A 72,089-nucleotide genomic window follows, 5' to 3' on the forward strand; every position below is an offset into this window, starting at 1 on the left:
CTCGGCCCGGTTCAGCGAGTGCGCGTGTGAGCTTGAGCTTGAGTTCCCTGACGGCGGTAGTGGCCCAAGGCTACGCCGGCTCAGCTTGTGCTGCGTGGTGAGCAGCGGGCCAAGGTGGTGCTCCCAGGCGGCGGCCGTGTGTGCTAAGAGGGAAGGGAAGCTCAGCGATTCCTTGCTTCCACGGGCGAGCTCCACTATCGAAGATTTGCGTAGCAAGGAGAGAGGCGACGCTTTTTTGCGTTTCCTTTGGCCTGGTACCCAGAATGCATCTTGTGGTTGGGTCAGCTGTTGGAGCCGATATCTGATAGGCAAATCCATTGTGCGTGACTTATTTTTGGGTTTGGGTAGCCCTGTTGGAGTCAGTCTAAAGGACGCTACTATGAGTTACATGCCAGTTAAAGTGTTTTATCGTTTGATCAACTTTTTAGTAAATAGTATTCATATTTATAGCTCCAAATCAATTTATGATGAAAATATAATTTGTAATTAATGTAATGGTATTTATTTGATATTATAAGTATTTACACTTTTTTATCTATAATTGGTGAAACTTGATATACCAAAACATGACACTATCCTGGGAACGGATGGAGTATGATCTAGTTAGGACCAGTCTTAGTGGTGGGTTTTATGTCCTAGTTTTCGAGACTCAATGTGTTGGAAATAGTGTAGACGTGTTTAATCCCCATAAAATTCGTTTCATCTCATGAAACTTTTAGCATCTCTCTCTTCATTTATTTTATACCATGTTAGCATTATTTTATGCCATGAAACTCTCATAAAATTTACAATGAGACTAGGCCTTAGTGATGTCTAAAGAGCGATATTGTGGCAGAACCACCCAAGTTATATGGCCCATATATGCCTGTCATTGTCTTTCAGACTTCTGACAGCTGCACATGGGAGACAGACAACTTCGATAGTCTGTTGGGTGTCCTTGGGGAACCTCGAATCATCCACTTTAACTCTCTGATCAAATCTTTCATTATGTTATTACAAATTACAAATTGTAGCCAACTAGGTAGTAGGGTAGCATGAAGGTACCACTTTAACAACACACAAGAGAGATTCACCCTACCTGAGGGTGCACAACAAACTCTTTTACTACTGGATCTCCTCCTGCAATAAGGGTTTAACAAACCATGAGTACAAAGGTACTCAACAAGACTTAACCAACAAAAAGGAAAGACTCCAAGGATATGCAGGCTTACGGGGAATCAAGGTAAGTTTGAAGCAAGAATCAAAATTAACTTTTGCAGAAAAGCTTACTAATGATTGATCCTTATTTTCAATGTTTTAGCTCAAGTTAAGTCATTATTAGTCTCTAGTTTGCATCTAATCTAAAGCAACCACTTCTTTAATCATTACATCTCATGACATTAGTACCATTATTTAAGTGATTAACTATGATGAGTGGTCGGAGGATCAAGTCTCCTTCTCCGAGAAGCAACGACTGATTCGAATCGATTTGGCCCAGCTAGGGTTTCCTTATCACACGACATATGTAGGTCCCAGTCTCGGACTTACATATATCAACCCTCACAGGATGTGTACATGCTACTCTCACCATCTCCCACGCTCAGTGCGCAGTTGTCTTTTCACATAATGGAATAGTCGAGGTATTAGTCTTACTGGAGTATGTGGCCAGTACTATAAAAGTCTTGACCACAACAAGCCTACAACAAATGGTCCTTAATCGACACAGGCATGGCACTACGTCAAGACTCCATTCTTGATGCAAGCAAAGAGTCAGCCTAGTCTCAAATTAAATTCATGATCATCATTAAACCACAAGGCATTCCCTGGGTAAGAATATATGAACAAACCTTGTTGCTTACTCTTATCCACTAAGCATGACTAAGCATTTATTAATTACTACTACTTTCATGGTGACAAGGATAGGTATTTGAAATTCAAGGCAGGCATGTAGCAGTTGGTATTCACCCAATTCTTATTTACTTAATACAACAAACATGAGACTTAAGTGAATAACATTTGTAAAACACAAGGAAATGGATTTATGCTCTGGGGCTTGCCTTCAGTGTCGGGGTTGTTAGATACTTCAGAAAACCACCGAAAAGGAAATCAACTCTGACTGATTAGAATTCCACTACTGAGACTTGTTCAACAATGGAATTTCACTCTCGATCACTAAACTGGAGGTAAACATGCATGCTTTATAATGATGAGATGCTAAGCATGGATTAAGATGACTAAACAAAACTGATTAACTTGAATACAACTTTGCTTCGCGGTTAAGTTAGGTTATCTACTCACAAAGCAACATTTATTATTGCTATTAACAAGTCAAATATGAGCATAACATGAAAATGATTAAGTTGCCAAGGAACAACAAGGGATTAGTGTTCCAAGGTCCATAATCAAGCCCAAAATTACATCAAAGCCATTTAGGGATTTATAGAAACCATTTTGGCATTTTTATTAGTCTAGAAAAGGCATTTGAATTAAGTGGACAATTTATTTTTATCAAAATAGAGCCAAACTTATTGTGGGGCTAGATTATTGCACATAACATTTACACAAAAAGTTTCATGATTAAAGGATTAATATTTTAGCTTATAAAAATCATGGAAGGTACATTTATTAATTAAATGTGGTAATTTTTAATCATACCAGAATTACTAAAAATGTTCATTTCATATTTTTTCCTTGGTAGAACATACAAACATAAGCTTACACAAAAATTTTCATAATTTTATCCATCTTCTATATTTTTCTAAGAATTAAACAAGATCAACACAATTTAATCATTTCTAAAAAAGGAAAAAGATCAAAAGCCATTTTGAACCCACATGTAGTCAACCACAGAGGCTAACATGTGGGGCCCGGGTCCATGGAATAGTGTCCCTTGCCGTTGACTAGTGAAATCTCGTCGACGGCGAGATCTCTAGTGGCGGGACTTGCTCCAACATGACCTCCTTGACCTTGCGCACAACCTTTGGGTAACGAATGAACACCTAAAACTTCACAGCGAGCTCACCATCGATGATGGTGGACCGGCAATACTCCAGTGTGGCGGAGGTGGTTGCTGGAGCAGAAATCAATGATGGAAAGGTCACCAATGTAGTCCCCACACTCGCGCGAACTCGACGCAACAACTAAACGAACGAGCTAAGGTCAACAGCGCATTCTCCCGTAGCCATGGCAGGTTTGGCAGAGCAGAACACGACGGCGCTATGCGTTTTGGTGATGACAATGCGGTAGAGGTAGAAAGAAGGGCATAAATAACTTCAGGAGCTCACCGCGAGCGAGTTTGGCTTGAAGGTTGAAATGGAGACACGGCGGAAAGAGTTGGTCGACAATGATGGCACTGTGCGGTGGCACGAACCGGAGAAGACAACCATGTTTCGACATGTCCTGCATGGTAGAGGTAAAAGCAAGAAGCCGATGAGCATCATGTGGTCATGGTGAAGCTAAAACAAGGGTTGGGATGGCGAGAGAAGCTCTGGTGCATCCTAGCCACAGTGTGGGCTTCCACTGGCAGTGCTATGGACGGCCATGAGGAAGAAGACGGCATACGGCTAGCTCCAACGGGAAATGTCATGACCTAGTCCTAACACCCTTGTGAGCTTCAACATCATGAGCACCTTTGCATTTGAAATCAACTAGTTAGAAACTGAATGATGCATTAAACTACTCACTGTTGAATTGAAGGAGAATCCACCAACACCATCGGGTTATCCGCTAGTTCGCTAGCACGCTGTCAGTCAATAACCCAAGACCACCGGAGAGTCTAGCGTCATGACAGATTGTTCGATAGGATCATTCCATGCAGAAATGTGAGGTGTCACTTTGTGAATCTCTAGGTCCCACACTTTACCACAGCTGTCCATCTCGTGGACACACCAAGGCAGAGAGTCCACCAGCTCACTCACTCTTACACTCCCACACTCTCTAGTTCATCTCACTATGAGGTGTTCACTGTCAGTATCGATGGAGGGTCCAACATCACCGGTGGACTGTTCATCAGTACTGAATGTCTCACTGCTCACCTGCACAGAACACATCTATAACCCATCGGAGCATCCGTCACTACATCGGAGCATCTAATGAGTTATACACCCAAGACTAGAAGAGTGTCTAGAGAACCTAGATCATAGTTTTGGTACAACTAGAGTGCCCATCGATATTCTAGAGTATCCACTGAATTATAGACGAGAAACCCAAGAGTAGCCAGTTCCTATGGATGATTTGTCACTCGCACGGAGTGTCCAATGGAGCCTGAACCCTTAGTAGCCCATAGCACCCTATAGACCTAATCTGATGGATGGTTCACCATAGTTGATGGAACCTTCCGATAGGATCACCTTTTACACCGAGAGATTCCTAAGAGCACAGACTTCATACCAGAGGATCTGATCCTAGTTCGGAGAGTCTGATGGATACAGAGAACCAATATCCCACTAAGTCCTAGTAACCACTGGACCATTCGACATCCATGCCAGACTACCCTGATAGTGTTACCAGTCAACAGATCACTAGTGTCTGACTACACACTCACTCATGTGTCACTAAAGCATAATTAACTAAGAATCATTGCATAGCATGAGCATGCACTTTACACAGTTCACTCATCAAGCATTATGCATGTATAAGTGACCCCGATTCTTGAAGAACCTATTGAGGAGGAGCCTTAGGAGGAAGAAGCCATCGATCCTAGCAACGACGCTCAAGGCAGGCCCCTATGCATCTCTATGCTTTACAAATGCATAATGAACTATGTCTATCTACTACATTGCTATGTTACCATATGACTAGTGAACCGGTTAGGAAATTACCTATGACAAGCCTTATCCATATATTGCCACACCAATCAACCATACATGTCTTGTTTAACAAACCATGCTTAGTATGCTTAGATCTTAGAAGTCGAGCTAATGATGGGTTTCTCATTACTCGCGCGATGATAGGATGATAGTCCACTAAGCAACACCTTGGGAAAGGATCAACACTAGTTCCACTTGGGAATGGTATGAACATTGGTTGGCAGGGGGTATGGTCATGGCAAGATGGGGATTCTTGGATGACATAGCTTGCTTACCGGTTAAGGACCGTGTATCCATGGTAGTGAGTACGAACATAAAACTGTATAGACCACTTGTCGCCAATGGGGGTGACCAACCACATAACTGATTTTGACCATCTTATCTATGAAATTGGCAAGGGGGATGGTGTCGGTCGGGAATGTTCGAGGCATTGACTAGGCATCTAAGCCAAACCTTTCGTCAAACATTATGGCCAAGTTAGGGAAAGGTGAGGCATCGAGATATCCCTTCTGTACCAATAGGTCTTATGGGCGATATCCCTTGTTTCGAGTGGGGTTAACTTGTACCCCTCTATAGAGTATAAAACATTGAAGGCAATAAGTTCTACTTCTAGATATGGACTAGAGTTGGGTTTGAAGATCAGGACTCGTGGAAGATCGAGTTCCCGCTTGTTAATGCTTAACTTGATTACCTATGCTATGCTTAATAACTGCTACATCATAGATCACCTTTACTTTATAGTATAAATGCTTTTTTGCAAAGTTATGCATTCCTTGCTACTACACAAATGCATAATCCTTGTTTATTATATTGGGTAACTCCTACGGAGTACACTTCGAGTACTCACCCTAGTGTGATCTTAAGTTTTGTAGGTACCAGTAGTCCCTGTGCATGGATTCTTCTATGCTCCCGACCCCTCACCGGATCAGGAGTGGTGAAGTATCTTGTGTTCCATAGATACATGGCTTGTGGCACACCCATGTATCCGTTATCATGAACTATGTTATCTTGAAAGATTTCCACTAGACTTCGATGTAGATTGTAATGTGTGACCGTGTGATGAACTAAGTGAGTGAACCAAAGACTTGTAAACTTTAATGCTTTGAACTTGGAATGTGATCTATGCACTGTTGTGATGTATTCTCTCTCTCGAACTAATCTTGAAGAGGAGTTGCTATGTGCACTCCTGGGGACCTCGTTGTTGGTTTGCTTAAATTGAGGGGTGAAGTGGTCGACACTCGGTTTAGGTGGACTAACACAGGCGGTCACCCATAGGAAAGGTTGGCATGAGCAGGCCTAGGAGGTACGCAATGATGAGGCAGAGCTATGGCTTGATGAATTGGACTGGTGGCGCAATGACGGGGATGAATTACGTCGGTGAGAGAGAGCTCGAATGATGGTGACAGAGAGAGCGAAAGGAAGAAGACGATAGCTGGCTCAGGCTTATAACGGCGAGAGTGACGCCAAAGCATTTGCCAGCACTAGCTTAAGCTTGGAAATGCCAAGCTGCTGCGTGCTGATCACACGCGATGCTGGCACTAGGAGGACTGGTGGCTCGCTGGCAAGCAGCTGCATCACCTGCTTGCCGTGAAGACTATAGCAGTTTGAATCTTCTTCTTCCTATTTCATTCTCTCTGGAATCCATGTAGCAACTTGAAAAACTCCAAAACTAAAAGTTGTTCATCCTCATGAAGTCTTCAACTTTGCTTACATGCTTATCCCCTAATTCTACTTAGATAGATAGATATAATCTATAGAAGATAGGTAGGTTCAAACTTGCATAACTGAACTTTCACTTAGGGTTTTGAAATTCAATAATTTTAGCACTTTGGTGAATTAATTAGTGATTAATTATCTAGCAAACCTTTCAATCAATAGCACCATTGTGTAGTACAAACTTTGTGCTAACAAATGATACTAATGTTTGAATAATTTTATTTACGAAATTCATTTTAATAAATACTCCAAAATTGAATTCAACACTGAAATCACGGACTCGGGCAAATTTGTCTAAGTGATGAATTTCAATACTGAGTTCACTTTTGGGGTCCCAATTTTAATGATTTGAACTTGAAATCATACCCTACACTTGAACCTAGTGTAAAGTACACTCTTTGCACTACAAAGTTTATTAGGGCATAATTTTAGTTATTTTAGTGAAATTCGAAAATAATAGGTCACAAAGTACCTCAAAATGATTTTGGTTATTGCTCATTACACCACACCAATTCATTGCAAGGCTAACAAAATAACATTGTTTTTAGTGAATGCAATTCATGATTAGCTACAAAGGATGCTTTCTATGCATGATGATGACATGTCCAAGTTTTAGTGATGCTTAACACTAGGGGTGTTACAGTCCTTCCCCCCTTATAGAAATCTCATCCCGAGATTATGAAACACTTACAACCTAGGGTTAAGTAATGGAAAAGGAAATATGTCAAACACATATTACAAGTAAGGTTTCATAAAACAATAGGGGAGGTTACAAATTTACATTCTCTGACAAAAGAAAAGTTACAGCTATAGAGGAGTTTAGTAATTTAAGTAGAGGCAAGAAAATCCTGGATGATTCTCCCTTAGATAATCCTCTGATTCTTAAGTAGCTTCCTCCTCTGAATGCTTGTTCCACTGAACCTTATAAAACTTGATCAGTCCTTTTTCGAGTAATTCGATCTTTTTGATCTAGGATTCTGACCGGATATTCTACATAAGTCAAATCAGGTTCAAGTTCAACTCCTTCAATCTCAATGGCTAGCTTGGGTACTCATAAACACTTTTTCAACTGTGATATATGAAACACATCATGTACAACTGACAGTTGTACTAGCAACTTAAGATGATATGCTACGGGTCCACATTATTGCACAATGGCAAATGGACCAACGTAGCGAGGTGCTAATTTTCCTCTGACTCCAAAAGGGTTAACTCCCTTCATAGCTGATACTTTTAGATAGACATGATCTCCTACTTTGAACACTAGTGATCGACGTCTTCTGTTAGCATAACTCTTCTGACAAGACTATGCCGCTTTCATATTTGCCCTGATAATTTGGACCTTTTCTTCAGCTTCTTTAACCATATCTACTCCAAAGAGCCATCTTTCTCTAGGTTCTAACCAATTCGATGGGGTACTACGATGCTTCAAAAGGCACCATTTTGATACTTTCCTGATAACTATTGTTATAAGAGAATTCTACCAGTGGTACACATTCGTCCCACTTAGCTGAATAGGTGAGAACACATGATCTCAACATATCCTCAACAATCTGGTTGACCCTCTCAGTCTGACTTTCGGTCTGAGGGTGATAAGTGGAACCGTGGAGGAGTTTTGTATCGAGTGATTTGTGTAACTGTTCCCAGAAGTTGGAGACAAACTGCGTACCTCTATCGGAAATGATGGTCTTAGGTACTCCATGAAGACTCATGATACGATCAATATATAACTTAGCATATGTCGCTGCGAGATATAACACTTTGACTGGCAAGAAGTTTGCTATCTAGGTAAGGCAATCAACAATGGCCCAAATAGAATCAAAACCCTTTGCCGTATTAGGAAGACCAACAATAAAGTCCATACTGATGTCATCCCACTTCCAAGATGGAACTAGGTAAAGGATGCAATGGTCCAGCAGTTTTTAGATGGACAACCTTCACTCGCTGACAAGTATCACACTTGGCGACATACTAAGCACTCTATCTTCATTTTAGTCCACCAGAATCTCTGTTTCAAATCATGATACATCTTATTACTTCCTGGATGAATAAAGAATCTGGACAATGAGCTTCATCAAGGATCTATTGACATAACTCAAGAACTTTCGGCACTACAAGATGATTCTTGAACCAAAGAACACCTTCATCATCAATCCAAAAACACGAGGCCTCTTCGATCACAACTCTTTATCTGATGTGAGCTATCCCATTGTTTTCTTTTTGAGCTACAACAATTTGACTTTGAATAGTGGATTCAATAGTGATATTAACTAAGGTTCCTTGTGCAACAATTTCTAAATTCAACTTTTCCATCTCTTGATGTAAAGTATTATCCAGCGGTCTTGCTGCAAGACAATTGCAATGAGACTTTCGACTGAGTGCATCGGCAACCACATTAGCTTTGCCTGAATGATAATGTACTTCTGTCGACACAGAATTTTCGTCCCATGCCGAGGACACACGCAACAAGCCAGAAGGGTCCGCTCGATGGAGTAGATCCGCCTAGCTTTAGAGCAGGGGTGGTCGATCCTATATGATCCTCCCGAGACGTGCTAGTCAATTTGAACCTACAATTGACATGGAGAGAAAGTTCATTAGTAATTAAGGGTGGAACTTGCCGGTGTTGCCAGACAGTCCCTAATGTGCGGCTATGAGAGCCGATATGAAAGGAGATCGACTAAATATTCAATTCCAGTATATTCATGAGAATAAATCAATTAGAGCTCATGGGGTTGTGTAAGAAGAATCAGTTATCATTCAGGATAAATATCATTAATCGAACAGATATTAATCAATGTCAATAAGATGTCAATAATGATCGGTTTGTGCTGAGCCAATGATTATAATTAACCGAACCCCTTTTTATATAAAGAAACAATTCAGCACCATTTAACCATTTAATAAAGATAAATCTAATGAACATGTTAGATCTCATCTATCATCATGACCAGTGGGGCATGAGGCAGAATCATGCAGACCGTAGAAATAACAATAGACTCGACGACCCTAACTCATTACTAATATCAGTGGGACATGAGGCAAAATCATGTAGGCCGTAATACAATAATAGATCATAGGGCTAACATATCTTTCAACCTATCTTTACTTCAACGGTCTTGTGATGCGAACTATTCGTGAAAGCGCTCGATATCGGCTAAAATAGCCGATTTAGGCATAACGCACAGTTAAAGTCATGCCTTACCAAGAATAGATCTACTAAATATCGATCCCCACTACACGGTGCTAACAGTGGGGTGTGAGGCAGAATCACACAGGCTATGATAATGGGCCATGGAACGGCTCTCTCTAGCCAATAGATCTACTCAAGACGCAACATGCCTTAACCACACGTTATGCACAATCAAGATTGATGTAAAACAGCCAATAAGACATAACTCATCATTTAAGGTGTAGATTGGATCAGTTTTATGTTAGCAAACGATGGGTCAAATAAGGTATAAGGCCGATCTAAATCAATCTCAATCGAGCAGAGTGATATTGCTGTAATTAGATAAATAATGAAAGCAATAAGCAATATCGGTAACTTAATGAATCTACTAAAGTACTGTCATTCTAAGGTAGAGCCAATAACTTGACCTTGATCTAATTCAAGCAGTGGGGTGTGAGGCAGAATCACATAGGCCATACTTGAATTAAACAGGAATCAATAACTAGCTTATACCAGAGCCGAAGTGGGGGTCGACCGGATCGATGTAGCCATACGAACAGAGGTATAAACCATGACGGTACTTACAGACAAGCAGTGAAGGTCGACTGGATCGATGCAGCCGTACTCGTTGAAGAACTCATCGAGATCTACTCTACTCCTACTCCTAAGGGGTGGCCGGAGCCGAAAAAAGTAATTGACTTGTATTTGGATTGATTGATTCCTTTTACAATAGCCGGGGTTTGGTATTTATACCTAGGCCCTTTGCATGACTCCTGTCTAAGCATGACTTATTATAATTTTTAACCCTAGAGAAAACATTCCTAATTTAAGATAACTTGGACTCTAATCTTTCTCTTTTTGTAGAATCTGGCATGCTTCGTCCTAGCGCCGAACATAGCCTCTGTTGTTATCTACTGGCACTATCTATGGAAAGCTGATTCCATTTTCTACATCTGAATTAGCTGGTCCTGATATGCACGTAATTGATTCCTTGGTGACATAATCTTGGGAGCTTTCGGGTCCCTGTAACATCTTCCAAATTTTGGTGTAAACACATACCCCCCAATTTTGGGATAAAAGTAATTTTATTCCAAAATTATTGTATCTGTATTCCTGATTAGTCCACAGTCACGGGTAGAGAACCTTGATCTGGGGTCCGCTGTTTGTCATTTCCTACGTCCACCCATGAGCCTATGCCTCAAAACTTTTTACAAGAGCATCACTGTTTCATGGGCACTTGGATTCATCTTTCCAGGCCGGCTATAAATGCCTATCCGACCCTAGCGAGAGCAACTCAACAATTTAGCCATGCTTTTCTTCCATCTGCTCCCTCGAGTGCTCCTCAATTCCGCTAGACCCTCCATGGTCTATTTTTTGAAGATTTTAAGCGGCTAGAAGAATCCTTGTGCATAGGGCGATTGTATCGCTTATTCTAACGCCTCGTTGGGCAAGAAGACCTAGCCATTGTGGTTAGAAGAATTCTTGTGATATCACCTGAGTCTTCTCTCCATGCTCACAAGGCTATTCTAGTGTTTGCAAGAGCTAGAAGGTGTGATCATCTTCCCCTTGTTGCTCCTTCAAATGCCCATCGGGCCAGCCTTAGGCTTATTTCCCAAAGTTCCTCAATTTATCAAGAAATCTATTGAGCATATGTTAGGCGGGCGAACTTTCTTCTTTTCTAGTATGGGCTAATGCGACTTGGTTCACAATGAGTGTCGGCCTTGAGGAAATCTAGACTCCCTTTAATCCAAAAAAAGTTTTGGTGGGTTAATCTCTGGTCAATATATCCACCCCATGATATTTTTGTAATCTAGGGAAGTAATAAATTCGAGTCTGTTATCTCTTCATTATCTGTCCCCTAAATTTCTGGAGTGTTGATCCATTTCCATTTCTGATTTCAATTTCACACCTCCATCAAAACCTATGTTCTTGCTTTCCTGGGCTATATATACAGGGCTATGGCCGCAAATCAAAAAACAACCCTCTTCGTCTTTAGTACATCCTCTACCTTTCTGTAGGTTCGAGGTCATGGAGAACAAGAGGTTTGCTGAAGAAGCCCTCAATGGATCCACATCATCATGCCAACGCCCTCATCGTCAAGAGGATGCATCTTGGGGTGCTCCCATCGCCTCGCATCAAAGGGCCAATTCCGCCCAGCCCTTGGGGTCATCTTTGGCACCAATCTGCCACCAGCTTCCTCGTCACTCGAGGCAACAGATTAGTAATGACAATCTGCTGGCCTCCATCGATCGGATCGACCAGCATCTATCCAACTGCCTCTCCCTGGTGGAATCGGCTTTGGCCATGATTGAAGATCGATCTCCCCCCGAGGTTGGCCTAGTGAGGGAAAGGTTGGCCAGGGCTGAAGCTAGAATCATGGGTGAGATGTCTGCCATTATTTCTCTTGTTTCTTGATTTTACCCTCAAGATTTCTGATCACTCTTTCCTTAAATATTTTAGATCTAACTGACCAGTTGGAGAGTCTTCGATCAGCCGCGGATCATGCAGCAGGATTTGTTAATGCTAGGGGCGCCATTCCGGTGGTTCGCTTGCATGACATCCCGAATCGTGTTAGGGAGGTTGCCCTTGATGGCGTTTGTCATGGCGCCACCATGGCGTTGGCTGCTGCACAAGCCCGTTCAGGCCATAATCTCTGGCTTCTTCCTCATGGTTTTCTTAGACACAGTGCATCCTAGGGAACATGAGCGCTTGGTTGAAGATTTTATGAATGCCGCTGACTCTGTAGCTTTCAATACTCTGGCCGATGATATAGTAGGCAAAGTGTTTTCTGGCCCGTAGCTTGTAATAGGTGATGTTTAGCAAATAACTTCCTCGCCTTGAGTGGTTTCCCATTGTTTCATGCTTCATACCCATCATTTTGTTTGTGTTTGCTTTGCTTCTATAGGCGATACACATCGTATCGGCTTTTACTCCTTTGGGTTCATCTTTTGCACTAGAGGCGATATCTTTTCTATATCGGCTATTATAGCTATCGACCGAATAGATCTTTATCAAGTATTGATCCAAACGCTAGGATAATATTTCTTTAAATATTTCCTGTTGATTGCTCGGCCAAATTCTTCCTCTCCTTTTAATGTTTCTAAAATATAAGCATTACCTAGGCACACAACGTTTGATCTGATAGGGTCCTTCCCAGTTAGGTGACCATTTGCCGAATTTATTGTCCCTTGATCTGATCGGCAATTTCACTTTCCAGACTAAGTCTCCTTTGAAGAATTGCTTAATCTTGACCTTTTTATTATAATATTTCACAACCCTTAGTTTCATTGGCTTCGATATTCTCAAGAGCACGCAGTCGAAGGCAACTCAAGTCTTCCAAATTGTCTATCATAAGATTCTTGTAAACCTCAGCTGACAAATCATTCTGTAGTGTAACACGCCTCGATCCAGTCTGAACTTCCTAAGGAAGAACGACATTATGGCCATACACAAGTTCAGTAAGGTGACAGTTTTAATTGATCCATGGCAGGCCATCCTATATGCCCATAGTGCTTCATTTAGCGTCGAATGCCACTTCCTTGGCTATTCCTCGACCTTTTTCTTGATCAGCTTAATCATAATCTAGTTGGACACCTCTGCTTGACCATTAGCCTAGGCATAGTAAGGGGAGGAATTCAATAGCTTCATCCCCATACTGGCAGCAAAATCCCTAAACTCTTCTGATGTGAACATTGTCCCTTGATTGGTAGTTATAGTTTGAGGAATCCCAAAATGGTACACAATGTGTTCCTTGACAAAATCAATCATGTTCTTTGAGGTTACTATTTTCAAAGGAATTGCCTCAACCCATTTAGTGAAGTAGTCTGTTGCTGCCAATATAAACTTATGTCCTTTGCTTGAAGGCAGAAAAATCTATCCAATTAAATCAATTCCCCAACCCTGAAACAGCCATGGTTTGATTATTGGATTCATGGCCGATGCGGGCGATCTCTGAATATTACCAAAACATTGACTGTCTTGACACCCCTTGTAATATTCAAAGCAATCTTCCAGTATCGTTGGCCAGAAATATCTAGTTCTGCGAATAATCCATTTCATCTTATAAGCCAATTGATGAGCTCCACATATCCCTTCATGCACCTCACCCATCAACACCTTAGCTTCTTCTTGGTTCAAGCACTTGAGCAATACCCCATCGACCGTTTTATAATATAACTGATCATCTAGCAAAACATACTTAGCTAATTTATACCTTAGCTTCCTGGTAACTTTCTGAGACAGATCTCTAAGGTAATTGGCTATTTCAACTCTCCAGTCAGTCACTTGAGGTTTCACTACTCAAGACTTCTTGAAACACTCGATATCCTGATGCACTTTGAGCTAGACGGTTAGCTTCTTGGTTTTGTGCTCTCGAAATATGTTGGAAAGAGATATGAAGAAATCCCTTGAGTAACTTTTGGCACTCATCGTAGTATCCTTTCAAAGTTTCTTCTTTGCACTCTATAGGCCGATCAATTGATTAATAATTAACTATGAATCTCCAAATACTTCAATTGCTTCGACTTTTACTTCATGAAGAAGTTGTAGTCCCTTGAAAATAGCTTCGTATTCCACTTGATTGTTTGTAATCATTGGCTCAGTTGGAAGAGCGAAACTCAAAATTTGCCCCTCGAGGCGAAATAATAATAATACCAATGCCACCACCCTGCTTGCATGATGACCCATCAAATAACAGTGTCCACAACATCGGTTCTACATAACTAATGCTTGGCTTGTGATGTTGGGTGATAAAATTGGCTATTACTTGTCCTTTGATTGCTTTAGCCGATTCGTACTTCAAGTCGAATTCCGATAACGCAAGAATCCACTTTCCCACTCTTCCATTCAGTATTGGCATTGATAACATGTGCTTAACCACATCAGCCTTGGAAACAACTATACACTCGGCCGATAATAAGTAGTGTCGTAATTTAGTGCAAGAGAAATATAGACACAAGAATAATTTTTTAGTGGGAGAATATCTCGTTTCCGGATCCAATAGTCTTCTACTTAGATAGAAAATAACTCTCTCTTTTCCTTCAAATTCTTGCATCAGGGCCGATCTAATTATCTTGTCATTAGCCGATATGTACAACTTAAATGGCTTATCTTGCTTAGGAGGGACCAGCACAGGTGGATACTTTATATATTCTTTTATTTCTTCGAACGCTTTTTGTTGTATATCACCCCACTTGAATTCTTGATCATTCTTCAACTTCAACAAGGGAGAAAATGGCAGGATCTTCTTCGACAAATTCGAAATGAATCTTCTGATAAAATTAATCTTACCAAGTAGAGATTGCAACTCTATTTTGGTAGTCGGGGGAACTGCTTCATCAATGGCTTTTGTGCTTTTCTGACCAACTTCGATTCCCCTCTCGTGGACCATGAATCCTAAAAATCGTCCGGCTAATACTCCAAAAGCACACTTATTAGGATTCATCTCCAAACCATGCTTCCTCGTACATTCCAAAGTCTCACGCAAATTAGCCAGGTGTTCTTTGTATCCTTTGGATTTTATCATCACATCATCGATGTAGATTTCGACAATCCTACCGATCAACTTATGGAAAATGTAATTCATCGCCCTTTGATAAGTCGCACCAGCATTCTTTAGTCCAAAGGTCATTACAACCCACTTGAATAGACCGATTGCGCCGGGGCACCTAAAAGTGGTCTTTGCTATGTCTTCTTCAGCCATGAAAATTTGATTGTATCCTGCATTACCGTCCATGAAGCTAATAACCTTATGCCTGGTTGCTGCATCTACTAACATATTAGCTATCGGCATCGGATAACCATCCAAAGGTGTGGCTTTATTTAGATCCCTGAAATCAATGCAAACTCTCAATTTTCCATTCTTCTTGTATACAGGGACAACATTCGATATCCACTCTGAATATCGGCATGGTCGAATAAATTTTGCTTCTAGTAACCTTTTAGTCTCCTTTTTGATAGCATCAAGCACGTTCGGGTTGAATCTCCTCTGAGCTTGTTTAAACAGCCGATATCTAGGTTTGATTGGCAGACGATGTTCAACAATGGACCGATCTAAACCAAGCATCTCATAGTATTCCCAAGTAAAGCAATCTTTAAATTCCTTTAATAAGTCAATTAATCCCCGCTTATACTTTGGATCCAACTTAGCACTCACGTACGTCAGCCTAGGTCTATCTCCAGGACCAATATCTACTTCTTCTAATTCATCAGCCGACGTGAAGCCATGTCCTAGTTTCCCGTCTGTACCATCTATTGGATTATCCATTAATATAAATTTTCAAAGCCAACTTCTTAGATCGGCTGTTGGTTTTCACCATTGACTCTAAACTCTGATGGCAATAGAAAAACCATTTGGATATTAGCCGATGGTTGCTTTCTATCGGCTATTTGCTTGATACGCCACACTTGAGTTTTACCGGATGCCTGAGCCTGTTCCATCTCTTTATTCCTTAGGCGTTGCACCCTTCTCTTCTGGCTTCTTGTTAAACCTCCTAGGCACCACTGGCTTTCTTACCACACATATCTTCTTTCAATGCCTTCTTCTTCATGATCAGCCCAGTCTTGATCAATGACTCTTTTTCCAAGTCGATCATGAACACTTTTATTTTTTAAGCGCCGATCCATATTAATATGATGATATGCATCTTGAGCATGGATAGACCGGCGGTTGGTTTGAGACTGCCTATACTCCCGATATTGATTGCTACATTATGGACAGTCATGTCTGGTAGGCAATTTCAAACCTTCTTTCCAGCAATGTGTGAAGAAAGGACAATTTCAATGTAATTTGGCTTGTTCCCTTTCATACCTTTCTTGCTTCAATTGATGCTGGTACGCTTGATCTTTTAACCACCTCTGATAATCCTTTTCCTTCTACCACTGCCACTTATTCAACAGAATCTAAGATCTGACCTATGGCTTTGTTGTCTCTACTTTTGACGTCCTCCCCTACTCATATCGGCTCTTCTACTCGGCACGACGTCTCCTAATTTCTCTATACTCGTCAGTCGATATTTGCATCTTAGGATCGACTGTTCCAGCTTCTTTTGATTTGGTTGATGTTAGGACCTTAGTTTTTCCTTTGAATAGCCCAGCATCAACCATGTTTTGATATCCTGGAAAAGGATTATCATCAACTTTCATTTTCTGAGGCATATCAAATTTGAGCCGCTCCTACTGAATATTTCTTTGTATATGCTGCCTGAAGATTCTGCGTTTATTTGTGGAATGAGAAGTAGCATTATGAAACTTGTAGAACTTCTTATTCTTCAACTGATCAGGGGGCAACATGACATGACCATCGAGCAACTTGATCTGCCCTTTCTCCAGTAAGAAATTGAAGAGTTTATCTGATTTGGTGACATCAAAGTCATAGCTCTCCTCGACTCCTCTTCCCTAAGGATTTGGCGCCATCACTGTCTTCTTGCCCTAATTCCATTCAGCTGTAGCAACCTCTTCTTCTTCATCTTCATAGCTGTCATCGACTGAGTATGGATCATAAGCTTTGGCTACTAAGGTACTCTTTTGGAACCGGGTATCTCTACGCATACTCTGAAATTGGCTATTAAGTGCTGCTACTCATTGAGCCAATTGTCCCAAGTTGTCAAATTCTTGTCCCAACAACTTTTCTTTCCACATCGGCAACATTCATTGAATAGCCAAAGCAGCTAGTTGATCATCAGCCAAGTTTAAGGAGAAGCACAAGTTCTTGGTCTCTCGAAACCTCTGAAGAAATTCAGTGCCCGATTCATTAGTCTTCTGTCTTATGGTTGTCAGATCAGTAATCTTCTTTTCTTCTATCCCAATATAAAAATATGTATGAAACTTCTTCTCTAGGTCAGTCCAATTGATAATGGAATTGACTGGCAATGATGAAAACTAAGTGAAGGCTGGCCCTAATAAGAATAGAGAGAAGAAACGAACTCGATGGGCATCCTCAACTGACGCTTCACCCAATTGTGTAAGATACCAACTGACATATTCTATCATGCTTGTACTGTCTTGGCTAGTGAATTTAGCGAATTCTAGGAGCCTATAATTTATTGGAAGAGTGACCAAATCATACCATTCTGGATATGGGCGTTTGTACGAAAAGGTCAGCCCTTTTGGCTTCAGACTGAACTAATTCTTCATCATCTTAGTCACCCTCATCAATAACTCATTAGCTTGCGGATTTGGATTCCTCTGTACCTACTGACCCATCTGTGAATTGAAATCCCATGTGCCTTGATATCCTGGATTTGGCATCATGTGGAGGGTGTTATAATCTATGCCATAGTGATACCCTTGTGGAATCTTAATCTACTAAGTCCTTTGCTGGCTTGCTGCTTGGAGTCTCTGATTATAGATATAAGGATCTATATCTCTATGGATCCTTTGAACTGACGGTGCTATTTTTTGAGCCGATGACGATATGTGGCCTAATATGCCAAAATTGATCACCTAGTTATGACTTTGCCCCACCGGCTATTGCACACGCTGTATTGGTGGTCCAGGATGGTACTATGTTTGATTTGCAGTAGTTCCTTGAGTTTGTTCAGATAAACCCTGAACTATCTAGACATCACCACTACAAGCCGGTGCTGCTTCTTGATGGCTGGTACCAACTTAATTGGTCCCCTGGGTCAACGGATCTGGAATATTGTAATAAGCCGATCCGCCTTGACCAACTAGAAATCCATGAATCGCCTCTTTCAAGGCGTTATGGAATACATCCATGAAAGCTTCGTTATGGCTCGACATGGCATCACAAATAGATTTGTCCACAACCTCTTTAAAGAAATGCCTGTCTTCAGCTTTATTTGTGTCCGTCTGCCCATGTAATAGAACTCTTGGTAGTGGAAATTTCTAAACAATTATATTGTCACGTGTTTTGGTGTAGGACAACAAACATTTATTCTGAAACTCTTCTATAGCTTTGCTAATGATACCCTTATCCCCATTAGGTAGATCTTCATAATGTAGCATAAGCATGTCATCGTTGTTGTGAACCGTCATGACGATTGTGGGGTCCCACCGGGCGTGCCAGAAACGTGTGTCGACACAGAATTTTTGCCCCGTGCTGAGGACACACGCAGCAAGCCAAAAGGGTCCACTCGATGGAGTAGATCCGCCTAGCTTCAGCGTAGGGGTGGTCAATCCTACATGATCCTCTCGAGACGTGCCAGTCAATTTGACCCTACAATTGTCAAGGAGAGAAAGTTCATCAGTAATTAAGGGCAGAACTTGCTGGTGTTGCCAGATAGTCCCGAATGTGCGGCTATGAGAGCTGATATAAAAGGAGATCAACTAAATAGTCAATTCCAGTATATTCATGAGAATAAATCAATTAGAGCTCATGGGGTTGTGTAAGAAGAATCAGTTATCATTCAGGATAAATATCATTAATCGAACAGATATTAATCAATGGCAATAAGATGTCGATAAGGATCGGTTTGTGCTAAGCCAATAATTATAATTAACCGAACCCTTTTTTATATAAAGAAACAATTCAACACCATTTAACCATTTAATAAAGATAAATCTAATGAACATGTTAGATCTCATCTATCATCATGACCAGTGGGGCATGAGGCAGAATCATGCAGGCCGTAGAAATAACAATAGACTCAACAACCCTAACTCATTACTAATATCAGTGGGGCATGAGGTAAAATCATGCAGGCCATAATACAATAATAAGATCATGGGGCTAACATATCTTTCAACCAATCTTTACTTCAATGGTCTCGTGATGCGAACTATTCATGAAAGCGCTCGATATCGGCTAAAACAGCCGATTTAGGCATAACGCATAGTTAAAGTCATGCCTTAGTAGGAATAGATCTACTAAATATCGATCCCCACTACACGGTGCTAACAGTGGGGTGTGAAGCAGAATCACACAGGCCATGATAAGGGCCATGGAATGGCTCTCTCTACCCAGTAGATCTACTCAAGACGCAACATGCCTTAACCACACGTTATGCACGATCAAGATTGATGTAAAATAGCCGATAAGACATAACTCATCGTTTAAGGTGTAGATTGGATCAATTTTAGGTTAGCAAACGATGGGTCAAATAAGATATAAGGCGGATCTAAATCAATCTCAATCAAGCAGAGTGATATTGCTGTAATTAGATAAATAATGAAAGCAATAAGCAAGATTGGTAACTTAATGAATCTACCAAAGACTACCATTTTAAGGTAGAGCCAATAACTTGACCTTGATCTAATTCAAGTAGTGGGGTGTGAGGCAGAATCACATAGGCCATACTTGAATTAAACAAGAGTCAATAACTAGCTTATACCAGAGCTGCAGTGGGGGTCGACCGGATCAATGCAGCCATATGAACAGAGGTATAAACCATGATGGTACTTACAGACAAGCAGTGGAGGTCGACCGGATCGATGCAGCCGTACTCGCTGAAGAACTCACCAAGATCTACTCTACTCCTACTCCTAAGGGGTGGCTGGACCCGAAAAAAGTAATTGACTTGTATTTGGATTGATTGATTCCTTTTACAATAGCTGGGGTTTAGTATTTATACCCGGGCCCTGTGCATGACTCTGGTTTAAGCACAACTTATTACAATTTTTGACCCTAGAGAAAACATTCCTAATTTAAGATAACTTGGACTCTAATCTTTCCCTTTTTGTAGAGTCCGGCATACTTTGTCCTGGCGCCGAACATTGCATCTGTTGTTATCTGCTGGCGTTATCTGTGGAAAGCCAATTCCATTTTCTACATCTAAATTAGCTGGTCCCGATCTGCACGTAATTGATTCCTTGGTGACATGATCTTGGGAGCTTTTGGGTCCCTGTAACATCTTCCAAATTTTGGTGTATACAACTTCTAAATCATAATACTTGATGAATTCTAACCATCTTCTCTAACACATATTCAATTCTAACTAGGTAAAGATATACTTCAAGCTCTTATGATCAGTGTAGATGTGACAACTATGACAACTACTACCCAATAGATAATGACGCTAGATCTTGAGTGCATGAACAACAACAACTAACTCCAAATCATGAGTAGGATAGTGCACATCATGATGCTTGAGCTATCTAGAAGCATAAGCAATACCTCGGCCTTCTTGCATCAGCACAGACCTAATACCAATACCGGAAGCATCATAGTACACATCAAATGGCTTCTCAATGTCTGGCTAAGCTAGAATAGGAGCGGTGGTCAGAAGCTTTTTCAAAGTTTCAAAATCTTCATTGCATTCAGATGACTAGACAAACTTGGTTTGGTTCTTCAGCAACTCAGTGATAAGGCTTAGATATTTTGGAGAAGTCAGGAATGAATTAACGATAATACCCTGCCATTCCTAGAAAACTGCGAACCTGATGAGATAGGTGGTTTCCAACTAAGAATATCTCTCACTTTGACAAGGTCTACAACAACACCCTCAGCAGACAACATGCCCAAGAAATGGCACTTCATCAAGCCAGAATTCACATTTGCTAAACTTGGCATATAGCTAATGTTCTCTTAGATGGCTTAGAACAATGTGTAAATGTTCCACATGTTCTTCTTTGTTTTTGGAGTATATCAAGATATCATCAATGAAGACAACAACAAACTTGTCGAGCTCTAGTATGAAAATGGAGTTCATTAGGTACATGAAGCGAGCTGGAGCATTGGTTAGACCAAAGGACATGACCACTCATAAAGACCGTATCGAGTAGTGAAAGCAGTCTTAGGAATATTGTCGATAGAATATCATCGGCAGTCCACCGAGGGGTATCCCACAATGGTAGATTTGTCATAGAGGTGAGCAAGATCAGGAGCGAGATGGTAATACAAGCACAAAGACACAAGATTTAGATAGGTTCGGCCATCAGTATGACGTAATACCCTACGTCCTATGTCTTTGGTGTATTGTATTGAGATGTAGTAGATAGATCTAGATGGATCATCTATGTATCTTGTTCGCTAGGGGACCCCTGCCTTTTCTTATATAGTCTGGAGGGACAGGGTTACAAGTAAAGTAGCCTATTTGGTACTATACAATGTCTTGCGATGCACGCCAAGCAGCGCCGTGCACGCCTTGATCTTGTGGGTCGGGCCACCTCCGATGTTGCGGCCCATGTCTTGGGGGCCATACCCCCACAGCTAGTCTCCGAGCCTGACAGTAGGTGACATAGTCACGTGGTGCCAGGGTCAGAAACTAGAAGACCAGCTGAGCAGGCAGCCAGTCCCCGAGCATAGCCTCAAGATGAGAACAAGCACATTCACCGCAAGGTGAAGTGTGCCCACTTAGTCCCTGAGCCTGCTGGAAGATGAAGAATGAATCTTGTAGCAGGGTCAAAGAAAAAGAAAGCTTGTCGATGTTGTCTGACATGCGTGTATCAAGACCCTAGACACGCCGCCCAAGATCAGCACCCTGATCCAAACAACATGAAGCAGCTTGATAGCACACCGATGAGACATAGCAAGATCCGAGCACCGAGGAGTCCCTAGCATCGCTGGTGATGACCAAGCACCAAGGAGTGAGGAGTCCCCGGCGTCGCTGGTGATGACTGAGCACCGAGGAGCAAGGAGTCCCTAGCATCGCTGGCGATGACCGAGCACTGAGGAGCGAGGAGTCCTAGGTGTCGCTGGCGATGTCCGAGCACCAAGGAGCGAGGAGTCCCTGGCATCGCTGGCGATGACTGAGCACCGAGGAGTCCCTAGCATAGTTGGCGACATTCATGTGGTGAAGTGTGCCCACTTAGTCCTAGAGCACGAAGAATTCGAGTGCTGAGGAGTAACCGGCGTAGCTAGCGATAAAGCACGAGCGGCGAATAGTCTGATCAACTGGTCGGTGATGGAGTCCATGAACTGAGCGATCTGACTAGTTGATCGGTGGGGAAGCCCGAGCACCAGGTGATTCAATCACCTGGATGATGATCCTACAATGCAAACATGTAGAACAGGTAGTACATGATGTAAAAATAAATGAACTCTGGAGAAAAATCAGCAATGGTGATGAAACGACGTATGTAGTTCGGCGGTTAGTTGGTGTGAAAATATATTTATGTTTAATATAAACCACCTGAATAGTTAGTGTGTAGCTGAGTCTCCAGCCCTAGCTAGCCCATAGTCCATAACGTCGAGCATAGAGCCCGTGCACATGTAGGAGGAACAGGCATAACCAAGGAGCCACTGCCGACCAGCCATAACGTAGAGCGCAGAGCCCGTAGCACGTGTAGGGAGGAGCCAGAGACAGGGCCATCTCTAGAGGCGTCCGAGCATCAACGCGACTGTTCGGGGGTTCGGAAAATCATTTGGAGAGCAAACATGGATAAAATAGTTTAGAGAAACATTGCGGTGATATATGGAGACTAGAGAATATTTAGAAAAATATTAAAGCGTGACTTAGCTTTGGACGGAGCGTCTGGTCGGTGGCGTATGGCATTATCTAGTCGGCGTTGACGGCGAGCACCTGGCGGGTGATGAGTTGTTGGTGAAGATGACCTCGGAGGTGGTTCTAACATCGGATCTGCTATCGCGAGGGCTGGTGTAGCCAGCGATGAATCGTCGTCGTGGGCTGGCATGGATCTCCACGAGATTGATGACGAGAACGCGCTATTGATTTGAGGTCCATCTTGCTCGCCATGGATCAAGCGCACACCCCTACCTGGCATGCCAACTGTCGATAGAATATCATCGACAGTCCACCGAGGGGTATCCCACGATGGTAGATTTGTTGTAGAGGTGAGCGAGATCAGGAGCGAGATGGTAATACAAGCACCAAGACACAAGATTTAGACAGGTTCGACCATCAGTATGACATAATACCCTACATCCTATATCTTTGGTGTATTGTATTGAGATGTAGTAGATAGATCTAGATGGATCGTCTATGTATCTTGTCCGCTAGGGGACCCTTGCCTCTCCTTATATAGTCTGGAGGGATAGGGTTATAAGTAAAGTAGCCTATTTGGTACTATACAATGTCTTGCAGTGCACACCGAACAGCGCCGTGCACACCTTGATCTTGTAGGCTGGGCCACCTCTGATGGTGCGGCCCATGTCTTGGGGGCCATACCCCCATAAATATCCTCAGGATGGATCTTTATTTGGTGGTAGCCAGATCTAAGATCTATTTTAGAAAACACTTTCACTCCCACAAGTTGATCAAAGAGTAGATCAATGCGAGGAAGGGGATACTTATTTTTGATAGTTACTTCATTCAATGGACGATAATCAACACATAGGCTCAAAGTTTTGTCCTTCTTTTTCACAAAGATAGTAGGACATCCCCACTGGCGAAGAACTTGGTCTGACATAACCTTTATCAAGCAACTCTTGCAATTAGATCTTAAGTTCAGCTAACTCTTTTGGAGGCATCTGATATGCTCTTCTGGACACTAGAGCAGTACTGGGTTTTAGCTCAATCACAAATTTTACATCTCTATCTAGTGGTAGACCAAGAAAATCATTTGGAAACACATCTGGAAACTCTCTTACTATAGGAATATCCTTCACATCCTTAATAATGGCTCCATAAACTCTTTCAATTGCCTTCTTAGGAGTTGGTAAATGGATAAGTAACTTAGAACTACTATCAAGTGAGTTCAACTATATAGTTCTATTCAGAGTATCAATGATAGCTCTGTGTTGGCATAACCAATTCATGGCAAGGATTACATCTATGTCCCGATCCTTGAGAACAAGCAAGTTGGTCAGAAAGGTATGTCCAACAAGATCTATAGGAATATGCTCCACCACTTCCTTGGTATACATATGTCCCCCAGGAGATTGTATATAGAAACTTCCCTCCATAACCTCGACTGACAACTGATACTTCATAACAAAAGCTCTATTGATGAACGTATGTGATGCACCAGAATCCAACAATATAACTATTGGTTGTTTGGCAACAAAAAGCTAACCCATCATCATAGGTTCACCTTTGGGAATCACTTTAGCCTAAGTATAGTGGACATGACCAAACTTTGTAACAGCTCTATTTTTTGGAACACTTGGTTGATTGTTCTGTGAGTTTTTGGAAGGAATACCGGGGGTACTTGGCTAGTGTGGATAGGTAAGAATTGTAGCAGATCAGACAATTGACTGTTGCTAGACTTTATTGCTGAGGTAGATGACAATGGAAATGATGAACAGGTTGATAAACAATCCTCTGATGCTGAGCACTGTCACCAGAGGACTCTACTATCATATTCTTTCTCTTCTTTGCCTCCTTATGCTGATGGTACTTATTGTCAGAAGAAATGGCAATACTGACAATCTCATTATAACTAGCAGTGGTGTGGTCCAAGTAGCATAGCCTGAAGTTTGGTGTGGAGACCATGCACAAAACAACACTTTTTCTTGGATATCTATACTAACATATTCAGAGGCATACTGAGATAACTGATTGAATCAGGCCCAAGTATTCCATCACACTCTGATCTCCTCTGTTGTAACTTGAGGAACTTGTTCTATCTTCATCTCCCTCACACCATCAGGAATATAGTATGTCTGGAAAGTAGTACAAAAGTTAGCCCATGGAACTTGATGTCCTTTGGGTTGTGCTACAAGGAAACTCGCCCACCAAGCGCTAGAGGGACCTTGGAGCTGTTGTGCCGCAAACAGAGTCTTCTGAACCTCACTGCGGTGGATAAGACCAAACTTTTGCTCTATAGTGCGAACCTAGTCTTCTACCTCTAGAGGTTCTTCAGCTTTATGAAATATGGGATGGTGAGTTTTTAGAAAGTCACGAATAAGTGTTGTCAGTTTCGGGATCCAAACTTTCTTGAGAGATAGGTACTTGCATACTACTCCCAAGTTTGGAGAATACGCGCATTATCAGTACTGACATTCATTAAAGAATCAACTGCATCAGCTAAGGGTGGATCAATCATGTTGACATGACCATAGGATGAACTAGGTTTATCTATATTCATAGCTCCAGAACGAGTCCTCATACTGAAATGTAAAAATGACCTTCAGTCACCAGATTTCCATAGACAGGTAGAACAACATTGGGGAATTAGAAAGATAGCATGAATAGGGTTGGCAACATACTTAACCCAATCTACTACTAGTAAGGGGAAAGAAATTAAAATATTATTAATGACACGATGCATGAATGATCTTACGATTACTACAAACCTGCTTACATAACTTTATTGCTTAATTTACATATTACACAAGGGAGTGACAACACACTCAATTTTATAACATAGGGCAATATTAAACATGCTAACCCAATTTTACACAACTAGTAAACTATCGTATCGCCATCCTCACAATACGGATACCTAATAAAACCATATGGAAAGAGAGATAGATTCTAGAATGAGGGCATCCCATTATCACCTAGGCCCTGATCATGAGATAAGCGAACTGGCCTTCCTTACATCTCATGAGCCCTAGTCCTAGAGAAGCGATGACATTCTTGTCTAGGTAGACTGCACAACATGTCCAACTATGGATGGAAACCTAAGAGACTCCTCTAGTATGTGAACCGGTGCTATGCCTAACTCATCTCCTTGGTTTTCATTGAACTCATAGTGCAAAGCCTCAATACTCTATATCTCGGCTTACACCATCCTAAGAGCTCGATGGGTCTCTATTAACTCCTGGTGAGTGCACTAACAAGCTATATCTAAACCTTTCACCAGCTCTAACTGCCTCTAACTCCTATTGGTGCCTGGATGTGTAGGATTTGGATAACGGATCCCATTGATAGGACCCATAATCCTTCGAGGAAAGTCGGTGAAGGCATAAGAAGTCAGTATCTCAAGGCATTGAGCCCTAAGCCTTGCTATAGCCTGATATGCAGTGTCTTGAATGGCGGCTTCAAGATAGCTTCCCATTCCTTAGTACTTGAGTGGCCTTTCGGTTTCTCCTTCAACATGTTGAGGACGCAGAACGACCTTTGCCACACACTCGTCTAGGCCAGGACCTAGTGGACAAGATAGACAAGGTACTATGGCTGGTAGGAGAAGTTGGCACACCACATCATATCTCGAAGAATGGCTGGAAAACCCTCAGTGCCTTCAGCTCTTGTCTAGACAATCCACCTTCCGCGAGGCATCTATAGCAAGCAGAGGATGAGTTAGAAGCAATCTTTTTGACAAAATAGTCTTGAACTTAATTTGCAGAATTCATTTTGAAGTTTTGTTAAGTAGTAGTACAACAACCTCTATAATGACATGCTCTGATACCAGCTGTGGCTAGAACCGCCCAAGTTATATGGCCCACATGTACCTATCATTGTCTTTTAGACTTCTGACAGCTGCACATGGGAGACAGACAACTCCGATAGTCTATTAGGGTGTTGGTATTTGTTAACTGCAAACAGAGAAGTCCACAAGCATATGGATACTGTTATAGCTTGTCTAGGGTATCGTATTTATCCTCATGGAAGCAAAGGTTAAAGAAGTTGATATTTGACTATTATGTATCCACTAACTAGTATACTGACTAGACTAATGTGGGGGTAAATGATAAAAGATAGTGACACACACAGGAGAACTTAATGATAAGATAGAAGAGTAGAGAAACTAAGCTAGGGAGGACAACAGGTGAGTTCAAAGTTCCTATTTACTTCTCCATTATTGTGGTTATGTTCTAGAGCAGACCAAAGGGATTAATATTGACGGTAGTTAACAACCATTATAAACCAGTCAATATAACATGTATAAGGGCATGAATATAATCACCAATGAAGGTTTAGGGGTTTAAACTAACAAATTCAATGAGTTTTGGTGAATCTGTATTTTTTGCAAGGTTTATTCAGAAAACCATCAAGGTCGACCTACATGTCAGATTTAATTGCGCTTATTCATAGCGAAATGGACACCAGAAGACTATAGAAGACTCAGGAGGACTCCACACCGAAGCGGAGGGCGAGACGCCACCTATAAGCTGCCGGCCCCTAGGGCCCACCTGTTAGCCCCTTGTAGCAATGTCGATTCTCCATCGCCTCCTAGGTTGCATCTACGCCATCCTTTAAGTCATTTGATCAAGGGCTCATGTTAGACACTCTGGTCTATATATATCAGCCCTTGCCCTCCTAAAGGCATAAGTCATTTGAGAAGACAGAAACCCTAATCATCCTTAGAGCTCCACCATATTCTAGGGCATGGCTAGTTAGGCTAGGTCTAGAGGGAGGCAAGCAGGCTTCGCTTGGATTCCTGATCTTGTCAAGAGCGTGGTTTGGTATAATCTTTGTACCCCTCTCTTTTGTATCTCCGTTACTTTTATATGCTAGTTACAATTGTTATGACAATATTAGTATTCATCTTATTCATAGTCTTTGTTATAATGTTCATCATGTACTTTGGTCTTTTGTTATAATGTTCATCTTATTCTAAGATAATTATATATTGTTTACCTGCGGATACACCATATATTCTAGGGTCATGTGGTAGATCGCGGATGTGATACTCCCATTGAGTCCTTTGTAGTCCACTCCCCGAATATAGGCGCACGTAGGGTCCAGTTACGAAGGAATAGCAAGCTCTGTTCTTAACCTTAGTAATATCCCTTATGTGTAGATATGAGGATGATCTTAGAAGTGACTACTAGGTATAATTGCACTAATCAATGTATGCTTTGACTTGTAATTAAGAATAACTTAGGAATTATTCCTCTAATATTCTACCTGACCATGCTAATGCCATAGAAAGGAGTACTCTGAGTGATTTTTCTTTATTATTGATTAATACTTATCATATATATCTTATCCTATGACTTACCCCTGTTATGAGTAGAACATTGGTTATGGTTTATTTCTCCTTCAATAGTATAAGTTATCAATACATGTCCATGCTAGACCTTCCCTATGGTAAAAATATAAATAACGATACCTGGAATACTCTAGTATAAAGTGCTACAATGGTATATTATCTATGCGCTTGCAGATCCTTTTTAATCATATATTTATATATTTTTTCTAGTCACATAAAATGATAAAGAAATACTTAGTATTATTCTAGTAGTAATGCTGTGTAGTACCAACAAGCATCTCTGGCATCATCACTAGGGATGACAACCTAGTAAAGTAATGTTAGAAGATATAGGTTTATAATAAGTGGCTACTTAAAACAAGTGACACGTTAATAAATACCAACAATTAACTAAGTAGAGGTCAAACCTAGCTATCACACCAAGACACTTTAGAGCAATAGTACCTTTCTGATCGACGAAAAGACTAGGAAGGGGTGATCGGCGTCAGGCTGCCAAAAAGATCTACAAAAACACCAACCCGAATGTGGTGGATTACAAAGGCCTAGTCGGAGCTGTCACCTCTGGGGCTACCACAACTATCTGTGGGGTTGGGCGCAAACTCAGGCAACCTATAGTCTAGACACCATGTCTACACTATTCATTACTACTCTAGTTTCACCTAACTAATCTGGCTAAGGACTAATATCCCTAATATGATAATCTTGATGATAACTTGGATATCTTGCTCAAGCGAGGGGAAGGTCGTCATGAGTGTGGGATGTCAAACGATGTAGCTCGTGGAGCAGTAAGGACCATGTATTAGGATACATAAGTTCGAGCAACCACTCGTACAGACCACATGTCGTGGATGGGGTCGACAAGCCAAGTAACTAGTTTTGACCTGTTTATCTGTGAAACTGGCATGGGGGTTGGTGTCGGTCGGGAATGTCGGAGACATTGACCGGGCAACCTGCTTGAACCTTTCATCGGAAACTCAGGCTAGATTAGGGAAAGGTTGGAGACGTGAGGCAACCCTTATCTCTGGTGCATGAGATATGGAGGTTCATCCTATTTCTCCATGTGGGTATAGTTGTACGCCTCTACAGAGTCTTGAAAGCCTGGAGTCTGTCGGGACATAACTATTTGGTTGTTCTTTCTTTCTATACCCATGGTAGCAGTGAACATGGACTATGAGCACTTTGTTATAATGATGGATACCTTTACTTCTATGTTGAGCATGGCATGGCATATTCTTAGTGAACATCATTGCTTTCTGCACTCACACAAACACCTAATAATCACCTTATGCATCCACCAAATACTATATGTTGGAATTAAGTCCCGCGAGTACACAATGTACTCATGGTGCAGTCGTTAAGTTACTTTGCAGGAACGCTAGTAGATCGATGGAGGTCGAGTCTCCATCACCTGCTACCTAGTAGCATCAGGGAAGGATGACCCTGGGTATGCTACACATTAACTCCATAGTCTTGTTTGAGTGACCTTAAGTGATTACTTTAGAATGGATTCTAGATCTTGTCCAGTGGCTGGACCAGATCACGTAATTCATGTAAACTCTATCTTGTAAGTTTTTTAGTATAAGTTATTTGAGCATTATTCATTAGACCAGTGTCAGTTTGGTGTGTGAACTATTGCGTGTCCACTCAACCTAATCCTAAAGAGGAATTGCCTAGTGTGCTCCTAGGGGCCGCACGATGTTGTTTTGATTAAATTGAGCATGTCACGGGGATGACACTCGATTTAGGTGAAGTATCGCCCCAGGTGCCCCACATGCATGGTATCAGAGCAATGGTTGGCTTGCATGCACAATCCACCTACTAAACTCTAATCGACTAATGAGTAGTGTTCAAGGAATGAGTAAAACTTGAAATTCTACCAACCTAGGGTCAAACAGTAGAAGTTAATGGTAACCCTCTTCTGATTAGTTTGTTCTAGCCAATCACCTACAGTCAATTAGAATGTTAATTATCTAAGTATTTTTGAAAACAAAAGGAGTTAGGAAAAGTTTGTGAAACATTAGCTCAGGCAGGGAATAGTAGGATACCCCAAGTGAGAAGTGGTCTACCGTAGTTGTCTTACGTGTAGTATGTCTTGGCGGTAAAGTAGTTTGAGAGAACATTAGCGATCCCTATCTCTTTTATCCTTGGAGGCCTATCTCATTTGTGCTCTCCAATTTCTCTAGAAGTCTAAGAATAGCCTATTAGTCCTTATCATGCCCTCCAAGGAAGTTTGGCTAAATCTCCCTAGTACCCGATCTTATCATGTGGCACTAGAAGCAACTACAAGCAATTGAGAGTTATACAAGGTATGAACATCCATGAGAACCAGAACCATGAAGTACCGACCCAATGGCAAACACTAGTTACCACGATCTCAACCATAGAGCAAAGGAAGTTTAGAGCATCCTAACCTCATCATGAAGGACGTGTCACCAACAAGTTACTTGTTTCTACCACAACATAGTACTAAGATGAGTGCCCTCGGCACTAAGTCTTAAGAGTGGTTAACATAAAAGTTTGGTTCAGACACAATAGATAGAAACTAAGATCATTGGAGCCTCCCACTGATGCAGCAGACGGTAGTTGAGCGAATCCATCAACCTTGAGCTCCACGGCGACAAGAAGCTCCATGACCACTGATTCAGTACGCCGATCGTGATGAATAGCAGGCTTGATAAGGGAAGCACCTATAGAAAGCAGACGAGTAGTTTAAGTCAGAGGAATAGAAGTTCCACCTACAGAAGATAAGACTCGAGACCTACTCAAGAATGTGGGATCTCGTGAAATATGGTAAATGGTATCGACATGTAACCCAAGAGGGACAAAAGACAAGAAGATTACCTACAGCAGCGGAGCTGGAAGCGAAAACATCACCGTATGTCCTTAGCAAAGGCAGCACCAGACTGCCCGTAGAGAATGACCTTAGATGGGACGAACCCTACACAACACCCATAAGCAATGGAAGGCCGAAACATTGTTCCAAGTAAAGCTGAAATGAGAACCATATAGTATGAAGGAAAGGTGAAGGAGGACATACATGAAGAATGGAGCCTTAGAATCCCTACCACCATTGGAGATGAGTCTCGTGACAAGTAACACTCCTGATTGGGAAATGGTATGTAAACCTCATGAGTGACCTAACAAATGCCACGAAAGTCTCTAACGGTGCACAACACAAGGGTCATGATGTACGGTTGGAGGATCAAGTAGAGCATCCATGTCCTTCTTACATTCTAGCATTTGATTCACCATCTAGTCTGGCATGTTGAGCGGTTCGCCAGATAGCACAACATTGACTATCTCCATGGAAGTGCACTCCATAGCACAATCATCCCACCCAACTGTAGGCACAAAGGTATGCCTTAGGATCTCAAGAATCACCTTGGGAAGTCTCCTCAAGTTTCCCTAAGGACCACACTCAGTTGTCTCCGGATAGTGAAAGCAAGCTACCTCATTAGCTCTCAACTTTAGAAGATGGGAAACCAATTTGCCCCATTTCATACCATGATAGCTCAACTGCACTATAGCCGCAAGATCTTTAAAAGTAGCCTTGAACTTGGATGTGCCAGTCATCCACACGAGCTGTTCCTTATCGGCACGAACCTCCAACGTAGCATAGAACTACCGAATGATAGCCTCATTCCAGTCCTACCGGAACCCCAAGATCTTTGCCCAACCCATAGCCTTGAGAGAAGCAACTAGACTATTCATATAATAGAAGATCTCAAGATAGGGCCTAGCTCAGCCACTGCTGTTCAGTGTGCACTGGCCTCGTATCAATGCCCCCACTGATATAGTCTATACTGACTAAAGGTCTCAAAGAAGGGAGTCAGGAGAATCCCTTGCTTGTCCAAAGTGCCTGGACAATGCCGACTTACTAAACTCAGCTACAACCCAATAGTAGCGATCCTTGGAATAGCAGCCATGTCCATTGGAAAGGTGCCATCGTTGTCACTCTCATCCTGAAACAACCAACCCAGATGCCCTCTCCACCCAATTGCTTGGACCTGCACTAGACCTGCACCAAACAAAGGAATCAAGGATTAATGACATGTAGATACCCAATGGAAGCCGGAGCTAAGCGATCCTAGGAAGACCAACTATATCTAATTAGAAAGGAATCATAACAGACAAGGTGTTGATGATCATTAACATCATTCATAAACCATCAACATATCCTGCATTTGTACTTAATTCCATCACCAAACATAGGTCTAGGAGTTTAAACTAATAAATTCCACAAGTTTTGGTGAATCTATGTTGCAGGAGGGTTTATCTAGAAAACCATCAAGGGGGACCTATTCGTCAAAGGAAATTATGGAATTCTACCGCATAAACAGCGTGGGAAGATTCTAGAAGACTCCAAGAGGCTCTCCACCGAAGTAGACCCCGAGGGGCTGCCATGTGGGGTTGGCCAACATGTGGGTCCCACTAGTTAGCCTCCGCTTTGAAAGTCAGGTCCCCACTGCCATTGAGATCCAATCTTCGCCGTTTATTCAAGTCGGTTTGATCCGAGGGCTCAAGATTGATGCTCCGTCCTATATATATCAGCCCCTACCCCCCCCTCCCTTAGCAGATCCCTAAAACCCTAATTCATATCCCTCATTCGGATCAACACACATCAGGAGGATTAGGTCTAGAGCTATCTAATGTAGTAGATTAGTAGCTTGGGAGTAAGGGTCGAGTTGGGCTCATGCTCAAGTTTCGGATCTAGTCTTGAAGGCTAGGCAAAGCCTTGCATCTTTACTTCTACATCTTGTAAGACTTATTATCAATTTACCATATTCTTATCTACATGGCTATGCTTACTTTGAATATATCTTGCTTAGTTATGGTTATCATTACTTTTGTGTGCGGGTTCATAGAGCGCTTAGCCTACTAGTTTACCGGTTAGGCTAAGTAGCCGAGTCTCATGTAAGCATGGTGCTTATACGATGCTCTACCTATGAGTGCACCCTATTCTCTAGTTGGGTGGTAGCAACAGGAGGTGATAGGCCCGTCTATCCTTTGTAGTCCACTTTGAATTGAGCAGGTTCCTAAATTATAGGACCGTAGTCGCGTTAATAGAGTTATCTATTGTGGGTGCTCTATTGTCTAAGCGGCATCCCATAGTGCACAAGAGTAGAGTTAGTCTTAGCTATAGTTGGATGTATATATACTTTGATCATGTAATAGGAATATCATAGGAATCTACCTCACCCGTTGTTCTCCCGAGTGGACTAGTTTACATTATCTTAGTAATCTATCCCCTGAGTGTCATTATGCTTTATTCCTATCATTACATTCACCCCTGCTTTTGCTATGCTGGTATGTTGATTAGTAGACATTCCTTTGTTATCCAATAAATCTTTACTCCATCATTTCCATGTGGTAAAATATAAATAATGATACCTAGAATACTCCTGGTATAATGCTACAATGGTATTCTATGCGCTTGCGGAATCCTTCATATTCTATTTGTACTTAATAAATACCAACACAAGGAAGGAACATTATCTTGAGCAAAAATGAGTACAAGTGCAATAGCCTAGTTACAACATAACCTACAACATATATACAAGCTATACCACATGAGTAAGGAACATCTACAAGTTTGGGTAAGGATTGGAGCAAGTCTGAATAGACTCAGCACTGAGCAGGTACTGATGGAGTATCCATCGTGCCCATAGATCATCCAATATGCAATAGAGAGAAGACTTAATCCCACTAGGAGAGTAGTCTATCAGCACCGGAGCATTCCATTAGATTGTCAGAACCTTCCATCAAACTCCAGAGAAGACATAGAGAAACACCAGCAGCTACAGACTAACCCTCGGAATGTTCGTGGATCATATGGAATATCCTTCATGACCATAAGCAATATGAATGTACCCATCAACAAGTGACATGTGATACCAGAACTCGCCACTAACCCAACGGATTGTCTGATGAAGTCACGAATCAGACTAGTGAGCCCAATGACTGCAAGAATTAAGAACCCTAGAATCTTCTTAGTCAAGCAACACCACTACACCAAGGTATGACAAAGGAACCACCAAAAGTACTTCCCTAAAACCCTAAGCCGATTTGATGCTGACCCTAACCAATGGATGGATTGGAGTAACCCCAACTTAGAACCTAAGGGAGAAGAGAAGTGCAAGGGAGAAACAAGGAGAAAAACTTACCTCCCACCATGGAAGGCACACATGGAAGCTTTGGAACCACCCACAAGCAGCTGGAGCATGTGCTCGGACTTGGAGATGATGCAGGTAGCGACGACGTGGGCGACAATGATGTGGTCAAGGAGAAAAAGGAAAGAATGTGACCTCACTATCCCCTATCGGTCTATTTATAGTCCAAGGACTGACAGAGAGTTCTCCAACAACATGGACCATCCATCAATTAGATAACCGACCCACGGAGAAGGTGTTAAGTTTTCCAGAACCGCCGGACCGTCCCATAAGTGGACCGGGTTAGTCCGCCAGAAAGCAGAAATGTCCCTAAGTTTGAGTTTTATGGAAATTAGTGGAATAGTTGGAATTATAGCGCTAAAGGACCCAAACCACCATGAAGGATGCCCTCCAAGAACCCAGAAGTTAAAGGATTCCACCAACTCAAAGATCTAGGAGAACAATAACTCCCTCTCTCATTGGTAATTCTCGAGAAGGAAAAGGCAGTTGGTAAGCAAGAGTATGGGTCATGTCATGTAGATAAGAACTCTAAACTTTTCCCAAGTGCAATTCCCAGTAGTACCTTGGTAAAGCATGAGGGCAAGCTTTTTTCTAAGGTGGGGAAAGTTGTAACGACCCAAGTTCATTGCAACCTAGGCAACCATTTTGATTTATCAAAAGGAGTTAGTCACCAACCATTAGTAAAGACTTGCACCGTGAAACACAACACTCGACATCAAGAACATCCATTCAATGACTTAGTCAATTTAGCAAAGATAGAGAATACCGGACCATCCGCAAGTACACCGGACAATCCGATAAGAGTCAGGACAGAATAGAGCTAAGTGGAATTTAAGCTGTTTCTATTTAATGGACTTGGACCCACATGTCAGCATGAGTTGAGATACTTCACCAGCTGAAGGAGCACCCTCTCACCCACCCTCTCACTTATCCACTCATTTGCAAACACCCTCTCTCTCTCTACCTCTCAAGAACAAGGAAGAACCCTAGAACTAGGGAGAGAAAGGAATGAAGAGAAGATTGTAGGAGGAAAAGAGGAAGAAGAAGAGAAGCACCAGCACCTCCCCATGGATTCCATCAACCTCTTCAACATGGTCATGGTGAGTTCAAGAGAGTTGGTCTCATTTTATGGATTTTCCCCAAAGTAGTTAATGTGTGGCTTTGATGGAGGTTGGAGATGAAGGAAGATTGGATGGAAGAAGAGTTGGATCTCCACTCTTCAGGATATGGAAGCTCTTGATCTCGGAGCCAAGGATCTCCATCTTAATCTCAAGGTTTATCTCTCATCTCATGAGTTTTGGTTTAATAACTAAGCCTTGAGCCACACTTAGTGAAACTAGCTTATAACCTAGACATAGTGAGCCTAGTAAGCCACCTAAACTTCCATAGGAATGTTTGGCACATGCAAGATGCATAACTCCACAAATCTAAGCTTGAAGCCTAGGATTTCCTTGGAGCATAGGTTCTATCACCCGTGTGACAGAGTGCCTATCAATCTAATGGAGTGTCCATCAATCTGTAGGAAACCACTAAGGAACCGTATTCCCCATCAGCTTAGTGCAGCGGAGCATCTATCACCCATGATGGAGTATCCATTGAATTATAGAGAGCAGTAACCTAGCAACCCGAAAACACCCAGTTCATACCGGAGCATCCATCAATTGACCAGACTATCCGATGTGGACAGAGAACCCTAGAAATACCTAAGTCCTAAACCTATTGGAGTCTCCACGAACTCCATGAAGTGTTCATCAATCAGTACAGAGCCAAACTAGAGACAACCCATCTCGATATGCAGTACAATAGAGTGTCCATCGATAGAACGGAGTGTCCGCCAGTCACAGGAAGAGTGAGCTAGCTTAAGCAACCTACTCTAGTAACCAACCTACAACCAAGAGAGCATAGTCACACCCACGATAGTAGTAGAGCCATAGTTAGATGTCTCTCCTTAAGTCCTAAGGTAGTAACCTAATACTATTCACCCATGTTCCCCCTCATCGTTCCTATTGTCGATGTATCTCTTAGATGATCTTCCGTATTCTCTTAGGAATGTGCGTGAGTCTTCGTCGTCAACTTCTAGATGTTTGGACGGCAACACCATTAGGAAGGCACCCCACTATTACAAACCCTACTTTGGATACTTATCAAGTTGCATTATGAGTCATGCATCACAGGTAGTCTTGGATAATGATCACTCTTATACTACACCTAGAGTAGCTTAATAATCTGTAGAAGCCTCTCATCTAAACAATGGGAATGGGAACACTTAATGCTTATTACTTAGTTGCTTGGGCAATGGTAGAAGTCGAGCATGAGAAGGGAACTCATACTCGCAGCATGTAGGATGCTACACCTAGATAATTAACTACTAAAACCAATGAGGGTACAACTTGACTTAACTAACTAATTTGGCTAAGGACTAATATCCCTAATATGATAATCTTGATGATAACTTAGATATCTTCCTTGTGTGAGGGGTAGGTCGTCGTGAGTGTGGGATCTCAGACTGACATAGCTCGTGGAGCAGTAAGGACCATGTATTGGGATACGTAAGTCCGAGCAACCACCCATATAGACCACATGTCGCGGATGGGGTCGACAAGCCAAGTAACTAGTTTTGACCTATTTATCCATGACACTAGCAAGGGGGTTAACGTCGATTAGGAATTTCTAGGACATTGACCGGGCAACCGCTCGAACCTTTCATCGAAAACTCGGGCCGGATTAGGGAAAGGTTGGAGACGTGAGGCAACCCTTATATCTGGTGCATGAGATATGGAGGTCCATCCCATTTCTCCATGTGGGTATAGTTGTACACCTCTGCAGAGTCTTGAAACCCTAGAGTCCCTCAGGATGGAACTATTTGGTTGTTCTTTCTTTCTATACCCATGGTAGCATGAACATGGACTATGAGCACTTTGTTATAATGATGGATACATTTACTTCTATGTTGAGCATGGCATGACATATTCTTAATGAACATCAATGCTTTCCGCACTCACACAAACACCTGATAATCACCTTATGCATCCACCAAATACTATATATTGGAATTAAGTCCCGTGAGTACGCAATGTACTCACGGTGTGGCCGTTAAGTTGTTTTGCAGGAACGTTGTAGACTGATGGAGGTTGTGTCTCCATCACCGCTGTCTAATAGCATCAGGGAAGGATGACCCCGAGTATGCTACATGTTAAGTGCATTAGTCTTGTTCGAGTGACCTTGAGTGATTACTTTAGAATGGATTCTAGATCTTGTCCATTGGCTAGACCAGATCGCGTAATTTTTGTACACTCTATCTTGTAAGTTTTTCAGTATAAGTTATTTGAGCATTATTCATTTAGACTACGTCAGTTTGGAATGTGAACTATTGCATGCCACTCAACCTTATCCTAAAGAGGAGTTGCCTAGTGCGCTCATAGGGGTCACGTGATGTTGTTTTGCTTAAATTGAGTATGTCAAGGGGATGACACTCGATTTAGGGGAAGTATCGCACCGGGCGCCCCACACCTCTAGTCTAGACACCACAGTCTACGCTACCGACTACTACTTTAGCGTCCACATAGGGTTATCCATCTTTATCAGGGCTCTCTACTAGAGTATCTGCCATGGGGCTGGACAACGAATCCGCAAACAAGTAAGAACAAAGCCTTACTAATCAAAAGACTTAATACCATAAGGATCTCGAACACTTAGCGAATATTCCATCGAGGTACAAGTGTTTGCCGAGGTATAAGTTTTGGGAGATACCGACAAGTCTGGCTCTTCCCCAGTACTCTCCCTCACATCTCTCCCAAACCAAGTCTACTAGCTAGTGTTGGCGGTCCTTAACGACCAAATCCGACCACCAGTTAAGACACAAAAAGATGAGAAATAAGCAATCTTGATCACATATGCATTTACTACTAACCAAGTTCCTACATGTATTTGGAGAATGTTATTTTGAAGGTCACAAACACAAATACATGGAATAATTCATCCAAAATGCGCTTTCCTGCGCTAATTTGTGAAAAGGAACAAGGGAGACGCCCATTAAATTAGTGCAAACCGGCCAAAACACCATGGAGCAGGGATCCATGTCCAGCTCATGGCCTGCTAGGCGAAGGCAGGTGGCGAGTGGCCATGATCAAGGGCTGGGTGACCCCCTGCCGGTGCTGCTCAGCCATGCCTCACTCTGGCGGTGGCATGCTCCCATGCTGAGGCAGTGCATCCAATGCTTTCGTGCTAAAGATAGACAGAAGCACCGCCTTGCTCTTGTATAAATAGATGGGTACCCCTCCCTCTCTCAACACACTTGGGAAGCACATAACACAAGATACACAATGTAACAAGAAGAGGAGGAGCTCCACTTCATATCTTGGCTCTTTGGCTTAGTTTAGGGAGTTAGTGTGGAAGGAATAGAGATGGAGAAGTACCGGAATTGTCGGCTACCTCCATTTGTGTACTTGGGGCCTCTGTACACATAGCAGAAGGAATGCCAGGAATGTTGGCTCCCTCTTCACTTGTACCTCAGTGAATCTAGTACTATTTGGAGTGCAAATGTTCATGTTTATCTTCTGTGGTGAGGTCTACTTTAAGTTAGTCTTGTTTACTATTTACTTGCGGGTTCGTCGTCTGTTCTCATAGCGGATGCTCTAGTAGAGGGCTCCTGATAAAGACGGATAACCCTATATGGCGCTAGAGTAGTAGTTGATAGCGTAGACTAGAGTAGTAGTCTTGGCTAGAGGCTACCTTTGTTTACCTTGTTCCCCATGGTTGAGGGGATAGGCGGCAGGTGGTGACAGCCCTGAGGAAATACGATACCCTGAATACTTTCGGGTGAAATGCTACAACGGTAATTCTATGCGCTTGTGGATTATTTCTGTATGCGTTAAGAAATACCAACAAGCATTTCTAGTGCCGTTGCCGGGGAATGGTTGTCGTAATTATCTCCAAACCTAGTTCACCCGTGTATCCTCATGTTTTATCTTTTCTTTCAAAAAAATGTTATTCCTTCTATTCTTTTTCACCATGTAGCCCTTCCATTCAAAAAATAAATATATATCTATCTGCTCCTTAGGACGAGTTCTTAGAGCCACCACCTTCAAAGCCAATCACAGCTTCTGGGTATAAACTCCATCCTGGATTTGGCGGTCAAGCTTATGACCATAAACTAAGTACTGCTGAGAGATATCCCGGATTATCATAAAAAAACACACACACAACTCTTTCTTATCAATAATAGCAAGATCATGTTTTCAAGTTAGTATGCACCTTCAGGTATCTTGTTTGCTAACCATTACAAGTTAAGATCAAGAAGAACAGGGGACATACGATGCTTGAAATCATGGGAGCTGCATCGACTACATACCGTGATGACCTTTGGTGATGCGACACACTCAAAAGGAGACCCCCAACACTACACACTTGATTTTCACAAATGTCCATGTGTGGGGGAGAATGGTGAGAGTCTCACCAAAAGGCCATCTTGGTTAAAAAGAAAAAAATGATGTTAGCCCTACCTCGCTAAAAAAGTATTATCATAATAAAAAAGAGAATCATCATGAGCCCAGGGTGCCCGATCATTCATGAACAATCAACACCTCCACCTTGCCATTTCATAGAAAGGTATATATATATACTAACCATATGCAGAAAGAGAGAAGGTTGCCGTCAAGTGAAAAACAAAAGCATCATATGTGATAGAACAACTACATTACATCATTCACTATTCAATCACAAATTGTGGGAGATGATACAATTAATCAAGGTATGAGAGAACCAACACAAACATATCTTTCCTATTTTTAGTTACTTTCTACCACTACATGTTTGCATGCATGTCACTCATTTATTTTCCTTTTAAAAAAACCATGGCATGCTTGTTTCAATTCAACTCATCCACCCCATTTGCATTGCCTGTATATAAAAAACAACAATGGTTCTCTAGTTCACCATTCAAAGTTCTCACCTCTATTTAAGTGAATCTCATGTTACTTTCATGCATCTTTTTTCTATTTTAGTATGCTTTGGTTTGGATGTTGGTCGTACACCTTTTAAATTAGGCATGGTGCTTAGTTTGAATGTAATGATCATGCCTCCATAGGCTATCTAAATTAAACATGGTGCTTAGGTTAATTAGCCTACCTTAATCAAATTGGACATGGAGTCTAGTTTGATTTTTGAACTGAAACTGCTAAATATAGACTCTGGTTGCATGCATGGACTAACCCATGCAAGATATTATCAAATTCATGTAGGTAAGTCCTTGAGATGAATTCATAATAGAAATAAATCAAAACTCATTTGGTGAACTTGGAATAAACAAAGGTTTTGAATCTAAAAAAGAAAGGGCTCTGTTTGCTAATTGAACGTATATGAACACCACTTTTCTTTAGTGTAGAGGAAAACCTTTAGCTCATAACATCAACCACTATTGTTTCAAAACATTCGTTAAATCCCTCAGGTATGTATTATCCACCAACCTTATGCAGGGATGAAACCTTGATCAAAAGAAACATGGATCACACACCTGCCAGGCCAAACCACATGAAGATCAAGATGGTATGGCGGAAACAAAAAGTGCAATCATCCTTATCCATCTCTAGGATGAGATGATGCCAATTCAAGCTAAAATACAATGGAGAAGTCATGCTCAATGGACTTAAAACGGTGAGCCCTTGCCGAAGGTAAATCGGTAGCTATCTTTAAAATTCAAAATAAATATTTCTAGATTAAAATTTTGAATTCTTACTTCAAAATAAAACTCTTAGAAGAAAAAAAATCTATTATAAAAAATGAATGATAAAAAAATAGATAGAGAAAAGGGAAGAAGAGAAAGAAGGAGCATTCTCCTCTTCTAGACCTTTGCTATCACTAAAGCCCATGGTCCATACACACTAGTTGTGTGTGTGACCTAACCTTGTTGATAACCTGAGATGGACCATATACAGTCGCCCCTACAGCAGCTTCAAAGCTTCCATCTATAAATGCTGCTGGTAAGAACTCAAGTATGCAAAGGTAAATAAAATGTTCACTAACACATTTTACTCATGTTTGTCTCCATAAAAATATAAACTTTCTTATATTGGTTCATGCTTCCTTTGTTCATGACATATGCTCTGGTTTGGGTGTATTCTTAAGGTACATCTATATGCTTTTTAATTAAGCATGCTGCTTAGGTTAAAATAGCCTTCCTTAATCAAAATTGGACATGGTGTTGAAATTTGATTAATGAACATTGAGTATTACTTTCATCAACAATGGAAGTAATCTATTATGGAGATGAATCAAGGCTACGTTTATTTTTCAAACTTTACCTTAGCCTTGTTTATGCTAAATGATAGAAAGTTGGGTGAACCCATAAAATGAAATAATAATAATAATAATAATAATAATAATAATAATAATAATAATAATAATAATAATAATAATAATAATAATAATAACAAAAATAAAAGTAATAATAATAAAATTAAGGCTCCCTAGTGTTTCAACTGGTAGAGCTCTTGTCTGTTTCTTTTTGTTTTTCTTTGTTAAATAAAAAGCAGGTACAACAATAAGTATTGGGGAGATCTCTCAAGCATAACTAACACACATTCGAGATCCCCCAACACATTGCACAACATCAAATGATCCAATGTGTAGAAGGACGGAATAGATGGCCCTAGAGAGGATTGGCTAGACCTCTGGTTTAGCCAACCCATCTCTGACTTCTTGTAGCTCCTTCATCTTCAACGATGGTTTGTGCAACACAACCCTCAACTTCCTCTAACTTTGAGTTTAAATAGACATAAATCTTGATCACTAAAATTAAACTCAATTTATCCCTAATATCTTCTCCTGATGAACAATGCCTCTATTCACCACACTTAAAATTTTGAAAAGTGACATGTTTAAGACAGAAGCTTGCATAAAGTTTATTCCATATACATACACTTATGCTTGTGGGAAAATATTCTAAGGGAACAATCATGTTAGACTAGTTGTTGTGAGGTGTGATATAGTTCTAACTTAGAAATCCTACCATTTCTATTCAAGGTACTTGGAGAATTTATTTTGATAAAAAATTGTTATAAAACCATAGTATCACATACTCCTCAATTGGTGAGCTATTCCTACCGAAGCGAAATATAACATCTTGCAAGTTTCAAGTCTTACACATAGGCTACTTGTTATTGTATTGAGTTTGGTCGAGTCTTATTAACCCTTGTTGAGAGATTTATCATACTCCTAAGATCAAAATCACATACACCCACATATATATGCTGCTCTTACACTAGGAGTGCGCAAAAACATGCTTCCATTTAGACCCACCAAAAACTCTGCTCCTACACTGGGAGTAGATAAAAAACGCTTGTTAGGTAAATACTCCATATTCTAAAAGATAGTGATCTCTATCTAAATATATTGTTTAGAAAAAGAGACATGGGCTATGCAAAAAGTTTATGATAAAAAATATTTGGACACATGAAGGTCCAAGTAAAAAAAAATGGACACATGAAGGTCCAACGTTCAAAAAGAAAAAAATGATGAGCACTTGAAGGCTCATGTACTGAAAAAAGGGAAGGAAGAAAGATAGCCAAGTTTCAAAATAATAAGTTATAGAGAGAGATCATATCTACAAAAGGAGTATAGTTTTAGTTTACCATTTTTCCACATAGATGCACATCTTGATCTAAGAATATGACACTTCTCTCCTTGGATCCTCGTTTTGACTTTACAACACGCAATACAAGTATGCTATATTGTTTATCCCTACCTAGCTCCACATAAACCTTTTTAGAAGTAGGAGAAGGCAAAACATTGCTATGCCTTGGTAAGGATTTATACATCATTGAATGATTTGAGAGTGCCAATTGAGGAGTATAAAGTGAACTATGCTTTTTCTTGAGAAAAAAACCCTCCAAAACTCTAAGTTGCTAAGATGTGAAATTGGGAAGATGGCTTTGTTTCAAGGACTATTACACTTTTCAACAACCCAAGGAAACATGTTAGCTAACGCCACATATCCCACTAGTATAAAGAATGTGTTGGAATAATTTTTATGTAAGGCATATATCTTAGGATGTTATGCTCTTGATTTCTTTTATCTCTAAACTTTGCTCAAGAATGAGCAAAGGACTAAGTGTGGGGGAGCTTGTTGGCTGTCCTTAACGATGAAATCTGACCACCAATTAAGACACAAAAAGAGGAGAAATAAGCAATCTTGATCACATATGCATTTACTACTAACCAAGTTCCACATTTATTTGGAGAACGTTATTTTGCAGGTCACAAACACAAATACATGGAATAACTCACCGAAAGGCACTTTTCGACGCTGATTTACGCAAAGGAACAAGGGAGACACCCATTAACTTAGTGAAAACTAGGCAAAACACCATGGAGTAGGGATCCATGTCCAACCCATGGCCTACCAGGCGAAGATGGTGGCGAGTGGCCACGGTCAAGGAGCGGCCGACCCAAAGGGGCGGCCGACCCCCTGCTGGCGCTGCTCAGCCGTGCCTCGCTCTGGTGGTGGCATGTTCCCACGCTGAGGCGGTGCATCCCATGCTTTTGCGCCAAAGATAGATAGAAGCACCGCCTTGCTCTTGTATAACTAGAGGGGTACCCCTCCCTCTCTCAACATGCTTGGGAAGCACACAACACAAGATACACAATGTAGCAAGAAGAGGAGGAGCTCTACTTTCATATCTTAGCTCTTTGGCTTAGTTTAGGGAGTGACTGAGGAAGGAAAAGAGATGGAGAAGTACCGGAATTGTCGGCTACCTCCATTTGTGTACTTGGGGCCCCTTGTACACATAGCGGAAGGAATACTAGGAATGTCGGCTCCCCCTTCACTTGTACCTTGGTGAATCTAGTACTATTTGGAGTGTAAAGGTTCGTGTTTATCTTCGGTGGTGAGGTTTACTTTAAGTTAGTCTTGTTTACTATTTACTTATGGGTTCGTCGTCCGTTCTCATAGCGGATACTCTAGTAGAGGGCTCCTGATAAAGACAGGATAATCCTGTACAGGCGCTAGAGTAGTAGTCGATAGCGTAGACTAGAGTAGTAGTCTAGGCTAGAGGCTACCTTCATTTACCTTGTTCCCCATGATTGAGGGGTAGGCGGTAGGTGGTGATAGCCATGTCTGTCTCTCGTATTCCCCCATGTCCTGAGTTCAACATAGGCTATAGGTCGGCCTCGCCTAGCAGACCAGGTGTGATCCGGATGCTCGAAGTAAGTATATAGTGGCAAAGCTATTTGAGCTTAGGATCTTTATCCCTAGAAAGCCTCACTACTCCGAGCTATCTTTCTTCTTGTTATCTTAGGTGAACTAGTTAAGAGACTCTTACACATCTATTCCCTAAGGAAATATGATACCTTGAATACTTCCGGGTGAAATGCTACAATGGTAATTCTATGTGCTTGCAGGATTATTTCTGTATGCGTTAAGAAATACCAACAGCTAGCTAGGGCCTAAGCCCGTTGGAATGATGCTCATGTGGTGTAGCTCTTGCTCCTTTGTGTGTTGTTGTGAATGAGAGGGGAGAGGTCCTCCTTTTATAGGTGGAGAGGAGGGGTGTATTCCTTGGAATATTCCCTAGATCCCCTCATATGGAAGGAACAAACCACCTCCGCATTAAATTTGCCAACATCCCCACCTGGACTAACCATGGGAAGGTGGTAAGAGGTGGCCTATGAAGTTGGGGCATGAATGGGGCCATTGGCAGTGCAGTCACACCCCCACTGGGGCCTTTGGGCCCCATCTTCGGTGAGTGATCTCCTTTTGACCTCTTGAGTGGGTCCATGTGTGTGCCTAGGCAAAGATTACGTGATTTGATTTGGGTTTAGCCTTATGCTCCTCTCATTTGGGCCCTGTTTTGCCTGTTTGTGGGCCTCTCTCTTTTGGGCTTGTGTAGAATGGTTTTTGTTCTTTGTTCTCTTGCATATTTTTAGCCCTTTTATGTGTATTTCCATAAATACCCTCCTATAAATGTATAGACACCAAAACTCATGGAATTCGTTAGTTATAAACCCTAATTCTAAGTTTGGTGTCTGTATTGGTTTATTTTATGTGATGGTTGGTGGTTAAAAGTGTGAGTTAAGGACCACCAATAGTGTCCTCGGGGAACCCTGAATCATCCACTTTAACTCTTCGAGCAGGATATATTACAGAAGGCATTGCGGTATTATAATAGTTTATACAAATATATTACATTGAAATAAACAGCGAAAGTCTTACCAACCATAAGTTTACAAATCTTTCATTATGTTATTACAAATTACAAATTTTAGCCCGCTAGGCAGTAGGGTAGCATGAAGGTACCACTTTAACAACACACTAGAGAGATTCACCCTGCCCGAGGGTGCACAACAAACTCTTCTACTACTGGATCTCTTCCTACAACAAGGGTTTAACAAACCTTGAGTACAAAGGTACTCAACAAGACTTAACCAATGAAAAGGAAAGACTCCAAGGATATGTAGGCTTGCGGGGAATCAAGGTAAGTCTGAAGCAAGAATCAAAATTAACTTTTGCAGAAAAGCTTACTAATGATTGATCTTTGTTTTCAATGTTTTAGCTCAAGTTAAGTCATTATCAGTCTCTAGTTTGTACCTGATCTAAAGCAACCACTTCTTTAATCATTACATCTCATGACCATTAGTACCATTGTTTAAGTGATTAACTACGATGAGTGGTCGGAGGATCGAGTCTCCTTCTCCGAGAAGCAACGACTAATTCAAATCGATTTACCCCAGCTAGGGTTTCCTTACCACACGACATATGCAGGTCCCAGTCTTAGACTTACATATATCAACCCTCACCTAGATCCTCCAAAACATGAACCGGTCTACGCTACCCTAGACCACAACACTCCACCTCCCTACGCCACTCCTGGTGGATTCATAGGATGTGTACACGCTACTCTCACCATCTCTCATGCCCAGTGCGCAATTGTCTTTTCACATAATGGAATAACGGAGGTATTAGGCTTAATAGGAGTATGTGGTCAGTACTACAAAGTCTTGACCACAACAGGCCTACAACGAACTGGTCCTTAATCGATATAGGTGGGGAACTATGTCAAGACTCCATTCTTGATGCAAGCAAAGAGTCCGCCCAGTCTCCAATTAAATTCATGATCATCATTAAACCACAGGGCATTCCCTAGGTAAGAATATATGAACAAACCTTGTTGCTTACTCTTATCCACTAAGCATTTATTAATTACTACTACTTTCAGGGTGACAAGGATAGGTATTTGAAATTCAAGGCATGCATGCAGCAGTTGGTATTCACCCAATTTCTATTTACTTAATGCAACAAACATAAGACTTAAGTGAATAACATTTGAAAACACAAGGAAATGGTTTATGCTCTAGGGATTGCCTTCGGTGTCAGGGTTGTCAGATACTTCAGAAAACCACCGAAAAGGAAACCAACTCCGACTGATTAGAATTCCACTACTGGGACTTGTTCAACAATGGAATTCCACTCTTGATCACTAAACTGAGGTAAACATGCATGCTTTAGAACGATGAGATGCTAAGCATGGATTAAGTTGACTAAACAAAACTAATTAACTTGAATACAACTTGCCTACGCGGTTAAGTTAGGTTATCTACTCACAAAGCAACATTTATGATTACTATTAACAAGTCAAATATGAGCATAACATGAAAATGTTTAAGTTGCCAAGGAACAACAAGGGATTAGTGTTCCAAGGTCCACAATCAAGCCCAAAATTACATCAAAACCATTTAGGGATTTATAGAAACCATTTTGGCATTTTTATTAGTCCAGAAAAGGCATTTGAATTAAGTGGATAATTTATTTTTATCAAAACAGATCCAAACTTTTTGTGGGGCTATATTATTACACATAAAATTTACACAAAAAGTTTCATGGTTAAAGGATTATTATTTTAGCTTATAAAAATCATGGAAGGTATATTTATTAATTAAAAGAGGTGATTTTTAATCATACTAGAATTACTAAAAATGTTCATTTTATATTTGTTATAGGTAGAGCACACAAAGATAAGCTTACACAAAAATTTTCATAAGTTTATCCTGCTTCTATATTTTTCTAGGAATTAAACAATATCAACACAATTTAATCATTTCTGAAAAAGGAAAAAGATCAAAAGCCATTTTGAACCCACACCCAGACAGCCACAGAGACTGACATGCGGGGCCCGGGTCTGTGGAACAGTGTCCCCGCGCTGACCACGGTGGACACCGCCGTTGACAGGTGAAATCTCGCCGACGGCGACATCTCCGGCAGCGGGACTTGCTCCAACACGACCTGCTCGACCTTGCGCACAACCTACGGGTAACGAACGAACACCTAAAACTTCACAGCGAGCTCGCCGTCAACGATGGCAGACCGGCAATACTCCGGCGCGGCGGAGGCGGTTGCCGAAGCGGAAATCGACGACGTAAAGGTCTCCAACGCACTCCCCACACTCGCGCGAACTCGATGCAACAACTAAACGAAACGAGCTAAGGTCAACAGCGTGTTCGCCCGCAGCCATGGCGGCTCGGCGGAGCAGAACACGGCGACGCTATGCGTTCCGATGATGACAACGTGGTAGAGGTAGAAAGAAGGGCACATATAGCTTCAGGAGCTCACCGCGAGCGAGCTCGGATTGAAGGTCGAAACGGAGACGTGGCGGAGAGAGTTGGTTGACGACGATGGCACGCACGGCAGCATGAATCGGAGAAGACAACCACGTTTCAGCGCGTCCTACACAGTAGAGGTAAAAGCAAGAAGCCAATGAGCATCACAAGGTTACGGTGAAGCTAAAACAAGGGTTGGGATGGCGAGAGGAGCTCTGGAGTGTCCAGGCCACGGTAAGGGCAAACGCGGCGGCGCTGCGGACGCCCGTGAGGAAGAAGACGGCACACGGCTAGCTCCGACGGGAAAGGTTGGCACGAGCGGGCCTAGGAGGTGCGCAACGATGAGGCAGATCTATTGGACGGTGGCGCAGCTACGGGGATGAATTGCGCCGGCGAGAGAGAGCTCGACGGCGGCGACAGAGAGAGCGAAAGGAAGAAGACGACGGTCGGCTTAGGCTTATAACGGTGAGAGCGACGCGGAAGCGTTTGCCAGCACCAGCTTGAGCTTGGACACGCAAGCTGCTGCGTGCCGGTCACGCGCGAAGCGGCACTGGAGGGCGGCGGCTCGCCGGCAAGCAGCTGCATCACCTGCTTGCCGTGAAGACTGTAGCAGTCTGAATCTTCTTCTTCCTCTTTCATTTTTTTCTCGAATCCATGTAGCAACTTGAAAAACTCCAAAACTAAAAGTTGTTCATCCTCATGATGTCTTCAACTTTTCTTACATGGTTATCCCCTAATTCTACTTAGATATCGAGATCTAATCTATAGAAGATAGGTAGGTTGAAACTGCATAACTAAACTTTCACTTAGGGTTTTGAAATTCAATAATCTTAGCACTTTGGTGAATTAATTAGTGATTAATTATCCAGCAAACCTTTGAATCAATAGCACCATTGTGTAGTACAAACTTTGTGCTAACAAATGATACTAATGTTTGAACAATTTTATTTATGAAATTCATTTTAATAAATACTCCAAAATTGAAGTCAACACTGAAATCTAGGACAGTTTTATCTAAGCGATGAATTTCAATACTGAGTTCACTTTTGGGGTCCCAATTTTAATGATTTGAACTTGAAATCATACCCTACACTTGAACCTAGTGTGAAGTAAACTCTTTGCACTACAAAGTTTATTAGGGCATAATTTTAGTTATTTTAGTGAAATTAAAAAATAACAGGTCACAAAGTACCTCAAAAACATTTTGGTTATTGCTCATTACACCGCACCAATTCATTGCAAGGCTAACAAAATAACATTGTTTTTAGTGAATGCAATTCATGATTAGCTACAAAGGATGTTTTCTATGCATGATGATGACATGTCCAAATTTTAGTGATACTTAACATCAGCCATATGATGGTCTGATCAAGATTCTTAAAATCCCTTAACATCGAAACCATTAAAAACAACCATAAAAACAGTAGGGCTGCAACATCGTAGACGTGGACATGCTTGAAAACCAAAAAGGAGCCCAGAAAGCCCCTTCGTGCTTCTGTTCTTTATTTAAGCAAGTAATCTCGCTTTAAGCAAGCTTGCGTGCATTACTGCACTACGGTAAATCTTTCAACACAAATTAGCTACTACTAGGTCATGATTTTTTACGATTTTTTTGGGGAACTCCCATCCATCTCGCACGTACAGTCGCACCGACCAACTCGTACTCGACATGTGTTGTGCCCACCTTCTGTTGACGGAACTCGATCGGTTCGTCGACAAGCAAGCAAACCCGTCGCGCGAAGATTCATGCGTCGTGTCCTTCTCAAAAGCAAAAATGAAAAGTCGTTATTGGGAACTTTTTGGACTAGCTGGATGAAATATCTTGATAAGTCAAAATAACGCAATGTCTCGTAGAACAAAATGACAGCTAAGGCCAGATCCACCTAGCTAAATATTAGTTGTGTTAGTTTAAAAAATAATCTAATATATGGAGTAATCGCTAGTTAGACGGTATAGGTAAGACACTAGCTGGAATTCTTAGCCAAATCGAGTTATAGAACCCTACACTACTAAAAAAAAAGCACTGTAGGGGAGCTTCGCTCCTACCCTACCGACTCTACAAATCATGGATGTATATGGGTGGTTTCCAAGTCGTCTCTACAAATCCTATTTATAGTGGCGGCCTTGTAACTTGAGCCGCCCTACAAACATTTTTGCAGGGACAGCTGGTAATAGAAGCTGCATCTACCAATACGATTTGTAGAGGCGGCTTATATTACCAGCTGCCACAACCTGTTTTCCCTGCCAAAAAAATTTAAAATTCAAATTCACAATTTCAGATGTGACCACATAATTCATATAATTGAAAACATTATATTCACAAGTCACAAACAACATTAATGCATATATTCAGATCCACAATGTCTACAAACGACATAATCCATATATTCAAAGTTGACAAATGACAATTCGAAACATATAATTAATCACCAGTCCAGTCCAGTCCTGAGAGTCCGATGATAACATTACATACACATGATTCACAAGTCCAGTTCACAAAGTCCGATAACATTACATACACATTGTTTTCAACGACATATGCTTAGTCTTTCCCACTCACGAAGAGCCTGGTACCGAGGTTGACGTCCTAATAGGGACTCTGGTTCATGATACAAACCTTTGACGTAGTACAATGTAGTCCATTATGAAGCTGCAAAGGTCTCGACGAGCTCTAGGAGGTTATCAAGGTCGAGTGGTGTCGCTCTAATTCCTTTTTCTTCAGGCCACTATAAGAAAACTATGTTAGGTTTTGAATTTCATAACATATGTCGGGCCACTGCGAGCGAAGCAGTTCTAACTTACCTTACAGGGGTGTCTCCTGTACGCACCGATGTTACTCATGGTAGTGCACGCTTAATATCCATAGTGTACACTCCTAGACTCCTGCTTGTGGCACTCTTCGCATATGAAATTGTTAAGTAATGGTTGTGTTAACAACATAATGGAAATAGTAAAGTTACACTTACCGGCCACTTTGTTTTGATGTACATGTTACTCTTCCTATCTGGATGATGCACGCCTCCGAGAGTGTTAACGTAGTACCTGTACGTCCTGTTCGAATGAATTTAATAGATGCAAGTTGTTAGTATCCAAATGTCAACGTTACAATTATATATACAAATATATAAGGTCTCCTTTGATGTCGAACAACCCTTTTCAACACCATACATAATCTCCTTTGATATTTTTGTCACCCTTTCTAAATTTTCTTAAACATGTCAAGCTCTTTATTAAAATCTTTGGTCCAATGGCCTGAAGCATTTCCTCCAGATAACCATAATCAACTTCATCCCCGACACGTCCTCCGCCATCATTATTGACACCATCTTCATCGTTACCATCCCAACCACCATCACCACCTTGTTCATGGCCACCATCATCCATTTCTGCATCAAGCTGTGCTACACATTGAGCCAGGTAATCTACGGCTTCGGCGTCTTCTTGTTGATCAACGTCCACAACCGTTTCACCTATGATGAATCCATACTGTGTAGTCCTTAACAAATCCTCGCATAATCAGATGTGATCTGATGACAGTCACATCTTTCCATGCGAGATGGTTCTTGCAATCGCTACACAGACAAATAACTAATCTTTATTATGTGTCAAGGTCGTTGCATGCTTCTCTGCGGCTTCAATGAATTTATCCACTTCATCACGGAAATCTGGCTTAAACCTTAATAAATCATACATCTAAGAGTTCCTATACTCCATCTTATAGGACAACAATCAAATAAAAAAATTAAAGGACTAATTATTCATATATATATATATATATATATATAGGAATATAACTAGCAATTTTATGGAAAACCATTCTAGAGAATAATTAATGACCTATTTAGCCATAACTAATATTAAAAATATATAGTTAATAATTCTCCACTGTAATTTCTTAATTATAATGTATAATTTCAAAGACAACAATTAGCAACAATTAATATTTTACACACTATCCTTCATGCAAAAGTTTAATTAATAATAAAAAACATCAAACCCTAGCTCTAGATCTAGATCTACATGAAACATCCATAAACTACCTAATATAGTCCACTAAAACCAATATTCACTAAATAAAGGTATAATCTTACTCTACTAACTAATTTGTCCTAGAACCTTCAAAACTTTGGTCTAATTTGCTTCATAAGTAGCTCAAGCACCATAGAAGACAGAGAAAAGCAAAACTCTAATTACTCACTAACCAACCATTAAAACTTAAAAAAAAGTTTAGAATAACATTTTCTTACCTTCTACAATCTCTTCACCAAAGGATTTGAGACCAAAACCTCTCCACTTAGTAGAGTAATTTTTGGGAAGTGCCCAAGGCCTCAAGCCTTTTTCCGTGGAGGAGTGAGTGACCTGAGGAGAAAGAAGGGGGTGCAGCCATTTATACGTGGAGCATTTGTAGGGACGGCTGGTGATTGAGCCGTCCCTATAAATCAGCAATAGGGGCGGCTGGAGATGGAGCCGCCTCTGCAAATCCACCCATTTGTAGTGGCGGCTCGTATCACCAGCCGTCCCTACTGTCTGATTTGTAGGCGCGGCTGAAATCGTGGAACCCGAGGATGCCCATTGTAGGGGCGGCCGGTGATGGAGCCGCCCCTAAAAAAAAGCCGCTGTTGCTACAAATCTTTTTTTAGTAGTGCTAGCTAATTTTTAACAGCTAACAATTAGTTTTGGAGATCCAAATAAATAATCCATAATACGTATAGAAACTTTGTAAGTCTACAAACATGTTTAGCCACATTTTAAATGTTTGTGTTTGTACCATGTTTATGAGAAAAAAAATAATATGATTCTCATAAATAATACTAGTTGTATACTACTCCCTCCATTTCAAATTATAAGATATTTTGACTTTTCTAAATATATTATTTCTACTATGTATCTAAATATAGCGTATATCTAATTACATAATAAAAATATGTATCTAGAAAACCAAAGCATCTCATATTTTAGAACAGACGGAGAAATATTATATGCTTATAGCAGAGTAAAAAGGTTCAACTTACAACGTTCTCAATCATTTTCGGTGGAAATACTCTCAAGTTCATCTAATATGATAACTTATTATAATTATTAACTATGTGATGGAGTTGGTAGGAGAGCTATAGACTAGACTCTAATGGGGGTTTTTCACTCTCTTCTATGATAATCCGTGAAAACGAAATGCAAAATACTTTTTGGTAATTTATTTACTTTTTCAATCGCCCATCAAAGGAAAATAATATGAATTCGAAAAAACTGTTTAATGACTAGAGAAAAGCTCAGTCAAAGAAGGCTTGCGGTGAAAAGTGAAAACCAAAATATTAACCTAACAAATTAGAGATAGGCGCGCGCGCACACCACCAAGCTCCAAATCCAGGGATCATCAACACACGTGACGTGCACACACAGCCTTCGCCGTCATCTTGCGGCCGCGCAGGGCCCACTACTCTAGACCCCACCAGCCCAACTCTACCCCCGATTGGCTCTGTCTCCTAACTGGTGGGGCCCGCTGAACTTTTACTGTTCAGCAATTGACCGTTCCACTGCTGACTGCTCATATTTTCGGAGAAATTGTCTTAAAACTGCTCCCATGAGAGACAACAGCTCCTGTGTTTAGGCTCCAGCAATTGACCGTTCCACTGCTGACTGCTCATATTTTCGGAGAAATTGTCTTAAAACTGCTCCCATGAGACACAACAGCTCCTGTGTTTTAGGCTCTGTTTGTCAGACTCTCTCGGGTTCTGGCCATGTACTACCGTGTTGGAACAGACAGAGGGGGAAGAACTAGAAAATATAGTTTTTTCGACCTTTAGTTCATTTCGTAAAGGGAGAGAAAAAAATGTTTTTATAAGTAGTGCTACTACAATAGCTTTTCGGGAGAAGCCAGAGACACTACACTACTACAGAAAGTCTATTCACCGTCGGGACCTTCACCAACGGTTTTGAGATAATCGGCAGTGATACGTATTACCGCCGGCTTAAGACCTGTGGGGACCTTCCTGGCCGAATAACTGGCGGTGATGAACGCTTTCGCCACCGGCTCAGCGTATAATCCGGCGGTGAACAAGATGCCGGGCATCGCCACCGTATCGTACGTCGAACCGGCTATACAATGCTTACCACCGCTAGCCGTTGATCCGATGTGCGACGCGCAAAAAAGGCGTCAGCGATAACAAGGTTTCACCGTCGGTGCCAAGATTGATGGGCCGTACATCGTAAGATCCGGCGGGGACGCTTCCGTAGCACCGTCGGTTGATCGTATGGTCCGGCGGTGGAAATCGCAATAATTGAAGACATCTTCCTGCCCTTTCATACCGGCGGTGACAAGAAAGTTTTACCACTGTTTTGTTCGGACACTGAATACCATAATCTACGATCTGGCGAAAAAACTTAGAATCACCACCGGCTGTCCAATTAACCCGGCGGTGACAAAAGGCTGCTAGAGCAATGAAAACCCCATTTCCCTCCTCTTCTTCGTCACTCAGTTAAATTTTCTTTAGCTGCGCCCCCCCCCCATTTTTGGCGACCGCCACGCTAGTGAAGGCTATTGATTTTCGAAGCATGTTCTATATGGGGTGGTGTGTAATTAACAACCCTTTTCATGTAGCTACCTTATTAGTTCGATCATGTGGTTAAATTGTGATAAAAAAATCATCCTTCTTCGTTTTAGAGTGCTTCTTGATTTCGGAGGCGGCTTCTCTGATTCTTGATTGTTGTGCGTGCACCAATACTACTACAGATTGACTTATCACTATCACCACTTTCACTGCCGGTTGGACCGATAGCGAGGCCTTCTGAGGGAGGAAACTGGCAGTTAAAACTTCTACCACCGACGGGTTAACAATAGATGCGGCAGTGGTATTTTCTCAGCCGTATAAAAAGCTGAGCCAACTGGGGTACGTGTTATGGCCGCTGGCCCTCCACGACTATCTGATCTTCTGGCGGTAAAGTGAGTGTGAGTTATTTCCCAACTATTTGCACTTCTCCTATTTTCAAGGTTGGCCTATTGTTGGTATTTCTTAACGCATACAGAAATAATCCTTAAGCGCACGGAATTACCGTTGTAGCACTTCACCCAGAAGTATTCATGTATCGTATTTTCCATAGGGAACAGAGGTACTCTTCTAGCTAGTTCGTCCAAGGACAACACAAGGGTAGAATTAGCAGAGGTTGAAATGGATTCCTATGGTTTTACGGTCTAAGGATAGATAAACATGACTCCTGCTTGCTCACTTCGGCCACCGGCTTACACCTGGTCTGCCAAGTGATACCGGCCTTCGCTCAACGTCGAACCCGGGGAGTACAAGGGACATACGAGGCTATTACCACCTGCCACCTACCCCTCAACCATGGGGAACGAAGCAAACGAAGAGAGCTTCTAGCCTAGACACCACGTCTATGCTATCAACTATTACTCTAGTGTGCATGCAAGGGTTATCTGTCTCTATCAGGGCCCTTCTACTAGAACATCCGCCACGGGGATAGATGGTGATCTCGTAAACAAGTGAGAGTATAGCTTAACTACTCAAAGACTTTATACCAAAGGAATCACAAATACTCACTTAGTGGGAAAACCCGTTGAGGCAGAAGTATCCATTGAGGTACAAGGCGGGGAGACACTGACAAGCCCGACTCTTCCCCAAACTCGCCCTCACATCTCTCCCTTGTAACTCTAGATAGCTACTAGGGCCTAAGCCCTTTGAAGTGTTGCTCTAACTCAAGTGAGGAGTGCTCTTCTTCCTTGTTATGTTGTTTGTAATGAGGAGGGGGTGGCCTCCCTTTTATAGGTGGAGGAAAGGGAATGTCCCATGGCATATTCCCTTGATTCCTTCCTATCTTAGGCAAACCGCCATTCTCCAGACCAATTCCTCCATGAATACCTATTCCACCGATGTTGGAGAGGCGGTGGAAGACCACCGACCAAAGTTTGGGCCGAACAGAGCCAGTGGGGGTCGGTCACCCCCTAGGGTCAGCCTCCCCCCAACTAGGGCCAAATTGGCCCATCTTCAGTGGGTGACTTTCTTTGGGCTTCTAGAGTGGGCCTATGGAGTGCTTTCGCTGAGAAGGAGTGATTTGATTTAGGTTTGTCCTTGTTCTCCTCTCTTTCAGGCCTTGATTATGCTAGTAAGTGGGCCTTCTCCCCTTGGGCTCTTTTGCTTTGCACAATACCATGTTACACTTTGTTTCTTTGCATATTTTGGATGTATTTTCCATTTATTCCATGAATGCCCTCCTGCAAATGGCCAAACACTAGAACTTATGGAAATTGTTAGTTCTAAAAACCTATGTCCAAGCTTGTTGTTTATTTTAACAGTTGTTATATGATAGTTGGTGATTAGAAATGTGAGTTAAGCATCGCCAACAAACTCCCCCACACTTGCCCCTTTTCCTCGTCCTCGAGCAAAGCTTAGAGATAAAAGTAATCATGAACAAAACATTCTAAGATATATGGCTTACACAAGAGTTATCCCAACACATTCCTTACACAAGTGGGTTATGTGGCATTAACTAACATGTTTCCTTGGGTTGTTGAAAAGTGGAACAGTTCTCAAAACAAAGTTAGCTTCCCAATTTTCATCTTAGTAACTTGGAGCTTTGAAAGTTTCTCTTAAGAAAAGCATAGTTCACTTTATACTCCTGAAGTGGCACTCTCAAATCACTCAATGTGTATAGATCCTTACCAAGGCATAGCAATGTTTTGCCTTCTTTTGTTTTCTTCTACTTCTAAAAAGGTTTATGTGGAGCTTTAGGAAGGGATAAACAATACAACATACTTGTATTGCATATGTTGTAAAATCAAATCAGGGATCCATGGAGAGAAATGCCATACACTTAGATCAAGATGTGCATGTGTGTGGAAAAAGATAAATTAATACTATACTCCTTTTGTAGATATGATCTCTCTCTATAACTTATTATTTTGAAACATGGCTATCTTTCTTTTTTTTAATAAATGAGCCTTCATGTGCTCATCATTTTTTTCTTTTTATACTTGGACCTTCATGTGTCCATTTTTTATAAACTTTTTGTATAGCCTATGTCTCTTCTTTTAAACCACATATTTAGAGAGAGATTACTATCTTTTTAGAATATAGAGTATTTGCCTAACAAATATTTTTTTTGTCTACTCCCAGTGTAGGAACAGGGTTCTTGGTGGATGAAATCATGTTTTTGCGTACTCCCAGTGTAGGAGTAGCATATACATGTGGGTGTACATGACCTTGATCTTGGGCAGCATGATAAATCTCTCAACAGGGGTCAACAAGATTTGACCAAACTCAACACAATAATAAGCAACTTATGTGGAAGGCTTCAAACTTTGCCAGATGTCAAATTTGGCTTTGGTAGGAAATGCTCACCAATTGAGTATGTGATACTATGGTTTTATATTTTTATCAAAACAAATTCTCCAAATACTTCAAATAGAAATGGTAGGATCTCTAAGTCAGAACTATATCACACTTCACAACAACTTAGTCAACATGGATTGTCCTATTAGAATTTTTTTTCCACAAGCATAAGTGAATGTATATGGAACAAACTTTATGCAAGCTTCTATTTTAAAGATGTTATGAACATGTCACTTTTCAAAATTGTAAATGTAGTGTGGTACATAGGGGCATTATTCATCAGGAGGAGGTAGCAGGGACAAATTGAGTTTAATTTTAGTGATCAAGATTTATGTTTGTTCCAACTCAAAGTTGGAGGGAGTTGAGGGTTGTGTTGCACAAACCATCGTTGAAGATGAAGGAGTTAAGAGGGCTATGAAAGGTGCGAGTGTAGTAGTGCAAATTACCCTACAGTCATTATGTGTCCTATAGTTTTGATTGTATTAAATTGAATGACACATTAGTTAGTTCAACATTTGTCGATCACTAAAGTTGCATTGTGTGTTAATCATAGATGGATCATGTTGTTGGATGTACCTGCTGCCTCGTTCGTGGAAGGCATTGACTCTTTTGTGAATGTGGCCCCTATGGTTAAACTATGACCGAAAATCATCCTTCTTCCTAAGGGAGTGCTTATTGATTTCTTCTGATTGTTGATTGTTGTGTGCACACCAGATTACCCTATGGTATGGTAAGTTTGTATCCTCTAGTTTGCATGTATTAAATTGACTACTATAGTTGACCTATGTCACTAATTTGTGTTATTCACACAGATGGATCGTGGATGGATGTACCTGGAAACTATGACTGTCCGCGTTCATGGAAGGCATTGACTCTTTTGTAAAAGCAGCCAAGGCGTATGCAGGAAATAATGTTCCAAGTAGTAAAGGATACATACACTGCCCATATGTTGATTGCAAGAATGAAAAGGCATTTAGGATCCATGACATCGAGCAGATATGATATCATCTGCTAAGTAGGTGTTTCATGAAAAACTATATATAAGGTTTGGAACATGCATGGCGAGGAGGGTGACAACTTACCTGAGGAAACTGTCCAAGGACCCTTGCTGAAGACTACAACGAATGAAACCTTGCCGCAAACCGTCCATGAAATAGTCGGTGAAACCAGTGTAGGAAACCGTCCATGAACTAGTGAGTGAAACCATGTAGGAAACCATCAATGAAACAAGCCATGACACTTTGCTAGATACTGAAGTGCTTGATGCTCTAGACAAGATGATACGTGATGGGGAGCCAGAGTTCCTTGATGTAAGAAATTTGAAGAAGTTGGAGCAAATGAGAAAGGATGCCAAAACACCGTTGTTCAATGGTTCTTCTATGACCAAGTTAGAAGCTAATCTTTTGCTACTTGAGATGGAATCAAGGAATGGTCTATCAGACAAAGGATTCGATGATTTGCTAACTCATTTGAAGAACAAGATGCTTCCATGGCCAAATGAGTTGCCGAAGAACACATATCGGGCGAAGCAAATGATCTGTCCATTGGGGCTGGAAGTACAAAAGATTCATGCGTGCAATAATGATTGCATATTGTACCAGTGGCAAATATACAGAGTTGGATCAGGTGTCCGGTGTGCGAACTCTAATGCTACAAGTCAGACTCTCCTAAGGCGAATGACAGCCGTTGATCGGAACAAAAGACCACCCAAGAAGGTTGTGTGGTATTTCCCTATAATTCCATGTCTGAAGAGATTATTTACAAACGAAAAAATAGTAGAGCTAATAAGGTGGCATGCCAAAAAGTGCGTGAATGATGGAAAGCTTAGACACCCAGCCGATGGATCACAGTAGAGGGCTATTGATTCTAGATACATGACATTTAAAAGGGAAATAAGGAACATAAGGTTCAGGTTGAGTACTGACGGGATGAATCCTTTCAACATGGTTAGCACCAATCATAGCACCTGGCACGTGACTCTATGCATATACAATCTTCCACCTTGGTTGTGTATGAAGCACACCTATATTATGATGCGTTAATGATCCAAGGGCCACAACAACCTGGCAATAATATTGATGTCTACCTACAACCAGTGGTGGATGAGCTAATGGAAATGTGGACATCAAAGGTCAAGGCGTGGGATGAGTACAAGAAAGAACACTTTTCTCTGAAAGCATTGCTGTTCATAACAATCATTGACCTACTAGGCCTTGGTTGCTTGTCTAGGAAAAGTTACGAAAGGATACAAAGGATGTGTGGTTTGCATGGAGGACACTGGATGCTACATGGATGAAGAATAGTAACAAGATGGTGTACATGGGTCATCGTCAGTTCCTAAGCATGGAGCATCCGTACCGCAGGAACAAGAAATCCTTTTATAGCAAAATTGAGGATCGCCCAACTCCTCGGACCCTAACTATGAAGCAGATCTTAACAAAAGTGAACAAACTGAAAGTCATCATTGGAAAGGGCAATGGAAGCAAATAGGCACCGAGGTCCTGCTATGTTAAAAAAGAAATCGATATTCTAGGATCTACCTTAGTGGTGGTTCTTGGATGTTCGCCACACACTTGATGGGATGCACATAAATAAAAGCATGGCCAAAAGCTTGCTCGACACCTTAATGGAGGCAAAGGGCAAGAGGAAAGATTCACTTAACACTCGTTTGGACCTGCAAGCATTAAAAGTCAGGCTGGAGCTACATCCTAAACTTCAACCTGATGGGACACATAAACTTCCAGTAGCCTCATGGACCTTGGAAATAGAGAAGAAAAAGAAGCTCTTAAGTTTCTTCCATGAACTCAAAGTGCTTACTGGCTACTGCTCAAATATCAAGAGGCTAACGAACATGAAGGATTTGAAATTCAACATGCACTTAATGAAGGCACACGATTGCCATGTTATCATGACACACAGCTATTGCTAGTTACAATTAGGGGTGTCCTACCGAAGATGATGTGTGACCCGATCATAAAGTTGTGTTCATTCTTCAACACAATCTCACACAAGGTTATAGATCTGGCTACACTTGAAAAGCTAGAGAAACACATGCACCATACTATGAGTAGGTTAGAGATGCATTTGCCACTGACCTTTTTTGATATGTCTGTACATCTCATATCGCATCTCGTTCAGCAAATAAGAGAACTTGGTCCACTATTCTTGCATCAGATGTTTCCTTTTGAGACATTAATGAGTGTCCTAAGGAAGTATGTCCAGAACTAGTATAGGCCCGAAGTGTGCATGGTGGAAGGATGGTCGATAGAGGAGGCAATCGAGTTCTACACATACTATTTGGGTCTAAATCGAATTGGTGTTCCTATGTCTTTGCATGAGGGAAGGCTACATGGCAGGGGGACGATTGGGGAAAGGTCAGTACGTGTTGATGTTGATGCTTTCTAGCAAGCTCATTTTGCTGTCCTTCGCCAAGCAAGCATAGTTTCTCCCTATATCGAGGAGCATAAGGCAGAACTGCGAGCTACAAACAGTGGCATGTTGAACACATGGCTAGGGAAAGCAACACAGAGAAAACTCTGGTCAATGGTTAAAGGAGAAATTTTTGGGTTAGCAGACTAATTCAAAGAAGCTTTATCACTTGGTGATGGGACCATCCTCAACAGTCTCGATGTATGAAGGGTATGGAATAAATGCGTACACATTCTACACAAGAAAACAAGATGCCAAGAGCGCCAACCAAAACAGCAGTGTCCAAATCGAAGCTTATGAGAGCAGAATCGTGCATAGACATATTATGGATTCAAAGAAGAGATCTAGGAGCTAGACTACAGATTAGAAGAATGAAGGTCCCTCTTTTTTGGTGCAAGTGGGAAAGAGTACCAAATGGCATCATGATGGACAAGTATGGTATGCGTACCATAGATTTTATGCATCTTGCCTACCTGGATGAGCCTTTCGTTTTTGTAAAAGATGTAGTCCAAGTATTTATGGAAAAAACCTAGGTGATGGAGGTGGTGGGCATGTGGTGCTTCAAGGTAAAAGGAAGATCGTCAGTGTCAAAGATACAAATGAGGAAGAAGGGAGTGGCTATTGAGACATGCCTGCTCATGGTCCAGATGTGGATCTCCCCCTAGTTTGTGGAGGGCGACGAACCTAGCATGCATGAGAAGCGATCATAACGAAGCCTGCCTACATCAAGTAAATGTACCTAAATGCGAATGTAACATTTGAGTTGGATAAAAAATTGTACCTGTAGTTTGAAACATTTTAGTTTTAAATAATTATGCGTGCAATTTGATCACATGTCACTGGTTCTTCGCACGGTTTAGTCAACATGTGTATCATACGGTGTACATGTGCTGAGTGTTTTGATGTGTATCATACGACGCACATTTTAGTTTTAAACACTTAGCAGTCTTAGTGGGGGTTTCATGGTTCAGTTTCCAACATATCAATATTTTGGAAACACTGCAAAAGAGTTTCTTTGTCCATGAAACTCTCTCTACTCCCATGAAACTTTCTTCATCTCTCTCTTCATCAATATGGTGCCACATCAGCATGGAGTTCACTGTTTCCTTCCCCGCTCATGAGACATGGGGCTTTTAAGGCAAGCTAAGGGCAGCCTCTCAAGCTCACTCCAAACCTTCTTCATCCCATGCCATCAGACAAACTAGAGAAACCCTTCAGTTGCTCCTAGTCTCCTAACACCATGGCTACCCTAGTCCTCCATCAACTCTGGTGCCACTAGGAAAAGGCCTTCAAGATCAGCTTCCTGCCATCACCTAGGGCGTGGCTATGTCTGCTCGTCCTGGGTGTTAGAGGATGCTTCACAAAGATAGGGAGGAATGCCTCTATGGTACGGTCTCGCTACTGATCACAGTGCATGGTTAGAGCATGCAGAATCAATACCATGGAGGGCCTAGCCAGAGCCACTGAAGACCTCGTCGGTCTTTGTCGGCGAGTTAGGTAGTTGAAGGGCTTTAGTGCAAAATCTTGCCATCAACTCTAGGCCCCATGTATCAATTCAGCGGCTTGGTCATCCAGTTAGCATTGGGTGTTCCTCTCTCCTATGGTCTATGGAGTAATCGGCTGAGGGAATAGATGGCCTCATGGTTCTGCTTCTCCTCATCCTCCCACTACTCCTAGGGGGATATTAGAGGAAGTTTCGCGAGGCTATTCCCCATCTCGATTCTCCTATGTCATTGGGTATGGGTTATCCCCATACGCATAAGGCCTTTGTTATTGTACATCTGGTAGTATTGTTGAATTTATCAATAAAGAGTTCCTTTAACAACTTTATTACTGAATGTTCGACTCAGTTCTAGTCTATTTCGTACTTAATCTAACATTTTTCTAGTTACAATTGGGTAGAATGAGTGACGATTTACTTGTGCGCAATTATATCAAATCACACTAGTTTTTGCAGTATCGAATGGTGATAAGTTTAGGTAAACAGCCATATCAAACATTGAATGTTGACGGTAGTTAACAACCATTATAAACCATTAATACAACATATATAAGAGCATAAATATAATCACCAATGAAGGTTTAGGGATTTAAACTAACAAATTCCATGAGTTTTGGTGAATTTGTATTTTCTATAGGGTTTATTCAGAAAACCATCAAGGTGGACCTACATGTCAGATTTAATTGCGCTTATCCACAGCGAAACGGACACCAGAAGACTCTAGAAGACTTAGGAGGACTCCACACCAAAGCGGAGGGCGAGACAATGCTAGGTGGGGCTGGCTGGCCACACCTGTAAGCCACCTGGCTCCTAGGGCCCACCTATCAGCCCCTCATTGCAATGTCAGTTCTTCACCACCTCCTAGGTTGCATCTACGCTATCCTTTTAGTCAGTTTGATCCATTGGCTCACATTGGATGCTCTGGCCTATATATATTAACCCCTACCCCTTGAAGGCATAAGTCATTTGAGAAGACAAAAACCCTAATCATCCTTAGAGCTCCACCATATTCTAGAGCATAGCTAGTTAGGCTAGGTCTAGAGGGCTGGCAAGCAGGCTTTGCTTGGATTTCTGATCTTGTCAAGAGCATGGTTCGGTATTATCTTTGTACCCTCTCTCTTTTGTTTCTCCATTACTTTTATATGCTAGTTACAATTGTTATGGCAATATTAGTATTCATCTTATTCATGTTCTCTGTTATAATGTTCATCGTCTACTTTGGTTATATGCTTAGTATAGCTAGTTTATCATTATATCCATGCATAAGTTCGTATAGCACTCACTCCACTACGCACGGGGTGAGTGGTCGACATTTGTGTATACATGGTGCTTATACATTGTTTACCTATGGATACACCCTATATTCTGGGTCATGTGGTACATCACGGATGTGACACTCTAGTTGAGTCCTTTGTAGTCCATTCCCCGAATATAGGCGCACATAGGGTCTGGTTACGAAGTAAGAGCAAGCTCTGTTCTTAACCTTCCTTAGTAATATCCCTTATGTATAGATATGAGGATGATCTTAGCAATGACTACTAGCTATAATTGCACTAATCAATGTATGCTTTGACTTGTGCTTAAGAATAACTTAGGAATTATTCCTCTAATATTCTACCTGATCATGCTAATGCCATATAAAGGAGTACTCTGAGTGATTTATCATTATTGTTGATCAATACTTATCATATATATATCCTATCCTATGACTTACCCCTGTTATGAGTAGAACATTGGTTATGGTTTATTTCTCCTTCAATAGTATAAGTTATCAATACATGTCCATGCTAGATCTTCCCTATGGTAAAAATATAAATAACGATACCTGGAATACTCTCGGATAAAGTGCTATAATGGTATATTATCTGTGCGCTTATAGATCCTTTTTAATCATATATTTATATATTCTTTATAGTCACATAAAATAATAAAGAACTACTTAATATTATTCTAGTAGTAATGTTGTGTAGTACCAACAAGCTCTCTGGCATCATCACTAGGGATGACAACCTATTAAAGTAATGTTAGGAGATAAAGGTTTGTAATAGGTGGCTACTTAAAACAAGTGACACGTTAATAAATACCAACAGTGAACATATGTGCAATTAGATCAAAATTATAATAGCCCTGGTTATCATAGTAAAATGGTGACTTGTTTTGAACCAGTGTCATAGTTGACATCGTACATGTGTGAGGGTATTCGGGTAATGGAATCTATTCACCAACCAATCCGACTGCCCATGTATTCATGCACGTCCTGCTATACCCGACGAACAATTATGCTAGAGAATCAAATGTGCCAGGGAATAAACAAGTGTGGCAGGGAATAAACAAGAGAGGTAGACACAGGTCTTATGGGGAGCTATGCAAGCCTAGTGCTTTGCTCGGTGCTAGCGAGTTTGTTTCATGCAATCTCTCTCCTATAAATAATATAAACAATCCTTCTCGCTAGCTATTTAAAACTCAGTTAGGGACGCCCTAACTAACGGTGACTTGTTTTGAACATTTGGCGTATCATATGTTTACCTGTGCGAGGGTATTCGGGTAATGGAATCATCACCAAGCACTCTGACTTCCCATGTACTCATGCGTGCCTCCTTTTGTCCACCAGATATTGCGCGTTCCACTATAGATGATGATAAAATGTGCAATGGAATCAAACGTGCCAGGGAATCAAATGTGCTAGGGAATAAAAAAGATGCCCCACCTCGTCTTCCCCGCTGCATCGCCCATGACCAGCGTAGGTGATGACCGCTCAAGTCATAGAGTTAACTGTTTCCTTCCCCACTCATGAGATGTGGGGCTTTTTAAGGTAGGCTAAGGGCAGCCTCTCAAGCTCACTCCAAACCTTCTTCCTCCCTTAGCATCAGACAAACCAGAGAAAACCTTGAGTTGCACATTTAGTATCGCATTGCCATGGCTTCGCTTGTCCTCCTTTGACTCCAGCACCATGGAGAGAAGGCCTTCAAGATCAACTTGTGCCATCACCTAGGCATGGCTATGTCTGCTCATCCTCGGTGTCAGTGGAAGTTTCACAAAGACAAGGAGGTATGCTTCCATGGTCTGTCACCACTGCTGACCACAGTCTACAGTGTCACACCCAATTTTGCATAATAAAACCAAGTGCTCATATATGTGTGCCTAGGATGTCCAAACACACATATAATCTCAAATTGCAATAATATAAAAGAAAATTACTTTATTACATCGCATAATCTCATCACGTAATTAGTCCTGGACATCCTCTAGGAACTCTTCATATGTATTATCTGTTACCCATTCAGGATTTTCATTGAATATAAAACAAGTGTAAGCTCACCATGCTTAGCAAGTATATCAAAGGGATCTATGAGGCTCAAAGGCTAGACACGGTTTGACTACAGTTAGCAATTTTAGTTGGTCAAGTTTTAGCATCCTGAATCACTACTTTAGTGAATAAACCCAACCCAAGTGATAATAGTGAATAATCAAGATTATATCAATTTCCCAACCATCCACAGTAACCACTAATCATGAAGGATCCAGATCGCTCGTATCCATGAGCACGGCTGTTATAACAGGTTAAATATTTCTACAGAAATTGTACAACTTTATCCACCGAGCCATGATTCCCAATGCCGGGGTTTGTAAAGCCCACATCACCACTACCTAGGAAGTGTGGTAGGATTTCACTATGTAACCCTTCGCTAGTCGCACTAATAGGTCATAGCTGCTAAGGTTTCAACCGTCTAGCCGTATGTGGCCCTCCTCTAAAAGTGGCACTCGTAGTCGTGGCACGATACACACCCTAGTAGGAAAAGAAACATACCAACTAGTGCCCCCATTTTGCCCTTACGGAAAGCTACAAATGAGCTAGTATAATCTAGTTAACAGGTTCAAGTCAGAGACATATGACACTCGGGGTTGTACAAAACCTCCTAGGTGGCCGCTTTAGGATTAAGTCCTTATTTAGAGGCACTACATCACTCAACCCATTACTGTAGCCCCCTAATTGTCGCTAAAAGCTCCATTTTAACATATTACATAATACCTTTAGTCATGTTTAACAATTATTTTATGTTGAGCACTACAGCATCTATCCAAAATGCATCCCAAACCCTAGGTATCAAGGATATGTGGTACAAGTAGTTATCTAGGTAAAGTCCTTAAAGGTAATTCAAATTTAAACACATGCATGTATATGAATTGTAGAGTTCATAGGTACAAGGGGCCTTTGCTACACTTACCTTCCTCAAAGTTTTCCTCCTAGTACTACTGGTCTCCCAACTGGTCCACAGTAACCTCGAACCGATCACCCTCTAAATGTGTTCCAATTCACCAATCAAGCATCCATTCTAGTCATTACATGCATACAAAGATACTTCTATTAGAATAGTGCAACAAATAGTAAAAACATAGACTGAAAAGCTTTAAAAACTAATCTACATACTGCTACGAACACATGAGCGAAAGAATCACTCAAATCGGACTTAAAACGCGAAAGTTATGCTTGAAATAAGTTCCAGTGGCATTCTTGTAAATAAAACAAATTTAAATTTGAATAAAACCATACTATAATGTGTTCTTGGACTGCGTGCACTATTACCTAGAAATATAGGGGCTAAAACAAAAGAAAACAGGACTAAAATAGAATACTTTTGAACTGATATGTACCGCGGGTTGATTTCATGAAAACCGAGGGGCTAAAGCGCAAAAGTGTGCAGCGGGTCATGGTTGACCGCGTCACTGGCTGACTGGGTGCCACTTGGCTATGCAGGATTGGTGTAGTGCACCACGTGTACGTGGACCGGTGCACTGACGCTGTGGACTGTGTCCACAGTCCAACTGGTGGACCGGTTATAATCCCCGAAGGGGTATGCAATCTCAGTCGTCCATCTAAAAACTGACAGTGCTGGCGCAAAGGCATAGAGGGTCATTGAGGAAGACAGCTCCCATGGCCAACGCCATGGTCGGCGACAAGCCAAGCTCAGCGACAGACACTACAATGGTGATTCCGACCACCTCATTCTAACCCGAAAGCATAAAAATGAAGAGTGGGTCCACATGAACTCAGCATGGTACAAAACAAGGACGGGAAGCACGTTGACACGATGGCTCCCACGGTGGCACCATGGTTGGGATGAATGGAAGCTCTCCTAAGCGGCGCTCTAGGGCACTAAACTCAAGGCCGATGGGACAGGAAGGTCGAGGGGCTCACCACGGATCCGATGGAGGCGTTTGCAGCGTCCGGGAGAGCTCCAAAAGGTCTGGTCGATGGCAGCGGTGGGCTGGAGAGAGAAAAGGCCATCGATGAGCATCGAATGTGGGTAAAACCAGGATGAAAATGAGAAAAGAGAGCACCTACAACCACATCATTACTTGGCGATGCTCCTGAACACACTTGCGACGGCGATAGGGCTCCAGACCTGGTGGATTGGAGGCGGTAGTGCGAGCTCGAGTGAATGGAAAGGGAGAGAGGGAGGGCTCAGTGGTGGGTCTTATAAGCAAGCGAGCATGGTAGAAAAGGGAAGTAGCATGGCGGAGCTATAGAAATCAATGGATTTTGTACCTTCCATGGCTGGCACGGGTGCGGTAGGCGAGTTGTCGTGGATGGCAATGCCATCACCGGGAATGGAGAAGGAAGGGGAAGGAAGGGCGACTGACATGTGGGTCCCATGTGTAGTGGGCAAGAGAGACGAGCACGCGGGCATGGGCGCTGAGCAGGCCTCCGCCTAGGCCGAACGGCGCCGAACTAGGTCACGTTGCCGTGCGCGTGGAGGAAGGGCGTGGGTGAATGGCTACGGAGCGGGCCACACTACTGGGCTACAGGCACGTGCGCGCGTGCGTGCGAAGGTGCTGGAGGAGGCCACGCTATCAGGCCGTGTGCGCGGAGGAAGAGGGAAGGAAGGGTGTGCGGGGCTGGGTTGGCTTGGGGTTGGGCTAGAAAGGGAGAAGGAGAGAGTTTTTCAAAGAAAAATCCTTTTATATTTGTAGTTTTCAAATCCAAGCCAAAATTCAAATGAGTTTGAATTTTAACTCCAAACAACTTAGCCCTACACTCAACCAAAATAATGTACTTCAGCATGAATGCAATCAATCATGTTTCTAAGCCTTATAGTTAATTTTAATTAGCCAAAAATTATTATTTTACCTAGGTTATAATGCATCAAAAATTAAGTAAATGCTCAATTTTAATAACTAGATTATAAATGAATTTTTTAGGGTGTTACATGCAGTCAGAGCTTGCGGGGTCAAAACCATGGAGTGCACCCGCATTGGACCTTGGCGAGTGGGGTATTCTACAATGGTGTTCCCATGACAAGTGGTTGTCACAGAACTAAAATGTGCCCTTGCTCAGCCTAGCGTATCAATTCGGTGGCTTGGCCGTCATATTGCATCAGTTGTTCCTCTCTTCTGCTTGGTTTCTAGTGTGGGTTGGTCTCCTCATGGCCCCTTCTGCTCCCAGTGGGATGTTAGTGGAAGCTTTGCGAGGATGCTCCCCACCATAGGGCTAAGTTGTAGTCGGGTATGGAGAAATCTCTAACTCGATAGGTCTTTGTTATTGTACATCTCATAATCTTCGAATGTAATGCAATTTATCGATGTTATTGTGTGATGTTCGACTCGCTTCGAGTCTATTTCGTACTAAATTGGCTGATGGATTTGGACTTAGAAATGCACTAAATCGGCTAACTCAAGTTGACGAATAACCAAGGCGAATGACGAACGCACTAGCTAGCAGCTAAGGCAGTAGCGCATGTTAATAACGTATCCTTGTACTAATGGTGACTAACTCAGCTCGGTGGTAGAAAATAAAAAACAAAGAGACAGCAAAATGAAACACAAGATTACATCAAGCATGATAGTACATAATTCAGCGGTAAACATATATTACAAGTTTTGTGGAATTAATAATTTAGTTATAGAAATATAAGCAATATAAACAACATAAGTAGGAAGAAATATGTGGTGGAAATGACCTGCTAGGTGGAAACATGCAAACATTTTTTGAAAAAATCATACAAATATCAACGTGGTCGCTATGAGCACGTGCATGTAGTACGGTAGGGTGTCTACAGTACTCCATGCCTCCTCGCTAGTTCCTGCCAGCACGTGTTCCTAGAGAAATACAAAGGCTTTCTCTACAGTATGATACGGTGATGAAGTGCTAACTCATCGGAGTATTATCTAGTATGAGCTTCACTCAATTCCCACTAGAGGCCTTGTTTGGATGCACATATAAGCGCACTATACCACTCTGTTCCCCTGATTACATCAAGCATGAGAGTACATAATTCATTGTACACCATGGAATATGTTTTGATCCAAAGATGATGCAATAAGTTGAATTTACCAAGATTGTATGCAAACCGTCCTCAGAGCATTCATCGTTGTATTCCCCGCTGTATTCACCGTTTGAATTTCCCAGTGCATATCTTCCAGTGATCGTGTCGTCCTGCTTCAGATTGCTTTAACAAAGTGATCCGGTGCTGCTATACAGTGAGAGACATATAGTATGGCATGTAAGCGCACTGTACCACTCTGTGTGTGGTACGTTCAATTCGATCTCGACGGTGGAGAACAAATGGATGCCACTTAGGTTTTGTAGGTGACACTAGCCGAGGGGGCGGTGATTGTAGTCCCTGAGGCGCAACGCTTCCCATCAATGTTTCCCTAATTATTTAATCGTCCTCACTCATCTTCCATCGCACACCACTGTGAAAACCCTAAAGTCTTCTATCATACTGTAGAGGAAACCTCAATCTCCTCCACCATAATCTGCTTCACCGACACTCCTCCAGTGACTCCTCTAGTGATGGCTGACTTTTGCCACCATGGGATGACTCCTCTAGCGAGGAACACTCGTTGCTGCCGCTCCTCTCGTCGGAGAGCGACATAAGCATCTACTACGACCCCGACGAGGGGTGGTCGGACGATGAACTCTACGCCCTCTTTGGTGAAGAGCCAGAGCTGATGGAGGAGGACAATGAAGTGAAGGAAGATGAAGAGGACTAGGATGATTGTGGCAGAACCACCCAAATTATATAGCCCATGTGCACATGTCATTGTCCTAAAGACCTCTAACTACTGCACATGAGAGCCAGATAATATTGGTAGTCTGACAGGTGTCCTCGGGAAACCCTGAATCATCCACTTTTTATAACTCACACAGGATCAACAATGGAGTTACCACAACATTACAATATTTGGTACAAAAATATCTTACATCGGAGTATAGAAGACTTACAACATTAGGTTACAAAATATGTTCAAGTGAAATCTTTAACTTAGTTCAAAATGGTGAGTAGAATTGTGGAAGCGACTTAGGTAAAGCATCTAAGGTAGAAGAGATAGTCAGATCATGTCAAGCCCACTGATAGGACCTCGATTAGTAGCATAAGTCAGAACCAACAACAGGGGTCAACAAACCCTGAGAACTTGAGGGTACTCAACAAGTCTTATCCGACTCAAAGAAAAGACTCCAAGGGTATGTAGGCTTAAAGGAAAGTTTGAAGCAAGAATAACTTTTGTAGAAAAGCTTACTATAAGTGGATCCTTACTTTCAATGTTTTAGCTTCGTATTAAGTCATCAACGGTATCTAGTTTGCACCTGATCTAAATGAATCACTTCATTAAACATCTCATCTCACCTCATCTCGTATTCTTTAGTAACCATGTTTCATTGATTAACTACGATGTATGGTCAAAGGGTCGAGTTTCCATAACCAAGGAGCAATGACGATTCGAATCAATTAGGCCTAGCTAGGGTTTCCTTACCACATGACATATGCAGGTCCTAGACCTACATATATCAACCCTCACTCGGATCCTCCAAAATGAGAATGGGTTCACACCACCTGAGAGCACAAACTCCACTGCCCTATGTCATCCCTGATGTTTCCGTAGGGTGGGTGTCACAGGGTCAGAACCACGGCAAGCATTGTTATTCGAGTCGGTGTCAGAGTATGGGTCTCTGGTGGCTCGGGTGGACTCAAGAACACAAGAATCACAGAGAGGACGTAACAGTTTATCCTAGTTCGGGCCAATCAGTGCCCTATGTCCAGTAGCTGATGATCCTTATACTCACAAGCACCAAAAATTAGAGGTTATAATAGGGTTGTAGAGAGATTTGGTAGGGGGTTAGCTCAGTGCTAATCCTAAGGTTACCTCACCGCTGGTGGAGCCTTCCCCTCGTTAGAGAGGAGGAAGATGATGGGATGTGGTGGAGGAGCTCTCGGTGCCCCTCTCTGGGTTGCCTTGCCCTCGATGTTGAGCAGAGGCCAAGGAATGGAATGGAATGATCTTCTGATGATTGTCCCCCCTTCCTAGGTCTGACCTTATCCCTTATATAATGAGATAGATCGGGTACGTGGCGGTTTGGGGGAACAAGTCTATGGTATACATGCGCCGAAGTCTAGGAGGGCCTTGCCATGATGCGCTATGGACCATGGTGGTGCCGTGTAGCCGAAGAAGCCTTAGGCGGTGTCTGGCTGCTCTGTTCTAACACTCTACATGTTTGGCTATGTTGGCTTTACCAGTCTCCCCTAGGTGGACCTTCTGGAGTCTTCTTGGTAATCAAAGAGGTCAGCTCCAGGGCCTAACACGTGGGCTTGGGAGCCTTCGAGCCCTTGGATGCTGTGGGGAAGCTTTGTCTTCTTGTGTCATGCCTTGTGCGTGACCTTGTCGAGAAAGTGGCTGACAATGCTGTGCCCAAGGGGTAGTGTTGGGGAG

This window comes from Miscanthus floridulus, chromosome 19, assembly GCF_019320115.1.
Source record: "Miscanthus floridulus cultivar M001 chromosome 19, ASM1932011v1, whole genome shotgun sequence".
NCBI lineage: Eukaryota > Viridiplantae > Streptophyta > Magnoliopsida > Poales > Poaceae > Miscanthus > Miscanthus floridulus.